The sequence below is a fragment of the Hibiscus syriacus genome, unplaced genomic scaffold, assembly GCF_006381635.1.
Source record: "Hibiscus syriacus cultivar Baekdansim isolate YM2019G1 unplaced genomic scaffold, ASM638163v2 tig00111881_pilon, whole genome shotgun sequence".
Classification (NCBI taxonomy): domain Eukaryota; kingdom Viridiplantae; phylum Streptophyta; class Magnoliopsida; order Malvales; family Malvaceae; genus Hibiscus; species Hibiscus syriacus.
In genome coordinates this window covers 706,678-767,625 of record NW_024063209.1, presented here as the reverse complement: position 1 = coordinate 767,625, position 60,948 = coordinate 706,678, and the positions used below count along the sequence as shown (strand labels likewise).

General features: G+C 35.3%; 2 protein-coding genes and 1 pseudogene across 2 annotated transcripts; 1 reads left to right on the top strand and 2 right to left on the bottom strand.

Moving 5' to 3' along the window:
- Positions 1–9,046: 9,046 nt before the first annotated feature.
- LOC120172841 lies at positions 9,047–16,154 on the top strand (annotated as a pseudogene).
- Positions 16,155–17,143: 989 nt separating this feature from the next.
- LOC120172871 (MDIS1-interacting receptor like kinase 2-like) lies at positions 17,144–18,338 on the bottom strand. The gene is made up of 2 exons (XM_039180222.1): positions 17,718–18,338; positions 17,144–17,626 (listed from the first exon to the last, which is right to left on the bottom strand). The coding sequence occupies exons 1-2, from the start codon at positions 18,274–18,276 to the stop codon at positions 17,256–17,258; spliced, it is 930 nt and encodes a 309-aa protein (XP_039036153.1). The 5' UTR covers positions 18,277–18,338; the 3' UTR covers positions 17,144–17,255.
- Positions 18,339–18,355: 17 nt separating this feature from the next.
- LOC120172840 (MDIS1-interacting receptor like kinase 2-like) lies at positions 18,356–20,067 on the bottom strand. Its single transcript, XM_039180197.1, has 2 exons — positions 18,427–20,067; positions 18,356–18,373 (listed from the first exon to the last, which is right to left on the bottom strand). Exons 1-2 carry the CDS (start codon positions 20,065–20,067, stop codon positions 18,356–18,358), a joined length of 1,659 nt encoding a protein of 552 aa, XP_039036128.1.
- Between the last annotated feature and the right edge of the window lie 40,881 nt (positions 20,068–60,948).

Genomic DNA, 60,948 nt, shown 5'->3' with positions numbered 1-60,948 from the left:
CTTGAAGATAGCTTTATATACGAAATGTGTGGAAGATGGCTATCAACTAAAAGTTAACAAATCAAGCAAAGATCGTTTCGAAACAAGGTGTATGATTGACAAAAACTGTACGTGGCGTATGATTGCAAAGAGAATAAAAGATTGCAAAATGTTTCAAGTTAGGACTTTTATTGATAAACATACATGTTCAAGAACCCAAGTTTTTCCTCACCATAGACAGGCAAACAAAAAGGTGTTGGGTGGTTTTCTGGCTGAGTTAATGTTTTTGAATGGCAGGGTATATCGGGGACATGAAATTATGACTGACATGAATGCTCGGTTCAAGATTAGTATATCATATTCTCAAGCTTGGAGAGCCAAATGTTATGCCTTGGAATTGTTGAGGGGGTCGCCAGAAGCATCGTTTGCCCAACTGCCGGCTTATTGTCACAATTTAAAGCTGAAAAATCCTGGGTCGGTAACTCATATCAAAACAGATAGAGATGGACGCTTTGAGTTGCTGTTTATCGCCATTGGTGCTACGGTTAGTAAATCAATATAATTTTGTTGACTCATTTTGTTAGTTACATGCATTTCACATTTAAATGATTATATTTCTTGTGTATATTATTTTGTAGATTCGTTCGTTTATTACTTGCATGCGCCCAGTTATTATAGTTGACGGAGCACATTTGAAAGGTCGATACCTTGGAGTAAACTTATTAGCAGTAGCCATGGATGCTAACAATGGGATATTGCCAATAGCTTACGGGGTTGGCAAATCTGAAACCTCTGATTCATGGACATGGTTTATGGGGCATCTTAGGGATTGCATAGGTCCTATTAGCAATCTGACAATCATATCCGATAGGGCAAACTCAATTGACAACGCTGTTAGAAGGTGTTTCCCAGATGCTTTTCATGGACTTTGTGGTGTTCATTTGTATAGAAATCTAAAATCAAGGTCTGCTGGTATAAAAAAGCACAAATGGACATACTGGAAGGCTGTAAAAGCTTATCGGGAAGTGGATTTCAATAAGCATATAAATTGTTTAAGACGTGTTTTGCCTCAGTGTGCTCAAACACTAGAAGATGTCGGGTTTGAAAGATGGTCAAGAGTACATCAACTTGGAGCAAGATATGGTTTCATGACGTCTAATAGTGCAGAATCAATCAACGCTCTAAGTCGTCATTCCCGGAAATTACCCATTACTATGTTAATGGAGTTTTTTCGAGCCTCTATTCAACAGTGGTACTACAAGAAAAGAAACCATGCAGGTATTATTTCTTTGAATTCGTAACTTATCATATTTATATATTTTACTAAGTATTGTTTATTTAAATTTACAGGAACATTGGAACATCGTGTTACACCATGGACTGAAAAAAAGATAACGAAACGTGTTGTGAAGTCAACGTCATGGAGAGTTGAACCATGTTCAAACACTTTGTTTCAAGTACTGGATAATAACTTAAATGGGCTAGTCGATCTAAATGCAAAGACGTGTAGTTGTATGAAATGGCAAACATCTGGTTATCCGTGTGGCCATGTTATAAAAGTTGCTCTTCATTTAAACCAAGATGATTCAAGCGCATACGCTATGGATTGCTACACTACAGAAGTTTATCGACAGACTTATGCCGAGATTGTCTACCCTATTCCACATCCTTCTGAGTGGGACATACCAGATGACTTACAAACAGTTTGCCACCAGCCATGGACAGAAGGCTACCTGGCCGACCAAAAAGTCACGATCGTATACCGTCTAAGGGTGAAGAGAAGAAGAGATCGACATGTAGTCGGTGCAAGGAAAGTGGTCATACAAGGTTGACATGTGGATCACCAGTGCCATCAAAATCATCTTTTCCTCTACCAAAATATGGATCCTCATCAAAATCCAAAGCTCATATGGTGTCAAGCAAAAGGCAATCATCTTTAAAATCCCAATCACGATTGGCTTCACCTTTGAGACTGTTAACTTAGGTGATTTTTAAATGCAAACGTTGTATTATGTGGATTTTATGTGTGAACTTTTAACATTTTCAGTTGAATTAATGACTCAGGCCAACCATTTTGACTTAACCAACTCTTGTTATTCAGTTGTTATCACTATTAGGCATGCATTTGACTATCGCAACACGGAAAATACAATCGCAACGCGAAATGAAAATCCCAACATGAAAATCGCAATGCGGAAATGAAAATCGCAACGAGAGAATCGCAATGCGAAATGAAAATCGCAATGCGAAATGAAAATCGCAACGACAGAATCGCAATGCGAAATTAAAATCGCAATGCGAAATGAAAATCGCAATGCGAAATGAAAATCGCAATGCGAAATGAAAATCGCAATGCGAAATGAAAATCGCAATGCGAAATGAAAATCGCAACGAAAGAATCGCAATGCGAAATGAAAATCGCAATGCGAAATGAAAATCGCAACGAGATAATCGCAATGCGAAATTATAAACGCATTGCGATTTTCATTTCCGCATTGCGATTTTCATTTCGCATTGCGATTCTCTCGTTGCGATTTTCATTTCGCATTGCGATTTTCATTTCGCATTGCGATAGTCATTTTTGCCTTCAACATAATGCAGATTGAAATCAACAAAATCAACCATTACATTTCAATCAATTAAACAAGCACAAATAAGAATTATGTTCGCATCAATTACACAAATCAACTTTTACAAATCATCTTTTACAAATCAATTAAACAATCAAAAAATAAGCAATAATTCTTATTTCCGATCATCTACTATTGAATCAACTTTTACAAATCAATTAAACAATCAAAAAACAATCAATTAAACTATTGAATCAACTTTTGCAGCTCGACATCATTTTCACGCAGTTCACTTCTGAGATTAACCTGCAGAAACCAAACATTTGTTCAAACAACACTTTCTACGCAAATTATTGAATTCTAGTTAATTAACCAAACATTTTCATTTATAAGTATATAAACTTACCAATTGTTTATGGACATTTTTATAACGCGGATGCAGGTAGGCAGCGTCTCGTATATATCGATTTAGCCATATAATGCCGAAACCACAAGCCTACTGCAGCTTTATCTCTATCGGTGGGAGGTAGATACTTGATGCTTCCCGTCGTCAAACGCTCCAACGCCAAGCATACGAGAGGACCACAATCTCCTCTGGCTCCGCTCGTTTGTTGTGGCGCGGTCTCGTCTCTAATAACTGTAATATTGAGCTTCTTTGGCTTCTTGTTTCCAGAACGAGTCCAATAATTGATCGCATCCAAGAATTTAGCCAAATGAGAGCTCCATCCCTTAATAACATCTCTTAAATCAGCCAATGATATGTAATTTATCATGCTGTCATACACTATTGTCTTAAGGGATGGGAGCTGAAGCTCGACGAGAATCCAATGTTTACGTTCCAAAACAGGGATAAACACCTGCAATCATAAGTAATAATTCATTCATTTGCGCACTTATTTCATAAAACCTTTAAACTCAATCTAAAATAAATACTAACCTTATCGACCCCCACCATGCAGGATAAAGTTTAGCTTGTCCATTGCCCAAATCAAATGATTCATCTCGTGCATTCTTCAAGTGAACGGCGTGAAAAGACGTCGGCATTATTGTATATCGTATATTTTTATTTTTCTTAAGTTTTCTTATTATTAGAAGACGTGTCACCCACGCATCGATATGCTGTTTTACAAAAAAAGACATATATTAGTGACTTACATAAATTTAAAAAAAAAAATTAATCAATTGAAATATAAGAAAAATATAAGACTTACCCCCCCATCGAATAGCCATTGTCTTCGACCCCTAATAATACGCCCCACCAAGGCCGTTCAAGCAACAAAAAGATATCATCGGTGAGCTTGCATATGTCAGTGAAACACCCCTTGCTCCGCTCATGTAGATAAAAATCAACTGCGGTCTTAGCCCAAAGGGTGTTATCCAAAATTGTGTCCGGTAGTTGTTCCCTCTCCTCTTCAGATACCGGTATGGTACTGGCCGGTAACTCATACGAGAGCCAACTTGAATCCATCATGTCCGGCACGACAGAGGGTTTCTCAAGAAGCCTACATATGACGCCATGTGAATCGGGCTCTTGAATGGTGGGAGGGACCTCTTCAATGATGACAGTGGCCTCTTGAACGGTGGGAGGGGACTCTCGAGGAATGATATGGGGGGCCTCTTCAACGATAGGAGTGGACTCTTGAGGGATGACAGGCGAGTCGGGCTTCTTCTTGCGGTGTCTTCGCACTATTGGGGTGTACGGAGACTTAATAGCACGTGCACGCTGTCTGATGCGTGAACTCCGTCGTGCAAGCATAACCCGACGTAAAGCATCCACTCTATCGGGCCGCTAAATAATTAAATACAAAAATCAGTAAATAAACAGACATGATATTTAAACAGTGAAAACAAAGACAAATATGTTTCAACTTGCATTGTATTCACCCAAGTCATTATTCTATCATAGTTCACAAAATGCATCAGATAACAAAGAAAAATATGTTTCAAACTAATACCCTGAAGTTAGTATTTGTCTTTGTTTTGTCTATTGGTTGAAGTAATGCAATCCATTCAAGTTTCAATTTGCAGAAGAAGAAATAGTTTACTTTCGCAACACGAAACTTAAAATCGCAACGCGAAACCAAATCGCAACGCGAAATGAAAATCGCAACGACAGAATCGCAATGCGAAATGAAAATCGCAACGAAAGAATCGCAACGCGAAATGAAAATCGCAATGCGATTTTGGTTTCGCGTTGCGATCTTGTCGTTGCGATTTTGGTTTCGCGTTGCGATTCTGTCGTTGCGATTTTCATTTCGCGTTGCGATTTTGGTTTCGCGTTGCGATTTTAAGTTTCGTGTTGCGAAAGTAAACTATTTCTTCTTCTGCAAATTGAAACTTGAATGGATAAATTTACTTTCAACCAAAGACAAAACAAAGACAAATACTATTTCACAGTGTTAAAGAATACACAGTTTAGCAGAATTGGCAGCAACCGAACAAATTTACTTTCAACCAAAAGACAAAACAAAGACAAATATATTCACAGTGTTAAAGAATACACAGTTTAGCAGAATTGGCAGCAACCGAACAAATTTACTTTCAACCAAAAGACAAAACAAAGACAAATACTATTTCACAGTGTTAAAGAATACACAGTTTAGCAGAATTGGCAGCAACCGAATAAATTTACTAAGCAATCTAAGTGAAATGGCTAATCTAAGTGAAATTACGAGTAAATTTATCATTAAGTTAAATATGGAAAATCTTAAACTTACCTCGTTGCGTAGAGTATGAACCTCATTCTGCAACGATACTATCATCTCACGTAGAGCGGCAACCTCACCACGTAAAGTTGACACCTCCACACGCCATGCACCATCGTTATCGCGTAGAGTACCGATCTCCTCACGCAAGGCATTGACCTCATCACGTAACTCCCTTGACTCATCCCGTTGAGGTGGAGGTGGAGAACAGGGAGATAGGAGTCGTGGCATCTTTGCCGGTCGCCTATCATGAGGTGATGGTGGAGAAGAGGCTCGATGATGTGACGGGATAGGTGATGGCTCTCGTTCTAGAGATGTATAGTCGGGTCGATCGGGTGATGGCTCTAGGTGAGGTGATGGCTCTCGAATTGGAGGAAGTGGATGCTGCTCATCATCCGTGCCATCAAAAAATTCTGACTAGCTTGCCACCATCAGTAGCAAGCTCTTCCTCCGTGGGTGTCAGTCTTTGTAATGGAATGTTGGCCTCCTAAAATATAAAAACTCAAACAAAGTTAAACGTCTACTATTAATAACTTGTTTATATATTATATGAAAGTATTTGTGTTAACTTACATTATTTATTGTGGCATATGGTATTAAGTCTTCCCAATCCAACAGAGTTTTCCTCTTCCAGGAAATAGCCCTGGGAATATCATTTGACGTTTTTATTGCATATGTACGCATGCTGGGGAAAGCCTCGAATATCCAAATCTACAAACAATATAATAACAAAATTAGTAATTGTTAAATAATTAATTATAATTTTAGAAACATTATATAGAAATTCTTACCTTAAAGGCCCAAACAAAGCCTGACAAAGTGTATTTGGACCCATCGCCCCGCAAACTTTTGCGGTCATCAAAGGCAGACGACAACTTAGTCCAGGTAGCTTTCCATATATACGAACCCCACGGAAACAGATTCCATGCATTCAGGTCCTCTACCAATATATTAGCTCCCGATGAATAGGTTGTCTGGCCTCTCTGCCTAAAAAGCCGGCATACACAAGTAGTAGAAGGCATACTCGGACAACATCGACGTCTTCCATCCGAGTGAAACCAGCTTTCTTATTAAATAATTTCTTCAGGTCGTCGACATGTAGGTTCGGCTTCTCCATTGACTCATCCGGAAAAACCCGGGATAACCATGATGGGCGGGCGATATGACGAGTGTACCGGCCTACATCATCGTGTCCGAATCGTAGACCAGTGATTAAGCAGAACTCCTTCCGCCCAAAGCAAGTATACGCTGGTGGAAAATGAAACCATATCTCTTCCTCACCACGTTGTATACTGTCGGGTAGATTTGATGTCATGGTCTGAAGCCACAAATGGGTCAAATTAGCATCTCCACCCGGATGCTGTACTCTCAGCCATGGCCCGAAGCAGGTTTCCTCAAACAATTGTCTTTGAGCAGGTGAAAGCTTCTTTGCAATTGTAGTGGCCAGGCTGACTTTATTTCTCAAGGTCAATTGAGCCGAAAAAAATTTCTACAAAACAATAAACATACCAAGTTAGATATACCAAAAACTACACTGTGAAGATATACCAAAAACAATAAACATAAAAAGTAGTAGTTTATTCTTGAAACTAAAATTTGCAACACTGTTTTGTCTTTTGGTTGAAATGAAAATCGCAACGAGAGAATCGCAACGCGAGATGACAATCGCAACGAGAGAATCGCAACGCGAAATGAAATCGCAACGAGAGAATCGCAACGCGAAATGAAAATCGCAATGCGATTTTGGTTTCGCGTTGCGATTCTCTCGTTGCGATTTTCATTTCGCGTTGCGATTCTCTCGTTGCGACAGTCATTCTCTCGTTGCGATTTTCATTTATCTCGTTGCGACTCTTCTGCAAATTGAAACTTGAATGGATTGCATTACTTCAACCAAAAGACAGAACAAAGACAAAGACAAATACTAACTTGAAAATCGCAACGAGAGAATAGCAACGCGAAATGAAAATCGCAACGACAGAATCGTAACGCGAAATGAAATCTAAGTGAAATGGTTAATCTATTATTGAAATGACCAGTAAACTTATCATCAGTTTCAATATGAAAAACCTACAATAATGCAAACATTTCAAAATAAAAATAATTAAAAAAAACTAACCCTCGGAGGTTGATTTTCCATTTCTGAATATTGTGAGGGATTTCTGACCGTGAATGGTTGTGAGGGATTTCGCCGGAGATGGGGACGGAAATCTTCGGAGATGGGGACGGATTTCTTCGCCGTAGAGAGTGAGAGATGGAGATGGGACTGAGTTGTGATTTTAGGTTTTAGGTTATGAGTTGCGATTACGGGATTTTGTCTTAATATTCTTTTTGTAATTTGAAAATAAAATACGCGTAGCGATTATAATGGCGCTTTAAATATCGCGTTGCGATTTACGGATACACGTTGCGATTTTATGTATTATCGTTGCGATTTACGGATACGCGTTGCGATATACGGATACGCATTGCGATTTACCCATACGCGTTGCGATTTACGGATACACGTTGCGATTTACGGATACGCGTTGCGATTTATGTGTTCGCGTTGCGATTTTCATATTCGCGTTGCGATTATGGAAAATCGCAATGCGAATTTGTACTATCGCATCGCGATTTTCAAGAATCGCGTTGCGATTTTGGAAACTGATTTGCGATTCTGGAAACTGATTTGCGATTCTGGGGATCGCGTTGCGATTTTTATTTCGCGTTGCGATTTTGTTGGTCATTTTGGCAAATCCAAAAAAAGTTGGTTAAAATCGTATATTATAACTTTTTTTTGGTCACTGAGGCGATTTTCTCATATTTTATTGATAATATATTTTTACTCCTATATTTTATAGATTTATCTTATTCTAAAATTCAAGAAATTTACGCTCCCTGTATATCAGTTATAGGATGAAAATGCATTAGACGTAAAGGCCAATAACTAAAAGAAGAAAAGAAAATTCAAAATTTACAAGGTCAAATACAGAATGTGAAACCCGTATAAATAGCTCACCATGCTAACCAATCTGCACCACAATTAACCATGGCTTCCTTCTAAATACCATTCAAACTCATCTTCTACCTCTTCTTTGTTTCTTCCCATGCTTTCTCTTCTTCATCCTCCACAAACTCTACTGAAGCTGAAGTTGAAGCTCTTCTAAAATGGAAAGCTACCCTCCACAACCACACCCAAACTCTTCTTTCTTCTTTGTGGCTCGGAACCAACCATTGCAACTGGGTCGGAATCACTTGCAAATTGCAATAAGGCGGGAGCCATCACCATTCTAAGCCTAGAAGATTATGGTCCCAGATTGAGAGGTACACTTCACAATCTAAACTTCATTTCCTTCACTAACTTGATTGAGCTTCACCTCCCAGAAAACTCGCTGTATGGGTCCATTCCTCCACAAACTGGGAACCTTTTTAAACTTGTTTACCTTAACCTCAGATTCAATATGTTGTCTGGTTCAATACCTCAAGAGCTATGGAAGCTTACATTTCTCACTGTACTTCGGTTGCGTGGGAATAGATTATCTGGTTCAATCCCTGCTTCCATTGGAAACTTGACCACCTTGTCTACTCTTTCAATTCCCAGAAATAACTTTTCTGGGTTGATTCCTAAATAGATTGGCATGCTTAAATATCTAACTGAACTTAAGCTGTCTAATAAAGTTCCCATGGTCTAATTCCTCCATCCTTCAACAATCTTACTCGTCTGCAACATTTTCAGATAAACATTAACTATATTTAACGGGTTCTTTTGCCGATAATGTATGTGCAGGGGGGTCACTCAGGTATTTTGGAGCAATGGATAATGAACTGAAAGGTCGGATCCCATCAAGTTTGAGAGATTGCAGAACCTTGTTTAGAGTTAGGCTTCAAAGAAACCAGTTGACTGGAAATATATCAGAAGCTTTTGGTATGCACCCAAATTTGAGTTTTGTTGCATTAGGCAGTAACAGATTTTATGGTGAACTTTCTCCCAACTGGGGGAAATGCCATAATCTATTCAGCTTACAAATCTCTAATAATAATATTACTTGAAAGATACCAACTGAGCTTGGACATGCAACTCGGTTGCAAGGACTCGATCTCTCTTGGAATCATCTAACAGGTGAGATCCCCAAGGAAGTTGGAGCATTAACAAATATATCCCGTCCTTTTCTTAGTGGCAACCAATTTTCCGGAGAAATTCCATCAGAGTTTGGACTTCTTTCAAATCTAGAACAACTTAACTTGGCATCAAACAGTTTAAGTGGATCTGTTCCTGATCTTGGAAACTGCCAGAGGTTATTCAACTTGAATTTGAGCAATAATAATCTCCAAGAGAGCATTCCATATTCAATGAGCATGATAAAACATCTTCGAAGTCTAGATTTGAGTCACAATTCATTCACTGGAGGTATCCCACAACAGCTTGGGAAATTGCAGTTCTTGGAAATATTGGACCTTTCTCACAATATGCTCAAAGGTTCCATCCCAAAAGCTTTTGGTGATTTGCAGAGCCTGATGAATGTGAGTATATCTTTCAATCATTTAGAAGGTCCTATTCCAGACCTTAAGGCCTTTCATATGGCTTCAGCTGATGCCTTAAGAGGCAATGAAGGCTAATGTGGTAACGCTAGTGGACTAAGTCCATGTTCTCTAGCCAACCATGGTCATAGAAAGAGCTCCGAAGTCTTCATTTTAGTTGTGCTTCCACTCTTTGGTGGTCTGCTTTTGCTGTTTGTAGTGGCTGGAAGTTGCCTTGTTTTCTGCAAAAGGATTCAAACCAGAAAACCCGAGCCAAGAGAGGAGCAACATGGAGATATGCTCACTGAGTTTGTATTTAATGGAAGGATACTCTATGACAACATCATTGAAGCCACTGAATATTTCAGCTACGACTATTGCATCGGTTCGGGAGGACATGGAACCGTTTTAAAGCTACATTACCAACTGGTCATGTGGTTGCTGTGAAGAAATTTAATCAATCCGAAGACAACATGAAAGCCTTTGAAAGCGAGATTGTTGCTTTATTAGAAATAAGGCATCATAACATTGTGCAGATAAATGGCTTCTGTTCGCATCCGACGCATTCTTTTGTTGTTTATGAGTTTGTAGAAAACGAGAGTTTGTAAATGGTGTTAAGCAACAATGAACAGGCAAAGGAGTTGGATTGGAAGAAGAAGCTAATGTTGCGGAAGACGACTATCGGATAGAGCAAAATTACAACTGATAATTTGAGAAAATAAAAAATGAAGATAAAAGAGACAAAATTTACGTGGAAAACCCGTAAATAATATAGGGTAAAAACCACGGTCAACGGTAGAAGAATTTCACTATGAGAAAATAGGAATTACAACTTCTCTTGATCTACCAAGGAGAAAACAATGATAATTCTCTCTTGATAAAAAGGAGAAAACAACTCTCAAGAAACTCTCTAAATTCTATAGTATTGGGAGAAAGCTAGAATGATTTGGGATGGTTTTGAAGCTAAATAAGCTAGGGTATTTATAGTTGAAGCTTAAGGACAAATTTGTAAATACCCTAAATTAAATTGACTAAAAATAATTTTAACATTTTCCAAATTTCCACAAAACCTACTGTGCACCTTTCGGTGCATTAATACATCACCGAAAGGTGCCTTGACTTTTAGCAATCTCTCACTTGAAGATTTGATTGGAACAATCATGTCTTCACACCATTATTTCTACCTTGTACCTTCATGTTGTTTATGTCTTTGACATACCACAAGAGGATCGACACCAAGTAAATTTATCAGCGTTGATCGCATTCGTCATGAAATCTGCTATGTTGTCTTTGGTATGGATCTTTTGCATATGTACCGTCCCTTCTTCCACCTTTTCACGAATGAAATGGTACTGAACTTGTATGTGCTTTGTCTTTGAATGAAATGTTGGATTCCTTGCTAGATGCAAGGCGCTTTGACTGTCACAAAACAGAGAGACATACTCTTGATTGTGCCCAAACTCTTCCAATAGCATCTTCAACCAAATTGCTTCTTTACTGACTTGTGTAGCTGCTACATATTCTGCTTCTATTGTTGACGTAGCCACAACTGACTGCAATTTTGAAACCCAGCTTATAGCTCCACCAGCAACTTTGAACACATATCCTGTAGTAGATTTGCTTTTATCCAAATCGTCTGCATAGTCAGAATCTACATACCCATTGATTAGTAAGTTTGATCATCCGTAACATAATGCAACATTTGAGGTCCCTTTGATGTATCTCAGGATCCTCTTTACTATATTTCAATGCTCTTTGCTTGGATTCGCCATGTACAGACTAACCACTCCCACTGCTTGTGCAATGTCTGGTCTTGTGCATATCATAGCGAACATTAAACTTCCCACTGCTGATGCATACGATACTCGAGACATCTTCATCCTCTCTTCTTCACTGCTAGGACTCATACTATAGGATAATTTGAAGTTAATAGGAAGAGGGGTAGAAATTGGCTTACAATCTTGCATGTTGAATCGTGACAAGATCTTCTTCAAGTAATTCTTTTGTTAAAGCCAAATCTTCCTATTACTTCTGTCTCGGTGAATTTGCATCCCTAGAATCTTGTTTTCTGATCCCAAGTCCTTTATTTCAAATTCCTTAGCCAATTGTGCCTTCAATTCTTCAATATGATCTTTGTTGGGTCCTGCAACCAACATGTCATCCACATACAACAACAATATAACAAAATCGTTATCACAATACCCCTTGAAATAAACACAAGGGTCTGCATTAAGTCTGTTGTATCCAAGGCACATAATGAAGGAATCAAATCTCTTATACCAACACCTCGGCGCCTGCTTTAGACCGTACAGAGATTTGTTCAACATGCAAACCAATTTCTTCTTTTCTTTTTCTTTAAAACCTTCAGGCTGGAGCATGTAAATTTCTTCTTCAAGATTTCCACGAAGAAAAGCTGTTTTAACATATAGCTGCTCTAGATGTAAATTCAATGTAACACACATTTCCAAGACTACTCGAACTGTTGTTAGTCGAACCACAGGAGAAAATATTTCATTGAAATTAATACCTTCTTTTTGAGCATATCCTTTAACCACCAGTCTTGCACGATACCTCTCTACTTGATCATCACCATTTCGCTTGATTTTGAAGACCCATTTGTTACCAATTGGCTTCCTTTCTTGTGGTAGTGGAAAAGGTCCCATGTATTATTTTTATGAAGGGCTTCAATTTCTTCTTGCATCGCCATCATCCACAGTGAAGCATTTGAGTTGTTTATTGCCTCCTGGTATGTTGATGGCTCACCGTCCTCTGTTAAAAGGCAATATGCAATATTACCTTCTATAACATAATCTTAGTACCAATTGGGACGTCTTCTCACACAATCTGATTGACGAGTTGTTGGTGCTTCAGAACTCTCTGGTTCTTGTTCATCATGTATTGGTTCTGCTTCAGAAGAATCTCCTTGTTCAACCTCCTTTTCCACATGTATATGTGTAGTCTCTGACTTTTCAGTTCTATCATCGTCTTCTTTTCTTTGTAGTTTATCTTCTACAAAGATAACATCCCTACTGATGATCACTTTGATGGTAGTGGGATCACACAAGCGATACCCCTTTACACCATCAGCATACCCCAAGAATTTGCATTTCCTGGATTTTGGATCCAACTTTGAAATTTCTTGGGAGTTTTACATCATGTACACAATACTTCCAAATACATGGAGGTTTGAATAATCAGCTGGTTTACCAGTCCACATCTCCATTGGTGTCGTCATCTCTATTGCGATTGATGGAGCTCGATTCACCAAATAACATGCGGTATTGACTGCTTCTGCCCATAATGATTTTTCTAGGCCTACATCCCTCAACATTGCTCTTGTTCTTTCTAACAAGGTTCTGTTCATCCACTCTGCCACTCCATTTTGTTGAGGAGTGTGTGCCACTGTGAACTGTCTTTTGATGCCTTCTTTCCTGCAAAAGTCATCAAAATTTTCACTTGTGTATTCTCCTCCATTATCTGTTCTGAAACACTTGATCTTATTTCCAGAATCAAGTTCCACATGCGCTTTGAAGTTTTTGAAAGTGGAAAACACATCTGACTTCTTCTTAATAGGGTACACCCAACATCTCCTGGAGTAGTCATCAATAAATGAGACAAAGTATTTTGCTCCGCCTAGGGATATAACTGGTGCTTGCCATATGTCAGAGTGAACCAATTCTAGAACACTTTTGCCTCTAGAATTTGATGTGTTGAATTTCAACCGGTGCTGCTTACTTGTTATGCAATGCTCATACAAAGGAAGTGATACTTTTGTTAAGCCTGGAAGTAGCTTTTGCTCCACAAGGACTTTCATTCCTTTTTCTGACATGTGTCCAAGTTTCTGATGCCATAGTATTGCAGAATCTGAACTACACGAGGCAACAGAGGCTTTTGCTTCTAGCAAAGTCTCTCCCTTCAGCATGTACAAGTTTGCAGCTATATTTTCGCCTTTCAACACCACAAGCGCTCCACGGAACACCTTCATGATTCCTTTTCGTGTTTCAATCTTGCTTGCATTATTATCCAACAATTCATAGGATAATAAAATTTTCTTCAGGCCTTTCACGTGCCGCACATCTCGAATAACTTTAATTGTTCCATCATACATCTTCAATTTGATGGTTCTCACACCAATGATCTCTAAGGCATGATCATTACAACTATACACAAATCCTCTTGAGACAGGTTCATAATGATGGAACCATTCTCTTCTTGAGGTCATGTGATATGTTGTTCCCGAATCAATGAGCCATATATGTGCAAATCGTTTTCTACCTTCCACGGTGGTTAACGCTTCATAACATAGAGCATCTCCATCATCTGAAGTGTTTGCGGTATTGCCTTATGGATTGGAGTTTTTATTTAGACTCCAACAATCCTTCTTCAAGTGACCCTTCTTTCCACAGTTGTAGCACTTTAAATTCTTTTTTGCTTCTTGACTTCGATCTACCATGTTTGTGACTGCTACTTTGGCCACGTTCTGTTAATCTCCCTCTCATCGTTGTCAACGCTTCTGCTTGTTGCAGATTTACTTGTCTGTCTTCCTTGTTCTTGCGCGATTTTCTTCTTATATAACAGCAGCTGCAACGTCATCGAAGACTAGACTGGTGACATTACTGCTTGTCAAGTTGATGATGAGTTGATCATACGAATCAGGTAGACTTTGAAGTAGAAGTTCAGCCCGTTCTTGTTCTCCTATTGTACATCTTAAGGATGTAAGCTGAGAAAATAACGTGTTCAGTGTGTTTAAGTGCTCCGTCACTGAAGTAGATTCTGGCATACGTAGAGTGTACAATTTCCTCTTAAGGAAAATTTTATTGTGCAACGATGTGGCCTCGTACAATTTGGTGAGATGATCCCATATCTCCTTAGTTGTCTTCTTCTCCTCGATGCTTGACAATACTTCATCTGCTAATGCTAGATGAATGTTTGCTATAGCATTCCCGTCCATTTCGATCCATTTGTTGTCATCTGTGAAATCCACCATCCTTTCGCTGATAGCTGCTAGACAACCATCTTTCCTCATGATGGCCTTCATCTTCAATTTCCACAATGAGAAATTTCTACCATTGAACTTTTCAATATCAAATTTCATTGCCATAGCTTCTAGATAGCTCCCACTATTTCATTATCGTGAATAGTTCTCTGGAACCTTCAAAGAATGGGTAATACCTTCTTACTTTCTTATGTTGAAGGATCTACCTTTTGGTGGCAACTACAAAGACAATAAGCAGATATTACACACTCAAATCTGGCTCGGATACCAATTGTTGCGGAAGACGGCTATCGGATAGAGCAAAATTACAACTGATAATTTGAGAAAATAAAAAATGAAGATAAAAGAGACACAAAATTTACGTGGAAAACCCGTAAATAATATAGGGTAAAAACCATGGTCAACGGTAGAAGAATTTCACTATGAGAAAATAGGAATTACAAATTATCTCGATCTACCAAGGAGAAAACAATGATAATTCTCTCTTGATAAAGAGGAGAAAACAACTCTAAAAAAACTCTCTAAATTCTCTAGTATTAGGAGAAAACTAGAATGATTTGGGATGGTTTTGAAGCTAAATGAGCTAGGGTATTTATAGTTGAAGCTTAAGGACTAATTTGTAAATACCCTAAATTATAATGACTAAAAATAATTTTAACATTTTCCAAATTTTCACAAAACCCACATTGCACCTTTCGGTGTATTAATGCATCACCGAAAGGTGCCTTGACTTTTTGCAGCTAAATGTAGTCAAGGTATTGGCTAATGCTTTGTCTTATATGCATCACGACCATTCACAACCCATAATTCATCGAGGCATTTCGAGAAACAATGTTCTCTTGGATTCAGGCTATGAAGCTCGTGTCTCAGATTTTGGCACGGCTAGGCTTTTGAAGCCTGACTTCTCCAACTGGACTTCACTCGCGGGCACATCTGGGTACATAGCTCCAGGTATTAATAGATTAGAAATATTTGTTTATAGACAGATATAGTTTAAGTAGCATATGCCTAACCAGTATTTCTTATTATGCAGAATTGGCTTATACATTAAAAGTAGATGAGAACTGTGATGTCTACAGTTTCGGGGTACTAACAATAGAAGTTTTGATGGGGATACATCCTGGTGATCTTCTTTCATATTTGTCATCATCGACATCGAGAACGAGATCTGTGTCGAATGACCAACAAGTTTTACTTAAAGATGTGATAGACCAACGTCTCTCACCGCCCGTAAGCCGAGTTGCAAGGGATGTAGTTTCTACTACAAAGCTTGCATTTGCTTGCTTGAATGGCAATCCCCAACTTCGACCAACCATGGGACATGTTGCTCATGCCCTTAGCCATCAATCCCTTCTATTGCCAAGCCTTTTCTCGACCATAATATTGGAAGAACAGTTGGGACTGTAGCAGGATTGCAAGTATTTGACTGGTATCACTTCTTACAATGGTCAATCATGTGGAATAGAAGTGATCAAAGTGAATGCTACTGCCAGGGGTTATTGCTTCGCTGCGAATGAACTGGACCTTTTTTGTTTGTATGTTTTGATGTTCGCTATTTTGTTTTTAAGATGGTGTGTGATGATAGCCCGTCTCTAGTGGTTTATATGTATTTTTTTTGTCTTTGTTTTAGGGAGTTTTTCGTACTTGTTGTAGTCTAGCTTCGTTGAAACGTCAATTGTGAACTTTTTGATACCAATCAAACATAATAAAATACTCCACAACTGCAACGGGTTCCTCTATTCCAACCAATGATACCAGTCAAATGCTTCCAATCCTTTTTTTCACAGCAAAAAAACATATTTTATTAATAAAGATGTTAGAAGATAACCACGTTCATAATCATCGTCCACCAAGATTTTACGTGAAAAATCTTTTCGGGCAGGGATGGACCGGGGCTGCTGTCCTCAAAATTTTTAAATTCTTTTATATTTTAAATTTTTATTTGTATTTATTATTACTCATCTGTTTTTGCCCTTAAAATTTTATAAGTTTGTCTCATAGTATAAAATTTTACCTCCATCTCTACTTTGAGAAAAACCATAGACAGAAAAAGAAAAAATTCACTAATGTCAAGAGACAAAAATTACCATCAATTACACCATTAAAGATAGCTTATCCAAAAAAAAAACTTAAGAGAATATAATAAAATAGCAGCCAACACAAGCATGTTGGGCTGAATCAAATTATAAAAACAAATTACATAGGATCCATCAGACGCACACGATACAGTCAACATGCCTTGAAACAATTCAGCTCACTGCAATAGGCTGATGCAAATAAAATCAGCCATGTCAAGACAACATTGAGCTCAATAAAACAAAACAGAGGCACCCCCAATTAGCCGAGCAAGACTCAAAAAAACGACGAAGAGACATCAAAACACTCACGGTCTCAAAAACATGTAAGATGCACAAAACAAGACAGCCTACGAATCAGGATTCACAATAAGACAACCAAAAATCACTAAGCAAAAACCACCTCCATAAGGTCATACTTGCAACCCTCCTACTATCCCAACAGTTCTTCCAATTTTATGGTCGAGAAAAGGCTTGGCAATGGAAGGGATTGACGACTAAGAGCCTGAGCAACATGTTTCATGGTTGGTCGAAGTTGGGGATTGCCATTCAAGCAAGCAAATGCAAGCTTTGTAATAGAAACTACATCCCTTGCAACTCGGCTTACGGGCGGTGAGAGGCGTTGGTCGATCACATCTTTAAGTAAAATCTGTTGGTCATTCGACACAGATATCGTTCTGGATGTCGATGACGACAAATACGAAAGAAGATCAGCAGGATGCCTCCCCATTACAACTTCTATTGTTAGTACCCCGAAACTGTACACGTCGCATTTCTCATCTACTCTTAATGTATAAGCCAACTCTACATAAAAAAAAATGTACTAGAAATTAACACTTTAAATCAAATATGTGGCATATTGAGAACAAATACAGGAAAATGAAACGGTTAATACCTGGAGCTATGTAACCGTAGGTGCCCGCAAGTGAAGTCCAGTAGGAGGAGTCAGGCTTCAAAAGCCTAGCTGTGCCAAAATCTGAGACATGAGCTTCATAGTCTGAATCCAAGAGAACATTGTTGCTCGAAATGTCTCGATGAATTATGGGTTGTGAACGGTCATGATGCATATAAGACAGAGCATTAGCCAATCCCTTGACTACATTTAGTCTCTTCTTCCAATCCAACTCCTTTGCCTGTTCATTGTTGCTCAACACCATTTTCAGACTCCCCTTTTCTATAAATTCATAAACAAGGAAAGAATGCCTTGGATGCAGACAAAAGCCGTACATCCGCACAATGTTACGATGCCTTATTTCTAATAAAGCAACAATCTCGCTTTCAAAGGCTTTCATGTTGTGGATGAGCATGTTGTCTTCAGAATTGTGAAATTTCTTCACAACAACCACTTGACCTGTAGGTAACGCAGCTTTATAAACGTTTCCATATCCTCCCGAACCAATGCAATAGCAGGAGCTGAAATCTTCAGTGGCTTCTACAATGTTGTCATGGAGCATTCTTCCATTAAATCCCAAGACACTGAATATATCTCCATGTTGCACCTCCCTTGGCTCAGAGTTTCTGGTTGAAGTCTTTTTACAAAAGGCAAGGCAACTGCCAGCCAATATTAACATTAAAAGTAGACCACCAAAGAGTGGAGAGACAACCAAAATGATGACTTTGGTTTTCTTTTTATGACCATGGTTGGCTCGAGAACATAGGCCTAGTTCTGTAGCGTTACCACATAGGCCTTTATTGTTACTTAAGGCATCAGCTGAAGCCATATGAAACGCCTTAAGGTCTGGAATAGGACCTTCTAAATGATTGAAAGATATGTTCACATTTGTCAGGCTTTGCAAATCACCAAAAGCTTTTGGGATGGAACCATTGAGCATATTGTGAGAAAGGTCCAATATTTCCAAGAACTGCAATTGGCCAAGTTGTTGGGGGATACCTCCAGTAAATGAATTGTGACTCAGATCTAGACTTTGAAGATGTTTTATCAAGCTCATTGAAGATGGAATGCTCTCCTGGAGATTATTATTGCTCAAATTCAAGTTGAATAACCTCTGACAGTTCCCAAGATCAGGAACAAATCCACTTAAACTGTTTGATGCCAAGTTAAGCTGTTCTAGATTTGAAAGAAGTCCAACCTCTGATGGGATTTTACCGGAAAATTGGTTACCAGTAAGAAAAAGGCGTGACATATTTGCGAATGCTCCAAGTTCCTTGGGAATCTCACCGGTCAGATGATTCCAAGAGAGATCGAGTTCTTGCAACTGAGCTGCATGTCCAAGCTCAGTTGGTATCTTTCCAGTAATGTTATTATTAGAGACTCGTAGGTTGAGTAGATTATGGCATTTCCCCCAGTTGGGAGAAAATTCACCATAAAATCTGTTACTGCTTAATGCAACAAAACTCAAATTTGGATATATACCAAAAGCTTCTGATATATTTCCAGTCAACTGGTTTCTTTCAAGCCTAACTCTAAACAAGGTTTTGCAATCTCTCAAAGTTGATGGGATCTGACCTGTCAGTTTATTATCCACTGCCCCTAAATGTGTGAGTGATCCACCGGCACATATGTTCTCCGGCAATGGACCGGTGAAATGGTTAAAACTCACTTGAAAATATTGCAAACTAGTAAGATTGTTCAAGGTTGGAGGAAATGGGCCGTGGAAACTATTATTATACAGACTAAATACAGTGAGATATTTAAGCATGCCTACCTCTTTAGGTATCGACCCGGAAAATTTATTCTTGTAAAGAACAAGAGTAGACAACCTGGTCAAGTTTCCAATGGAAGAACAGATTGAACCATAGAAATCATTATCATGCAAAACAAGGTGGGTTAGAGGTTTAAGCTTCCATAGCTCTTGAGGTATTGAACCAGACAACATGTTTTGACCGAGATCAAGAATGGCGAGTTGAGAAAGGTTCCCAATGTGCGGGGGAATGGAACCGTACAGTGAGTTGTTCCAAAGGTGAAGCTCATTCAAGTTTGGAAAGGAAAGGAAGTCGAGATTTTCAAGTGTACCTTTGAATCTGAAACCATAGCTTGCGAGGCTTAGACTGGCGACGCTTCCAGTTCCAGCCGTATGGCATGTGATTCCGACCCAGTTGCAATGGTTGGTTCCGACCCACAAAGAAGAGAGCAGAGTTTGGGTGGTGTTGTGGAGGCTAGCTTTCCAATTTAGAAGAGCATCAGCTTCTGTTGAGTTTATGAAGGATGAAGTAGAGAAAGCATCAAAAGATACAAAGAAGAGGAAGAAGAAGATGAGCTTGAATGGTATGAATAAAGAAGCCATGGTTTTGATAGCTTCAACCAATCCTTTTCTGTTAATTGTGGCGAAGAACATTGGTTGTCATCAAAAGCTATTTATAGTAAGTTTATTTTGTCAAACGATTTATTAATTAATTAGTTAAATGACATGTCATATCTCAAGATTTCTCGTAAAATTAGTTGAGATAATATGATCGGAAAAACTTTATTAGGTAAGGCGTGAAGAAACTTACTTTCTAATATACTGTGATTATAACAATACACGCAAGAAGAAGATGGTCGGATGAGACAGTTAAGGGTTGTAAATTAGCAGAGTTGAGTTTAAGAATTGTTTAGTTTTACTCTACTTAAAAATTCAAAAATAAAACTTGATTCGGTTTACAAATTTAAAATTTTAAAATTTTCAAGCTCGATTCAAACTTAAAATCATGAAATAAAAATCGTAAAAACTTAAAATAAAAAAAATCATAAACTTAACTCGATTAAAAATTAAACTCAAACTTAATCAATAATTTCTCGTTACCCTGGCTGCTATCTCGCAAACATTATTAATCTGTCAACTCTATGGTCAATCCATCAATTTTCTAACATCTTCAAAGACCAAATAATTCATAGCTCCCATCAATTTTATAATTATTTAACCAAGTGGCCAATGGCTCAAATGTTCTAGAGGTCAACTATTTGTATAGTTTTTTTTTATACGGATTTGATCTTTCATATTGAACCGACGTATTTTTTTCTTTAAAAAATTATAATTATTTTTTTTAAAAAAGTGAATTTACACAAAATGAAATATAAGTTTGTGAAAATAAATTACAAAAAAATATTTCACGTTATTTATATGATGTCGTATAAATTATTTTTCATTAGATAATAAATTTTTATAAAATTATTTATTATAAATGCTTGGTAGTTGATAGGCAATATTATACCAAAACTCAACCCAAGCAAGAAAATTCTTACTTGGTTTATTTCCAAGCATGATTCAATGCTTCGGTCTGTCCATATGTTTGGGATGGTACGATGAACTCATTACACAATTCAAACTCTTACAGCCTCACTATTTCGGTCCACATTTCACTCACAGTGATCCTATGAGAGATACTATGTATAAGGGTATTCTATAGAGCTTTATAACAAATTGTACTAAAACCTGGGTTATGTATTAGCTATCAAATTGTTGGGGCAGAGCAAATAAATGCCCATAGTTGGCAAGTCTTTCCACCATTCCGTTGGACTTGGACTGCCCAATAATAAAGTCTAATGTTGTATCCTCAAATAGTTGATAAGAAAGTTGTCGAATTCAATGTTTGCGAATGAGGTAAATTAAATTGAAATGGGGTAAATTAGATTGGGGTATCATCCCTATAATAGATATTTATATAATCTGATCTAAAATAGTATCAATAAATTGAATATGGAGGGTTAAACCAAAAAGATAAGTGGACAATGGCTATAGCAACCCAGCTGGTACTGAACTTTCACTCTTCATGCGCTGACAAATTTGACATTCGTTCACAAATTTGCACACATCTTGTTTCACTTTTTCTAATAAAAATTTGCTGAGAAGCATGCCTGTGTCCCTCAACCTTTGAACTGAGGAATTCTCTTAATATCAATGACCATAAAACCTTCTCATTGGGAACTAAGATGCACCCATTAACTAATACAAGTCCCTCGTGCTCACTGTGCCCTTGATATTTCATATTTGCTTGTCAAATTTGTTTATGAATCTTTCTTAATTATGGATCTTTTTCACCAGATTTATGGATCTTGTAAACAAGGTAGCTGCACCAGGAGATCGGAACTTGAGCACACCTTTAATTGCTCATAGTACTCTTGAGCTGCTCCACGCTCTGTCGAAACACAAAGAGCTTCATGAAGAAAACAAATACAACAAGATAAGAACTCATGAGAAGAAAAGAATTAAAACCAATCTCAGTTGAAATCTTGGAAAACAAGACTCGACAGCTTCAAGAACTCAACACTTGATCTGCAGCAAAAAAGCAATTATTGAGAGAACAAAGAATTTGGGTTGTCGTAACCGGTTTTCGTCCGGGCACGAATTTTTACTTGGCAGGAAAAGTGATGTGAATAAATTAATGATTTTGATTTAAAAAAAATATTTTGGGAGTCGCCATCGGCCTTTTGGGTCAGGTAGGTCAAATATCTAAAAAATCATCTTTTAAAAGAGTTTTTAAGAAAACATCATTTAAAAGATAAACTAGTCTGCGTTTTAACCAAAAATTCGTTCTTTTTAATAATAAAAAGGGATTCGTGGTCGATTATGTTTAGGAAAGGATTAGCACACCTACAACGCCCAAAATTGGTTTTTTTTTAATTATAAATTGTCTCTATTATTAGAAATTTAAAAATATATTTAATTTATAATCCTATTATTTCAAAATTATAATTATGAAAAATATATTAATTTATATATTTATAAATAAATATTATTTATTTAGAAATATCAGAAAAGGACTTCTAGGTGCCTTAAGACAGTTCTTTTCCTCGATATTAAAAAATAAATAATTAATTAAAACAATTAATTATATAATTTATAAAATAGGATATTTATTTATTTAAAAATATTAGAAAATGGACATCCAGTTGTTTTAAGACTATCATTTCTTAATATTGAAAAATAAATATTAAAACAGGATTAAAATAAGTTAAAAGTAATTAAATAAGATTTTAATAAATAAAATAAATATTATAAATATATATATTTATGGCTAAATAATAATAATAATAGTAATAATAATTAAAAGTAAACATATAAAATTATCATATAATGAACAAAATTAAAACTATATATTTAAAATAAATAAAACTTGTAAAAAATAAATAAAAATTGAAATTAGTGACTAAATTATAACCTAATAGAATTAAATACCTAATTCATAATTAATTATTTAAAATTTCAATGGTTAAATACGTTATTCTACCTTTTATTAATTTAGTGACTAGATTAAAATTATATCAAATTCGTATATCAAATTGAAAGAAATTAAAACATGTTATTCAGGGTTTAAAATATTAATTAATAAAGTTACGAGGACTAAATTGGTTATTTACTTAAAATATCTATTATTATGCAAAGGACTAAAATAAATAAAATTAAAGTTATTAAACCGGATTAAAAGGATTATAAATTGATTTAGTGACTAAAATGGAATGTTACAAAATTAAGATGGCTGCGGAAAGGGTTTATCCATACGTGTAAATTACGCATATACCCCTTCCCAAAACGACGTCGTTCGGGAAAGGATATATATTTCCCTTCATAGCTGGCCCGAAGGGCCAGCATCCTCATTATTCTCTTATTATTCTCTCTCAAAAATGAGAGAAGAATAAGCTCTCTCCCCTTCTCTCTTAATTTCCCTCACCGGAGGGAAATGATATCCGGTCGGCCACCGTCAAATCCGCCGCCGGCCACCACATCCGGTGGCCGGAAATTACAAAACCCACCCCAAATTAAAGCCTGGTTTCCCCTAAAGCTAAATCCGGAGGTTTTTTTAGCCTAAAATACTACTGAAATGCGTAGATCTAAAATTTTTTACCTTCGACCTTTGGCTTTCCGACGGCGCAAAGAGGCTCTGATGATCGCTGTTCCCTCGGTAAGTTTCTCTTCTCTCTTTTCCTTGGTGTTTTAGTGATTTATGGTTGCTGGATTGTTTTTTTTTTCTTTGTGGCTGTTCGATGTCCTCTATTTTTTCCTGTCTTTCTTTCTTCTCTCTTCTCTATTTTTTTCTCCCCTCTCTGTTTTTTTGTTTGCAGGGAACCAGTGGCTTTTATAGGCCTCGTCGGAGCTTGTCTCGGACCGGCCACAAGAGCGGATTTCGGTGAGTCACCGAACTATGTGGTGACTCACCCCTAGAGCAGCAACAGAGGTGGCCATCTGGGTCTTCTGGAGCCTTTGACGAGGGGCGGCTGGAATGCTCTTGGAAACGACGACGGCCGCGTGGCACAGGAGTGTCGGCAGCTGGACGTTGGACCACCTGGCAGAGGCAGCAGTTGGCCTTCTGGAATCATCAGAGGCGGCTGGAGTGCTAGGGTTTAGAAACCCTAGCTGAAACCCTAAATTGGTTTAGGGTTTCCTTTTGGGCATGGGCCGGTTCTGGTTGGGCCTGGGATTTGTATTTGGGCTCCCGGGATCTGGGCTTGTAATTATTTTTTAATAATAATAATATATATAATAATATATATAATAATAATTATTATTATTATAATTATAATAATAATATAAATAATATTCAAATGAAAAAAATGAGTATCTTCAGTTGCCCCTCTTTGTTTATTCTTGTGTTAACAAGAATAGAGCAAAGACGAAAAGATAATAAGTTTTTTTTTCATTTGACTTTACTTGATTATGATGGGAATGTTGAAATAATTCTTCTTTGGGATTAGCTCTTCTCATTATGAACTTTTCCACTGGGGATGATAACTCATCTCCTTTTGTGATGTAATCTAGCAAAGGTTGAATAATCTCTTCTCATTATGAACTTCTTCTTCCTTATTTAGATGAGTTCTTCTCATTATGAATCCATCAAGTGATGAATTTAAGCAAAATGTTGAACAAGTTCTTCTCATTATGAACTTCTTCTCCTTCTTCAGATGAGTTCTTTTCATTATGAACTCTAACTGGCACTGCTGATCCACCGAGTGATGAATTTAAGAAAAAAGTTGAACAAGTTCTTCTCATTATGAAGTTCTTCTTCTTCTTCAGATGAGTTCTTCTCATTATGAACTCTAACTGACACTACTGATCCACCGAGTGATGAATTTAAGCAAAAAGTTGAACAAGTTCTTCTCATTATGAACTTCTTCTTCTTCTTCAGATGAGTTCGTCTCATTATGAACTCTAACCGAAAATGTTGATCCACCGAGGGATGAATTTAAGCAAAAAGTTAAACAAGTTCTTCTCATTATGAACTTCTTCTTCTTCTTCAAATGAGTTCTTCTCATTATGAACTCTAACTGAAAATGTTGATCCATTAAATGATGGATTTAAATCTTTGCTAAAATCTTTGAAATTCATGTCAAAATTCAACATGGATAAAATGAATGAAAATGCACCTATTTTTGCAAATGCCTAAATATGATGCATGAATGTTAAGTTTATCTTTATTTGATTTCAAATTGGTGAACTTAGTATTTCTTCAGTTGTGTAGAAATTCAATAAATCTTTCTTCTTCAAATCGGAGAATCTATCATCTTTGAAAAATGTAGATGTAGATATAATGTCAAAACCCCTTGAGAACAAAACTCAATGGCATCGGCTCTTGAAAAGTTTGTACTCATGTAACATGTTGATTCTGATAACTACTCATCTAATTATGAAGTGATCTTTCAAGATGATTTCATAGATATTTATAGTTCTTCTGATACCGAGGAAATCCTGAATTCTGATTCTGATGAGGAGAGTAAACTGTTATACTTGACAAAAATGGGATACTCAAATGCTAAGTCTTCAATAGTCATATAGATGTGATCCTGATTCATCAATTGCAGAGTTGACAGATTTTATATGTGCTGCTCAAATGGCTAAGGTTGCTGACACACTTCTTCTGGTAAAAGATAAGAAGCCATTATGCAATGATCCCAATTACAAGAAAAGGCAAAACTTGGGCTATGATTTTCTTAAAAAAGAAGAAGCATAGGTAGCTTGGAAAGAAGCTTCTTGATGAAGACAATCATGAAGTTCATCTTCCTAATCCAATGATTGGTTTTGGAATTCTTACCGAACCAGATCAGATAACTCAAAGAACACTTCCAGAAGATGCTATTGAGTCTCCTTATTTATACTATGATAACGTGGTGGTTGCTTCAGTTGGTGTTTGGACCAAAACATCACAGTACTTATATGATGTAGAGCCAGAATTTGTAGATTTGAAGCATTTTTGTACTGCTGTATGAAAAAAAGGCTATATTCATAATCTGCCAATTGAGAACAAATTTCTTCTTGTTCCGCTTCCAAATAACTCTATGATGGTAATAATTTGTTTGTTTTTTTTAACAATGATTGCAAACGTTGATAGGACTTACTTTATATTTCATGCCCTTAAAAGTATTAACATAAAGTGATATTCAGAAATCTTTAACTTATTTCAAAATTATGTTAATCCATTTACAAAATAAAAGAATAAGTTGAATTTTCGAAAATAAATTGAATTTAGAGAAAATAAACTTAGAATTTATTAATAAATAGATAGAATTGTATTCAAAGTTATGGCAAGCATAGGAATGATAAAAATTCAAATGACTCAACAAGTTATTAGCATAAGTATTTGTAAATTAATCAAATTGATATAATTTAGAGTACTGATGTAAGCTTTTGTCTGAAAGATCTCAAACGTTGTCAGAATGCTTGTAGATGTGAAGTTTCTCCCAAACTATCAAAATCTTAAGAAGGTTCAATTGCCAGATGCCTAATATCAACATGCATTTGAGCCGCCCTTCAGGTTTTCAACTCAAATCCTTCCTTTGGTTACAAGATTCCCTTTGCGGGTTTTCATCTTGACCCCCTCTTTTTTCTTTCTTTTTTTTCTTTTTTCTTCTTCTTTTTTTTTTCATTTTTTCTTTTTCTTTTCTTCTTCTTCTTTTTTTTCATTTTTTCTTCAAGCATAATATTTCTTGACAGAATCTGAGTTTATTGGGTTTCTCAAAATTTTTCCATCCATTTATGCCAAGATCAACGCTCCTCCGGAAAAGGCTTTTTTTTACAACATATGGCCCTTCCCAATTAGGCATCCATTTCCCACGGAAATCTTTATGTATAGGCAAGATCTTTTTTAGTACTAGATCACCCTCTTGGAATTCTCTTGGATGTACTTTCTTGTCATGAGACTTCATCATCCGTTTCTGATACATCTGTCCATGGCAAATAGCTTTCAATCTTTTCTCCTCAATAAGGTTCAACCGATCAAATCTAGCTTGGATCCATTCAGATTCATCCAATTTTGTTTCTCACAAAATTCGAAGCGATGGAATCTCAACTTCAATTGGTAAGACTGCTTCCATCCCATAGACTAAAGAAAAAAGCGTTGCCCCAGTAGATGTTCGAACAATAGTTCGGTATGCATATAAAGCAACAGGTAACTTCTCGTGCCAATCTTTGTAAGTTTCAGTGGTCTTTGTAATGATTCTCTTGATGTTCTTATTTGCTGCTTCAACTGCCCCATTCATCTTTGGACGATATGCCACTGAGTTTGCATGTTTGATCTTAAACTGTGCACAAAGTTCGGTCATCATCTTGTTGTTCAGGTTCAGAGCATTATCTGTAATGATCCTTTCTGGTAGGCCATACCGGCAAATTATTTCTTTCTTTATGAATTTGCAGACTGTGGACCTCTTAATATTGACATATGAAGCAGCTTCAACCCACTTGGTAAAATAATCAATTGACACAAGGATGAAACAATGTCCATTCGATGCTTTTGGTGTGATTGCTCCAATGACGTCTATTCCCCACATAGAAAATGGCCAGGGTGCTGTCATTACATGTAAAGGAGATGGGGGTACATGAATCTTATCTGCATATATCTGGTATTTATGGCATTTCCTTGTATAATCAATGTAATCTGTGTGCATGGTAGCCCAATAATATCCATATCTCATTATTTTTCTAGCCATGGAAAGACCATTTGCATGTGTTCCACATATTCCACTGTGTACTTCCTCAATGATGCTTCTGGCCTCGCTGGTATTTAAACATCTCAATAGCATTTGATCATTGCTTCTTCTATACATAGTCTCGCCATCAAGAAAATATCCATCAGCCATTCTTCTCAAGGTTCTTTTATCAATTTCAGATGCATTTTGTGGATAACTTTGATTTTTGATATATTACAGGATATCATAATACCATGGTTTACCATCTACCTCTTCTTCCACACTATAACAATGTGCAGGAATTTCATATACTTGCATTTTGATTGGCATCATATCAACTTTCTTAGTTGCCTGAAACATAGCAGCTAATGTAGCCAAAGCATCTGTCATTTGATTTTCTTCTCGAGGGAGATAATTGAAGGTGACTCTCTCAAATTCTTTCACTAATTTGAGGGTAAAATTTTGGTATTCCAACAATTTGGGATCTTTAGTTTCCCATTCACCTTGTAATTGATACACCACTAACGATGAATCTCTATATATCTTGAGACATTTAATTTTTCTTTCTATGGCTGCTTTCAATCCCATGACACAAGCTTCATATTCCGCCATGTTATTGGTACAAAAGAACTCCAGTCTGCTTGTAAAGGGATAATAAATATTTTCTGGAGAAATTAACACTGCCCCGATTCCTCGTCCCAAGGCGTTGGATGCTCCATCAAAGTAAAGCTTCCAAGATGCATCATTTGTTCTGACTTCTTCATTCATGGATATGCACAACAAATCTTCATCTGGAAAATTAAAACTCAAAGGCTGATAATTATTCGATACACGACTGGCCAGAAAATCAACTATGACACTTCCTTTTATCGCTTTTTGGTTGACATATACAATATCAAACTCAGATAATAACATCTGCCATCTAGCCATTCTACCTGTCAAAGCTGGTGATTCCATTAAGAATTTCAAAGGATCAAGTTTGGATATCAAACAAGTAGTATGATATAACATGTATTGTCTGAGTCTTCGAGTAGCCCACACCAAGGCACAACATAATTTTTGTATTGGTGGATATCGAATTTCACAATCAGTAAATTTTTTGCTCAGATAATAAATGGTTTTTTCTTTTCTTCCAGATTCATCATGCTGTCCCAGTACACATCCCATCGAATTTTCAAAGACTGTCAAGTAGAGAATTAATGGTCTATCAGGCATTGATGATACTAAAATGGGGGCATTGGATAAATATTTCTTAATAATATCCAAAGTTTCTTGACATTCATCATTCCAGACTTCAGGATTGTTCTTTCGAAGTAATTTGAACACTGGATCACATTTGTCAGTTAATTGAGAAATGAACCGAGATATATAATTTAATCTTCCCAAAAAGCCTCAAACTTCTTTTTTGTATTGGGTGGTGGAAGATCTTGAATTGCTTTTACTTTATCTGGATCAATCTCGATTCCTTTTTTGCTGACCACAAATCCCAAAAGCTTCCCAGAAGTTACCCCAAAAGTGCATTTAGCGGGGTTGAGCTTTAATTGATACTTCCTCAATCTCTGGAAAAGCTTTCTCAAATTTTGAATATGTTCTTCTTCAGTTCGGGATTTGGCAATCATGTCATCTACATATACTTCAATCTCTTTGTGCATCATGTCATGAACACAAAGTTACCATGGCTCTTTGATACGTTGCCCCTGCATTTTTCAATCCAAATGGTATTACTTTATAGCAAAATGTACCCCACATGGTTATAAATGTTGTTTTTTCCATGTCTTCAAGATTCATTTTTATCCGATTATATCCTGAAAAGCCATCCATAAATGAAAACCATGCATGTCCTGCAGTATTGTCCACCAAGGTATCTATGTGGGGTAATGGAAAGTTATCTTTCGGACTAGCTTTGTTGAGATCTCTGTAATCCACCACACACATTCGAACTTTCCCATTTTTCTTTGGTACTGGAACAATGTTGGCTACCCATTCTGGGTATTTGGCTGCCTGTAGGAAACCTGCATTAATCTGCTTCATCACTTCCTCTTTGATCTGCAACATCATTTCTGGCCTCATTCGCCTGAGCTTTTGTTGGACCGGTTTATATTCTGGATTGATTGGAAGTTTGTGCATCACTATATCTGTACTCAAACCAGGCATATCTTGATAAGACCAGGCGAAGATATCTTTGAACTCTTGAAGGAGATTTATCAATTCTTGTTTTATCTGGATTGTCAGAGTAGTACCAATTTTTACCTCCTTCATTTCTTCATCTGTTCCCAGATTTACAGTCTCAATCTCTTCTTTGTGAGGTAAAATTTGCTTATCTTCTTTTTCTATCAGTCTTAATAATTCAGTAGGAACATCACATTCCAGTTCATCCTCACACTCATTGATTTCCTCCAAACATATGGGCTGCTCTAAATTTATCTCTCGATTAAATTTAGGAATAAACATGCTATTAACATTGTGACACCTGCAAATTTAAATCGGACATATTTCCTAAAGAATATAGTAAATTTATGAAATAAATGAATGTAAAAATGTAAAAAATGTAAAGAATGATTGCCATTTGAAAATTTTAAAGAAAATTTCTTATATTTAATATTAGGTGAACTTAACATAATTTCCTTTACAAGATAACAAAAAGTTTTCATACTCTTGGGCTAAACATAAAGACTAGTTCTGAATATTACTCTGTGTTAATATTAAAAACTACAGGAAGGTCTTCAGCGGTCCAATTGTTGAGTGTTTCTCCAGGAAAACAAGGGCGAATCCTAGCCAAGTATTTGCAAGACTTGTTGTCATTCATGATCATGTTGATAAATAATCCTTTCATAGCTTTTTCAACTATGCTTTGATCTTTCATCAACTTTTCTTCTTTAAAGGCCTCAACAAGCTATTGTTCTACATTAATTGTTCCCCCTGATCTGAATGTGGTCTTCAACTGTGGGAAAAACATGTGTTCCCAAAGGATTTCTTCTCCTTTAAACCTTGCCTTTCTATCTTTACATCTTCTTTTCATCTCTTTGTTCTTTTGCTGAAAATTGGGCTTAAATCCAAGCCCAAAACGATCTTTCTTCATCTTCATACTTACAGGAACTGAACTCCCTTGAAGATTCTTTCCTAAACCTTTCCCAGTTTTAGCTCCGATGCCTAAAGTTTGTCGTACAGTCATCTTGGTGCAATCAGACAATCTGGGATATGGAATTTTGCTTCCCTCTGCAATAAAGGTTGCATTGAAAAATTCAAGAGCTCGGAAAGAGCATTCGAGAGCATCATCATTGGTTTCAATATACAGAACATCACTTGTTATAGATGCAATGATTTCTTCTTCAGCTCCTACGCATATTAGTTGTCCATCAACAACGAATTTCAATTTCTGATGTAATGAAGAAGGAACAACTCCTGCAGAATGAATCCATGGCCTCCCTAATAAACAATTATATGTAGGGTGGATGTCCATCACCACAAATTCAATATTGTACACGACTGGTCCGATTAACAACAGTATTTTCATTTTCCCAAGCACCTCTTTTTGAGTGCCATCAAAAGCTCGCACTACATTCTGATAACTTTTCATGTGTGATTTATCCACAGGCATTCTTTGAAGTGTGACTAGAGGCATCAAGTTAAGAGCGAATCCATTTTCAATCAATACTCCTGGCAAAACATGACCATGACAATGTGTGGTAATATTCAAAGCTTTTACTGACCCCATTCCGCCTTCAGGTATTTCATCATCCGTGAACGTTATGTAATTGTCAGCGGCTATATGTCCCACAATTCTGTCAAGTTTATTAAGGGATATATATTTAGGGATAAAGGTTTGATTAAGCATTCTCATCAAAGCATTTCTGTGTGCTTCTGAATTCATCAATAGATCAAGAATAGAAATTCGCGCTTGTTGTTTATATAGTTGTTCAACCACACTATATTCACTATGTTTCAGGAATTTCAAAAATTCTTGCGCTTGTTTTTCTGTTACAGGCTCATTGAATGTTGGAGGGGATTCATCATCAAATACCTTTTGGGGTATTACCATGGCTTTTCCTTTTGCTTTCACCTGTTCTGATGCATTGGATGTTTCGGGAGAGTAACATCTCTCACTTCTTGTAAAGAATCTGACTTCACTCACTACTTCAGACTTCGAATCCAGACTCTGTATTTTCTCTTCTGTTTTTTCCAGAGAAACAGATCCTCCTACCATTGAAACATTGGTAGTATAATTCCAAGGTACCCTGCGGGTATCCTTGTATGGAAATGGTAAAGGAGTTATGATAACTACTTTCGGCTTTGTTGGTGCAGGAATCACTGTAGATGATTTCACATTAATAATCACATGATCACTTGTTCTCTGATTAGGTTTAGAATCTTCTGATGAGCAAACATCATCTTCTCTTTTCCCTGGTTCTTCTTCAAAGAATTCTATCTCTTTGTTATTTATCAATTTTTGCACCAAATCCCTAAATTCAGGACATAGTTAAATTTCATGCCCCTTCTCTTGATGATATTCACAATAATTCTTGCCTTCATTATGCTTTGGCCTGAATTCTTGTGGAATTATACCGGATAAGGAGAGTTGTTGAAATATCCAAACAAATGGAGATTTAATTTTAGAAACGTCAGTTTTTGCTTTCTTTCTATTCTCTTCCTGAATTGCATTCACGTTTTTATCTCCATGATTTGGAAGTGGATGATTTGATGTAGATGGTGAATTGAATTCCAACTTTCCAGTGTTGATCAAATTTTGAACCACCCTTTTGAATGCCAAACAATTTTCAATAGAATGACCCATAATTCCTTCATGGTAAACACAATGTGCCTTTACATCATACCATGGAGGGAATGGTGGTTGTATGGGAACCAAAGGATAGGGCCGTATGACATATGCTTTTAACAGCAAATCATAGATCTCAGCATAGGGTACTGGTAAAGGTGTAAAAGACAACCTTTCATTTTCCTTTCGAGATCCTCTAGACTCTACTCGATTAGTGTTTGTTTCTTCTTTTTTAACCCTTGTCTAGGTTATTGTAACACTTTTCGATGAATCCTTGTTGTAAGAGTTTGCATTGTTGACTTCATTCTCCTTTTTTCGGTACATAGGTCTTTTGGAACTAGACCCCTCATTTGATTCAATTTTGCCACTTTTCAAGACATTTTCAATGAGTTCTCCAGAAATGACCAAATCTGCAAAATTTCTGGTTGTATTCCCCATTAGATGATTTAAATAAGGAGCTTTTAATGTATGGACAAATATTACTGTGGCCTCTTTTTCTGATAGAGGTGGTTGAACTTGGGCTGCTGTGTCACGCCATCTCTGAGCATACTGTCTGAATGTTTCGTTATTCTTTTTCTCCAAATTTTGGAGAGTCCATCTATCAGGGACCATGTCTGTTACGTGGCGGTACTGCTCTAGGAATGCCTTAGCCAGATCTTTCCAGGATCTAATGTTGGCTTTGGTCAATTGAGTATACCATTTTAAGGTTGGTCCTGTCAAACTATCTTGAAAGCAGTGAATTAACAATTTCTCATCTTTCACATATCCTGCCATTCTACGACAAAACATAGTAATGTGGGATGAAGGGCATGTGGTACCGTCATATCTATCAAATTCGAGAACTTTGAACTTGATGGGGAGGATTAGGTCTGGAACCAAACTCAACTCACTAGCTTCAAACCCATAGAATGATTCAGTTATTTCGACGGATTTCATTCGTTCTTCTAAGCTCCTGATCTGTCTGGTCAATTCTTCATTTACTTTTTTCTTTCTCATTCAGCTCATTCAAATCTGGGATTAGATGCTCAGCATTAAAATCCCCTATTTTCACATCTGATATAAGTGGATTTTTGCTTGAGGATGCAGGATCCACTTGTCGATTTTCATGTGGTTTGGCTTCTTGAAATGCTGATGTGCGGGCATTGATTTGTATAGGTGTAGTACCAGAGTGATAAATTGGTTCTGGTGGGAAACCTAGAGGATACATAGGTTCTTGGTCGAAAGATACAGGATTTTCATGCATTTTTTCCAATGATAGCCTGCTTTTTAAACATGTCTTCTATTTTCTGCATTATGCTGTCTTGTGAGTTTGCAATACTGGCTTCAATTTTCTCTAGCTTCATTCTTATCTCTGCTTGTTCTTTATTATGCTGTTCCTCAATACGTTGTATTTTATCCTCCGTAATTTTCTTAGTAGCTTGTCTAGTACCATAATGATGTTGTATTTCTCTTTTGGCCAGAATAACTGCGATTGAAATTTTTTTTGATATTATTTTCAAATTTTAATTAATGAATGTTATCTTAATAATAAAAATTATACATAAAGAAAATAATGCAATGAATAATGAATGTATGCAAAATGCATGTATGCAAAAGGTATTGATCCCAAAAAGTTAACTGTCATAGAATAACTTTCATCGTCATACAAAAGTTTCTTTATAATAGTTCATAGCTACAGATAAGGCATAGCTTTCCTATTAAGCTCTATAATTTCTTTCATTAGCCATGATACCTTCTTTCCGAACTTAGAAACTGGATCAACGTGATGCTCAATTATTTTTGCTTCAACAGCTAGTTCCCCAACATATCTAGCAACTTCGCTCATTTGTACCATGGCCTCGAATACCATATTACTTCTTTCTTCACTTCTTTCTACATAGAAATCAGTTGATTTTTGCCATTGTTCATTAGTTCCTGTGAGAGTTTGCTCTAACTCAGTGATTCTGACTTGACAATTGTGCAGAGTTTTTTCAAGATCTCTAATGCGTCTTCGCAGTGAAGCACTTTCCTCATTACTTTCTTTAAGATCACTAGGTCCTAGACGAACATTTTTTTGAAATAATGACTCTTCAAGTTGCAAAATATTAGCATTAAACTCTGAGTTTTTGTTTCTAGATTGTTCCAGATCTTCTTCAAGTTTTGTTCGTGCTTCTTGCATCCTTTGATTAAGCTTCTGGATTTGAACATTCTTGTTTCTGCATCTTTGCATCCAATTGCTAGCCACTTCTTGCTCTACCTCAAGTTTGGTGTTGAAATTCTTTCTTTCTAGCTCCCATTTTTCTTTTTCAACATTGAACTCTTTAATCCTTTGGCCCCTGACTTCAAGTTCGGCAATCAGATGGTTCATTTCAGATTCAAATCCCTTGAACATGATATTTTTCTCACCTTCAAATTTATCAAGGATGTCATTCTTCATCTCTTCTAAATCTTTGGCTCGATCCCTTTCTCTTTGCATTTCATTCATGATCTCGCGGTGTTCAGCTTTGTTTTTTATAATTCGCTCTCTTCTATCAACCTCAAAATATTCCATTTTCTGCTTTCCTTTCTCAAGGCTTTTGAGTAGACGGTTATTCTTTCCTTTCAGATCTTCAACTTGACTTTTCTCGATGTTCAATTCTCTGGTCATCTGTACTGTTGATCGGCTCGGTCTTGATGCTTTCCGGGATTTATATAACTCCTGGTAATTTTTCTTTAATGTTCTGAATTCACCATCAACTTTTTCTTTGTTTTCTCTCAACATTGCACATTGTGATGAATGAAAGTCAATGTCAACACCCAACATAGCTTTATCTCGTCTCATTTGCTCTAATTCTCTTGACCAACCTTCTCTTTCTGCTTCAAACTCAGCTCTCAGGATTTCAATCTCTGATGGAACCACCTTAATGCGATCTTCCATAGGGATATCCTCATTTTGGTCTGGTAAAGGGATATTTTCATTTTTCCTGACAGATCTCCATTTCTCATAATCAGGAGTTAACATTTCTTTTACTGCTTTAGCTCGGATACAAAAAGTTATTTTCCAAGCTGTAAAGGTCTCCATGATATTTATTTTATAATTTTTACTGTGGAATGCGAACTCAGACGAATGTAATCCAACAGTGACAGGTACAAATTGACGACCTTCATACTGTCTTATGACCAGAAGTGGTGCATATACAATTCCTCCCCACAATCCGAGCAGCATTACCCAGTTGTAATCACAACATTTGTAAAAGAATTCCCTTTGGATTTGCCACGGGGCTCGCCAAACAATGTCATTGCTTTGCAGATTTCGAAATGCATTAATCCACATATCTTTCGTAATTTCTTTCTGCCATTCTTGCTCCAGAAATTATTTTAATGGTGAGTAGTCCGTATTAAAGCGCCGGTATGAAACCTTTTCTGTCCTCCAGAAATGGCTACGGATCCAGACATATAACAATTGGGTACACCCTGAGAATCGTCCACCTCCTAGCTTTCTACAAAGCTTTCTACAAACGATCTGAAAGTCTCTGCTAGAATTGCAGATGCAGGATTAATCTTTTTTGGTAGCTGCTCAAACAAATCTATTACTGCAGCTTCAATATATCCCAATACTTTTGGGAAGATGACCATACCATACATACCCAGAGCAAAGAGATCGAATCGTACTTTAGTGTCTGGATGACTCTGAATAAGTTCTTTAATGTTGGTCCAAGCAATGCCTTCGCTTTCGCCCTTGGGATGCCACCCATTCCTCTCGTACTCCAGTAATCTTTGCTAATTTAACTCGAAAAGGTTGAGTTTTAATTGACCTTGAATAAATTCGATTCTCCAAAGCCCTTTCTATATGTAGCAAAGTTGTGTACTCTTCAATAGTATGAACCAAGTCCTCCTTATCGAGAGTGAAGCAATTGTACCCTGGATTCCAGAATTGAATTAGGGCTCGAAGTAAGTCATCATCAACTTCGACATAGAGCAAATATGGGATGTCTCCTTAAGTCTGATAAAACTGCAACTTTTTGTTTGAGTCCCAACTCTCCCAAATGCCTCGCAAATCTTGCATATCATTTCTTTTTAGCGAAACTGGAGCATAACTGGCCAAGTCAGATACATAGTCATCCTGCAGACTGTCTCTTCCTTGTCTTTGTAAGTCCTCAGCCCACTGTCTTACTTCTGAGTTTAGAACTATTTGATTTGAACACTTTTTATCCATGGATGAAGGTTATCCAATGAGACAATTAACACGAGGATCAATGTCTTTTATCCTGTATGATGCTATGCAAACAGAAGAAATAAAGAACACAAAAAAAAGAAATGAATTAGTTTACATAATAAAGGAAAAATAATTTGTTAATAATGTCTACCTAAATATTTCTATTTAAACATGCTTTCTTCATACTTTAAATAATTTAAATTCACATGCAATTTATTCAATAAGAAAATAAATAAATTAAAGGAAAAGTTAGAATTCATTTCTTCTGTGTGTACACCTATTTTGGACAAAATTTCAGCATGGCTTCAGATCGGAAGAGTTTCTAGGGTTTATTATATGCAGGGTTTCAGATCTAAGAATAAAGGTACCCGAATTATCCTTGTTAGTGCCCCCTTGGGCTGTTAACCCTCAATCCTAGTCCATCACAGACTAAAGTGGATCGAGTTCAATTCGAGGAGATACACTTCTCTATGCCTGACACGGAGAATAAATTCTCACGAAGACATAGAGCATATGAACCCCGAAAGTTACTTGCTAGGTCTCACACGGAGAATAAATTCTCACGAAGACGTCGCTTTCACTCCCACTTAAAAGGGACAAACTCAATTATAGAGCTTTATGTTATGCAATGCAAGTGTTGTGTGTGAGGAGAAATGTTCAAACCTCTGACAGAAAAATAAATAATGAAATAAAATACTTGCAAGTAAAATGAAATATTAATACAAATACTATAATAATAAGTAAAAAATTTAAAAAGAAAGAATTATAAATTAAACATATGAATTTTTAATTTATAATTAATAGAGAATTTATAATTGATTTTAAAAGTTTGACCGGTCCCCAGCGGAGTCGCCAAGCTGTCGTAACCGGTTTTCGTCCGGGCACGAATTTTTACTTGGCGGGAAAAGTGATGTGAATAAATTAATGATTTTGATTTTAAAAAAAATATTTTGGGAGTCGCCATCGGCCTTTTGGGTCAGGTAGGTCGAATACCTAAAAAATCATCTTTTAAAAGAGTTTTTAAGAAAACATCATTTAAAAGATAAACTAGTATGCGTTTTAACCAAAAATTCGTTCTTTTTAATAATAAAAAGGGATTTGTGGTCGGTTACGTTTAGGGAAGGATTAGCACCCCTACAACGCCCAAAATTGGTATTTTTTAATTATAAATTGTCTCTATTATTAGAAATTTAAAAATATATTTAATTTATAATCCTATTATTTATTATAATTATAATTATATATTTATATAATATAAATATTTATTTATTTAGAAATATCAGAAAAAGACTTCTAGGTGCCTTAAGACAACTCTTTTTCTCGATATTAAAAAATAAGTAAATAATTAAAACAATTAATATATAATTTATAAAATAGGATATTTATTTATTTAAAAATATTAGAAAATGGACATCCAGTTGTTTTAAGACTGTCCTTTCTTAATATTGAAAAATAAATATTAAATCAGGATTAAAATAAGTTAAAAGTAATTAAATAAGATTTTAATAAATAAAATAAATATTATAAATATATATATTTATGGCTAAATAATAATAATAATAGTAATAATAATTAAAAGTAAACATATAAAATTAACATAGAATGAACAAAATTAAAACTATATATTTAAAATAAATAAAACTTGTAAAAAATAAATAAAAATTGAAATTAGTGACTAAATTATAACCTAATAGAATTAAATACCTAATTCATAATTAATTATTTAAAATTTCAATGGTTAAATACGTTATTCTACCTTTTATTAATTTAGTGACTAGATTAAAATTATATCAAATTCGTATATCAAATTAAAAGAAATTAAACATGTTATTCAGGGTTTAAAATATTAATTAATAAAGTTACGAGGACTAAATTGGTTATTTACTTAAAATATCTATTATTATGCAAAGGACTAAAATAAATAAAATTAAAGTTATTAAACCAGATTAAAAGGATTATAAATTGATTTAGTGACTAAAATGGAATGTTATAAAATTAAGATGGCTGTGGAAAGGGTTTATCCATATGTGTAAATTACGCATATACCACTTCCCAAAACGACGTCGTTTGGGAAGGGATATATATTTCCCTTCATAGCTGGCCCGAAGGGCCAGCATCCTCATTCTTCTCTTCTTCTTCTCTCTCAAAAATGAGAGAAGAAGAAGCTCTCTCCCCTTCTCTCTCAAAAATGAGAGAAGAAGAAGCTCTCTCCCCTTCTCTCTTAATTTCCCTCACCGGAGGGAAATAATCTCCGGTCGGCCACCGTCAAATCTGCCGTCGGCCACCACATCCGGTGGCCGGAAATTACAAAACTCACCCCAAATTAAAGCCTGGTTTCCCCTAAAGCTAAATCCGGAGGTTTTTTAACCTAAAATACTACTGAAATGCGTAGATCTAAAATTTTTTACCTTCGACCTTTGGCTTTCCGACGGCGCAAAGAGGCTCTGATGACCGATGTTCCCTCGGTAAGTTTCTCTTCTCTCTTTTCCTTGGTGTTTTAGTGATTTGTGGTTGCTGGATTGTTTTTTTTCCTCTTTGTGGCTGTTAGATGTCCTATCTTTTTTCCTCTCTTTCTTTCTTCTCTCTTCTCTATTTTTTTCTCCCCTCTCTGTTGTTTTTGTTTACAGGGAACCAGTGGCTTTTATAGGCCTCGTCGGAGCTTGTCTCGGACCAGTCACAAGAGCGGATTTTGGTGAGTCACCAAACTATGTGGTGACTCACCCGTAGAGCAGCAACAGAGGTGGCCATCTGGGTATTCTGGAGCCTTTGACGAGGGGCGGCTGTAATGCTCTTGGAAACGGCAACGGCCGCGTGGCACAGGAGTGTCGGCAGCTAGACGTTGGACCACCTGGCAGAGGCGGCGGCTGGCCTTCTAGAATCATCAGAGGCGGCTGGAGTGCTAGGGTTTAGAAACCCTAAATTAGTTTAGGGTTTCCTTTTGTGGGTCGGTTCTGGTTGGGCCTGGGATTTGTATTTGGGCTCCTGGGATTTGGGCTTGAAATTATTTTTAATAATAATAATAATAATATATATAATAATAATAATAATTATTATTATTATAATTATAATAATAATATAAATAATATTCAAATGAAAAAAATGAGTATCTTCATGGGTGAGATGAAGAAAGAAGAAGGTGCAGAAGTAAAGAAAGTATTAGATTAACCGGTGAAAAAATGTAGTCTAAATGACCAATCTAGCCTTTTTACTCATTAGAGCAAATTTTATATAGCCCTATATATCTTGCTAGATCAACATTTTAGTCTGATATGAACTGGATTATTGGGCGTAACCACCTAACAGATTAACCAAATTTGTTTCACCAAACAACAAAATGGACCAGTTGACAGAAGACTCTCAAATGACCTTCCACAACCTTCAACACTCTCCACTAAAAGACTTCACTTTTCTTCAGAAGACCAGTTAAAGGTGCCTCTAAGGTTGTAAAGAACATTCTAAATATATCTAAAATATATAGTAATTTAAAACTTTTAGGAGGTCGGTCCATCCTTGTATGTAAAGCTTGATACAGTAATTATGTTGGCATAAGCTATGCATTTGGTTAATGCTTAGATAAGATTCTTGTTGTATGTGCATATGTGATGAATGATTTTTGTTGCTATTATTGTAACATATTAAGGAAATAATTATTTTGTGTAGCTTGATAGTGTTGGACCATACATGTATTAATCTTTCTTTTTTTTGAAGGAAAAAAATGTATTAATCTTTCTATTTGAATTATGTTGGTCTCTTACCATGTTAGTGTTATTTTTTTTTTTGAAAATTACCATGTTAGTGTTAGAAAAGTCAAAAAGAGGGCCTAAGGGGAAGTCAATAAGAGGGGTTAAGGGGATACCGAATTCGGTGCATTTATATTTTTGTTGAAGATAGTATTGGAATAATTATATTTTAGTCCCTACACACTTTAGGGTATTTACAAGATTAGTCCTTAAGCTTCAACTATAAATACCCTAACCCATTTAACTTCAAAATCATCCCAAATCATTTCTTTCTCCCAATACTAGAAAGATTTCTTGTGAGTTGTGAGTGTTTTGTAAATACCTGTAAATTTTCTCTCTTTAGTAAAAGATCTGCAGCAGTCCGGAGACGTATGCATAATTGGCTGAACTCCGTTATCAATTTCGCGTATTATTTTTTCGCTTTTATTTCACATTCTCACTAATCTGGTTATAGGGAAATTACTCGTTTACGTTTATTTCCCAACAACTGGTATCAAGAGCTTTTGGTTGTAAATTTTGTTAGTTTTTCTGCGATGTTACTATTCACGTGAATAGTAAAATTTGGTCGACAATTTGAGTTTGTCGACGGATGTGTTCTACTACACGGTGGTTCGCAAGAATTGTCAGAAACGATCCAAAAGAAGCCAGATTTGAGTGGGAGCGATGGCTTTGAGAAACAAAATGGATGAGCTCAAGAGGGAACTGCTTATATGCAAGGGAGCAATGAGTGAATGGGATGCGCTCAAGACCTTCTTGGAAGGACTTAGACCAGGGGCAATGCTTAGGGGAGAGCAAGGAGATCCCTAGAGACTTTCGAAGGCCATAGTTGTAGCCGGAAAGCTGACTGAGCTTGCGGGAGTCAATCCAAGTAGCAATGTGTCGTCCAGGCCCATACCCAGAGATAGCGGCAACGATGGGGGAGACCGGGAAAAGGTGTAGCAGGGAAATAATAGAGAAAGCTCTTCGAATGGCCATAGTGAGCCAACGACTGTTCGTAACCAAGGAAAGCCATCGGGAAAGAATGACAAGGCTAAGTCCGGTGTAAAGAAGAAGGGGAGCAAGGAAAAATTGAAGTGCTACTTCTACGATGGTCCTCATTTGATTAAAAGATGTCCCGAGAAGTGTCGCTGTAACACCCTCAACCCGTCTCCGACCCGGATCCGAGTCCTAGGTGTCACATTGACTTCTCAAAGCATTTTCCTTTATAAACTAATTAAAATTCTAAATTCACATTTCAAGAAAATGAATATTTTACATTTATCAAATCAATTGGTTTTCAAAACATATCAGAGCGTATTCAACTCAATCAATTAGTACATGCCAACTAAATTCAAAATAAACAAATACAATTAAATTATCTCTTTGATTTTCTGATCTGAACTTTGTAAGGAAGATGCTAACCTGTCTTGATCCTCTTAACTTCTCTTCTAGCTTTCCGGAACCTACGTGTGAAACATTCACACGCTAAGTCTATGACTTAGTGAGGCGAATAAACATATAATGTAACCTCTAACTTATAATCATGCATAAACTATTACTACTATCATATCATACACAAACATATATCCTTTCATACATCAAATCCACACATACATATAATTATCTTCATTCATATTATTATCATTAATTTATTTTTATCGTATATTCCTATACTTATCATTCATACACATCATATAATATCATATCACCAAACAAACACACAACACCACATAGAATTTACTCATGTAATATATTTTAGATAGTCCATGTACACTTGTGAGAACTAAATATATGTGAGTACATTAAGGTTGTGCACATATGCTGTCACCACAGCTCGTATAATTCCCACTGAGTGGCATATGAAATTTGTCCCAAAGGACCTATGAGTATGTCCCGAAGTACCTATGTATATTGTATATGTCCCGAAGGACCGCGTAGACCCTCGACTCTTGGCATGCCAACTATACCTATAGCTCTCGTATCATATAACATGGGCATTTTTCTTATACTTCATCTATTCATGTACTCATATAATTTCTTCTATCACATATCATATGTGCATATGACCATCTATTTCATATCATATAACATATGTCATTTGAATACGTTCACATATCATTTATCATATAACTTATATCATTTCTCTTATGTTCATATGACATGTAAATCATTGTCATCTCTTGTTTTCAAATATTTCCCATACATTACATATATCATATATACTATATTTACATACTTTAATATCATGAAACTTATTTCTCTTTATTACATAAGCACTTATGCACATAATCTCATAATTCTTTCACATAGCTCATTATCACATTTCATAAGATCACACTTAGTCACGTAGTTTATTTCCATATAATTCAAATGTACATATACTCATATAACTATTATCATTTCTCCGGTAATCACATAGATCACATCCTATAACATACACCAGGTACATATAATAACTTATCTCATATCATTTATATACCTGATTTCATATATTTACTTAGTTTAGTTTCACATAACTTATCACCTATGCAAGTCTTCTAATAAATTATCATCAAAAGCTCCTATAACATCTTCGTATGGCTTTATAGATTTTTACCATATACCTTATTTATTTTAAGTTCATTTAAGCCTATAAATGTTTCCCACCTAATTTATCTTACATGTTCATATAGTCACTTTTATCAATGTCTCATAATTTGTATATTATTCTCATATTGTCCTATAGGTCTTTGCTATTTAACTTATCTTATTTGTTCATGTCATCACTTTATATTCAAGTTTCTTAATTGATATACTATTCTCATTTCATTCTATAACTCAATCTTATTTAGTTTCCTTCAATTCACATTAAATCATGTAACTCTATTATAATAATTCTCATAATTAATTATACCACTATGTACTTGTCCAACTCATATTTCTATTATTCATATAACTTTTCCATATAATTACCTAGTTTCTATCGTTTCTCATAGATTCACTTTCATCATATTCTCTTATTTTTACGTATTTTATCTCATAATCATATATTCTCATTATCATATGATTTATGTTTGTTCTCTTATGACTCTTCATAGACATATCTTTTCATTTCCTATATCACATAGATCTTATCATATAACTTATCCTTTATACTCACATAAATTATATAGCATATAAAAGAACATATCAACTCATATAATCACCATACAAACATTTCATGTCATTCACATGCTTATGATCAATACTTCATGCATAATAAAATAACTATCGAAAATAGACTTATTACAAGTCCAATTTCCTTATAGTCTGTTGAAAACATTTTTGATATTTCGATGTAACAAATTAAGTTAAATGAATTTTAAGATTTTCCAAATGATTTTCTAAGTATATTCGATAGAATTATTCGAATATCAAAACATTACTCCAAATCTTTCAAAGATCATTTTTAATCCTTACTCAAAGTGTAAAATTAAGTTTTAATCTTAAAACAATTTTAAAATAATTTTACAAAGTATTTCGAACCATTTCAAAGCCAAAAATTCCAGATTGCTCAGAGGGAACCGATTCCCCCCTGAATGGTTTGGCTCCGAGAAATCCAGAATGCTCGGAGGGAACCGATTCCCCTCCAGGGGTACCGATTCCCCCCTTGTATAACGGTCGAAATATTTGAATTTTACACTTAGGGAACCGACTCCCCATAGGGGGTACCGATTCTCCCACGCTCCAAACTATTTTATTAATCGTTTTCAGACTAAAACGACTATATTATTTTCTCTAATCATCCCCAATGATCAGAAGTGATTCAAGGTGTATTTAAGAAAGCTTAGAAGCCAATGATCAATAACAAGAAACATCAAGCAATTAGAATCAAGAGAGAATCAAAGAGAAAGCATCAAACCTCAAGTTTGAGCATTTCAAGCCTATTTTTCATTCAATATTCATTTTGCTTTCAAGAACACTTATTGCGCTTAATTGTATTTATTCTTGAGTGTTCTTTCTTTGTTCTAGAATTGTGCAAACATATTTTCCTTGTGAGGTTTTTCTTGTAAGTTTGCAAATTTGTATTTCTCTTTGAGAAAAGAGTGTTCTCAAGAATTGGGGTATATTCTTGAGGGAGTTGTAAGGTTATCTCTTTGGCCTCAAAAGAAAGAACAAATTAGTGAATTTTTTGGAAAATCCTTAGTGTGGATAGCTAAGGTAGTGGACGTAGACTTTGGTTTATAAAGTCGAACCATTCTAAATCGCTGTGCAATTTCTTTCAATTTTCTGCAAAAACTTCCACAAAAATTTTTATTGCCAATTCACTCCCCTCTTGGCCGATTCAGTCAATCGATTAACTCAATAATTGGCATCAGAGTCTAACTCATTTGAAGGTTTAATCGCCTCTTGAGTCGATTCGGGAAGAGTTATATCTATAATCAAAGTCATCAATGGCCTCCGCATCAAACTTCGACTCCGGTATCGATTCGATGCCCGTCAACAAGCCTCATTTCTTCAATGGAGCTAACTATACCTATTGGAAGAATAGAATGATGTACTTCATTCAAGCAAGTGTCATGGGAGCATGGAATTCTGTAGAAGAAGGATACATCAAACCTCTCACTCATCCAAGGTTGTGGAGTGAAGGAGAAACAAGAATGTTCCAGCTCAACTCCAAAGCCATCCATATCATTTTTTGTGCTCTTGGACCAGATGAATACGGAAGAGTTTCATCGTATACAACCGCCAAAGAAATATGGGACAAACTTCAAGTCACTCATGAAGGTACTAATGAGGTAAAGAAATCTAAAATTAGTATTCTAACGCATAGCTATGAAAATTTCAGGATGAAACCAAATGAAGATATCAAAGCTATGACGGATAGATTTTCAATGATTGTCAATGGTCTCAAATCATATTGAGAGATCATTTCAAATGAAAAGCTTGTGAGGAAGTTAGTCTACTCCCTCCCAAAATCGTGGCAAACAAAGAAGACGTCAATCATCGAGTCTAAGGACTTAACATCCTTAACTCTTGAAGAGCTAATTGGGTCACTCATCACTCATGAAATGATGCTCGAAGATAAGGTGGACCTCGATAAGATTGACGAGACACCAAAGGAGAAGGAGAAGAAGAAAAACATTGGAGTTGCTCTCAAATCCACAAAAGATGAGAGTGATTCGAATGACGATGACGATGACGAGAAAATGGCATTGTTTGCCAAACGGTTCAGAAAAATGATGAGACCTTATCAAGGAAGAAAATTCAAACGAAATGAAGGCCTAAAAAATGAACCGAAAGAGAATGACCCAATCATTTGCTACGAATGCAAAAAGACAGGGCATGTCAAATATGATTGCCCACAATTGAAGAAAAAGGGTCAATCAAAGAATAAACACAGGGCTCATGTGGCTACATGGAGCGATGAAGAAAGTTCAGATGAAGAGGAACAAGAAGTAGCTAACTTGTGCTTGATTGCATTTGGGGAAGATTCTAAGGTAACCTCTAACTCATCCGATTTTGATGATTTATCCTATGATGAGTTATTAGAGGAATATAATGGGTTGGATTCGGATTATGAGAAATTATTTTTAAAATATAAAAATGATGTTTCAAAATTGAAAAATGAAAACAAACTCATATCCAAAACCAACAACGATCTTGAAAGTAAAATCAAAGATTTGCAAATCAAACTAGAAGAGTTTGAAAAGAAAAATTTAGATTTGCAAAATTTACTTTCAAAGATCAATGATGATCATCAAAAGAAGATTGATGATCTTAAAACTTCTTTTGATAAAGTTGGAACAAAACATTTTGAAAAAGGTGGAAATTCAAAATCCAACTTTGTTAGAAAAAGTTTTAGAAACTACAATCATAGAGGTCCCCAAAGAACCTCTAATGGAAAATCGTTAGAAGTATGTGGGTTCCTAAAGAACTCATTACTACTAAAGATAAAAATATCCTACACAAATGGATACCTAAGGGGACTAGGATTTTGGAAACTAATGAATATGGACCCAAAAGAATTTGGGTACCAAAAATCAAAAATTAATCTATGTTTGTAGGGAAAGGAGCATTACTACAAGGCACGGGAAACAAATTTAAATTCATGGTACCTTGATAGTGGATGCTCAAGACACATGACCGGAGACAAAAGCCGGTTCATTGAGCTTAACGCCAAAAATAGAGGAGAAGTGACTTTTGGAGACAATTCAAAAGGTCACATTGAAGGTATTGGTACAATAGGTAATACCTCTTCCATACAAATTAAAAATGTTTTATATATGAATGGATTAAAGCATAATCTATTGAGTATTAGTCAATTATGCGATAAAGGATTCAATGTCTTATTTGAAATTAATGGTTATAAAGTCATTGACATTGCATCTAATCGGATTATGCTTGTTGGTCATAGAATAGGAAACATATACATGGTGCATTTAGATTCTTTTGATATGACTAATTTATGCCTAGTTGCTAAGGATGAGCATGATAGTTGGTTATGGCATAGGAGACTAGGACATGTTAGTATGAGTGTTTTGCAATGATTAATTCAAGGAGACCTAGTAAGAGGGTTGCCTAAGCTTAAATTTGATAATGATAAAATCTGTGATGCTTGTGCTAAAGGAAAAAAAAAAGCGAGTTTGTTATAAATACATTAATGATGTATCAACTAGTAGAGTTTTACAATTGATCCATTTAGATCTTTTTGGGCCAACTAGAACTACTAGCTTGGGTGGAAAACAATATGCATTTGTCTTGGTAGATGACTATTCTAGATATACTGGGTTCTATTTTAAGTACTAAAGATGAAGCATTAGAACAATTCATCACGTTTTCAAAAGTAATCCAAAATGAAAAAGGTTACTCTATAACTAGTGTGAGGAGTGATCATGGAACTGAATTTGAAAATCTTGGATTTACTGAATTTTGTAACTCTAACGGTATTAGCCATAATTTTTCAGCACCTAGAACCCCTCAACAAAATGGAGTTGTTGAGAGGAAAAATCGAACTTTAGAAGAAATGGCTAGAACCATGCTTTGTGAAAATAATTTGCCAAAATATTTTTGGACGGAATCCACAAATACCGCTTGTTATGTTGTAAATCGAGTAATGATTAGGCCAATTTTAAAGAAAACTCCATATGAAATTTTCAAAAATAAAAAGCCTAACATTAGTTATTTTCATCCTTTTGGATGTAAATGTTTTTGTTTTAAACAACGGTAAAGAAAACCTTGGCAAATTTAATGCTAAAAGTGATGAAGGAATTTTTCTGGGTTATTCCTTAAATTCTAAAGCCTATCGTGTATTTTAATAAAAGAACTTTAGTTGTAGAAGAGTCTATACATGTTGTATTCGATGATAATCCCCTTCCGAGGAAGGATTCTTGTGTGAATGATGATGTAGGTGTTATAAATACAAATGACGTTAGACATGACGTTGGAGAACCATCATCAAAGGAAGAAACGAAAAATGAGGAAACTCATGATCCTCTTGAGAATCCAACCATTGAAGAAAGGGAAGTATCTTATCCAAGAGAGTACGACTATGTCAAGGATGGTGAAATTATAGGTGATCCATCCAAAGGGGTAACAACTCGATCTTCTCTTAAAAATATTTGTAATTATGTTGCATTTATCTCATACATAGAGCCTAAGAATATTAAAAAAGCATTAAATAATGAACATTGGATTATGGCTATGCAAGAAGAGTTAAATCAATTTAAGAGAAGTAAAGTATGGACATTAGTTGAAAGGCCTAGTAATAAATCTACTGTAGGTACTAGATGGGTATTTAGGAATAAGCTTGATGAGAGTGGTAATATAGTGAGAAACAAGGCTAGACTTGTTGCTCAAGGGTATACTCAAGAAGAGGGCATAGACTATGATGAAACATACGCTCTCGTAGCTAGGATGGAAGCAATTAGAATGTTATTAGCATTTGCATGTTTCAATGAATTTAAATTATATCAAATGATGTTAAAAGTGCATTTTTAAATGGTTTTATAAAAGAAGAAGTGTATGTGGAACAACCTCCAGGTTTTGAAGATTCAAATTTTCTGGATCATGTTTTAAAATTGACAAAAGCTCTTTATGGTTTAAAGCAAGCTCCTAGAGCTTGGTATGAAAGATTGTCAAATTTTTTAATTGAAAAAGGTTTTTCAAAAGGGAAGGTTGACACTACATTGTTTTTGAAGCATAAAGGTAAAGATTTATTAGTAGTTCAAATTTATGTTGATGATATAATATTTGGTTCTACTAATGATGTTCTTTGCCAAGAATTTTCTAAGCTAATGCAAAGTGAGTTTGAGATGAGCATGAAGGGGGAGCTCTCATTTTTCTTGGGACTCCAAATCAAGCAAAGAAAAGATGGCATCTTCATCAATCAAGCTAAGTACGTCAAAGATATGCTCAAGAAGTTTGGACTGAAAAATGGGAAACCTCATGACACTCCAATGAGCTCTTCAACAAAGCTTGACTTAGATGAAGAAGGTAAATGTGTAGATGTTAAATTATATAGGTCAATGATTGAATCTCTACTTTATCTAACTGCAAGTAGACCGGATATTATGTTTAGTGTTTGCTTATGTGCTAGATTTCAATCATGTCCTAAGGAATCACATTTACTAGCTGTTAAGAGAATCTTTAGATACCTTAAGGACACTCCTAGTTTAGGACTTTGGTATCCTAGAGACTTTAGCTTTAGCTTGCATGCTTTTTGTGATGCGGATTATGGAAGTAGACCGGACATTATGTTTAGTGTTTGCTTATGTGTTAGATTTCAATCATGTCATAAGGAATCACATTTACTAGCTGTTAAGAGAATCTTTAGATACCTTAAGGACACTCCTAGTTTAGGACTTTGGTATCCTAGAGACTCTAGCTTTAGCTTGCATGCTTTTTCTGATGCGGATTATGGAGGATGCAAATTAGATAGGAAAAGCACCTCCGGTACTTGCCAATTCCTTGGAAATATGCTAATTTCTTGGTTTCAAAGAAACAAAATTGTGTTGCATTATCTACCACTAAAGCCGAATACATTTCAGCTGGTAGTTGCTGTGCACAAGTTTTATGGATGAAACAACAACTTTTTGATTATGGAATTGAAGTAGGTACCATTCCTATCAAGTGTGACAATACTAGTGCTATTTGTCTCACTAAAAATCCCATCCAACACTCTAGAACTAAGCACATTGAAATAAGACATCACTTCACTAGAGACCATGTCACTAAGGAAGATGTAGTTCTAGAATTTGTTGATACTTTGCACCAATTAGCAGATATCTTTACAAAACCTTTAGACAAGGAACGATTTTGGACACTTAGGAGAGAATTAGGTTTGACCAACCTATCTTCACTGAGTCTTTAAAATAATTTTAGCACTTTTAATAATAAATGAAAAATGCTTATAATATTAATTTTTGATTGCATTCATTGCTATTAGTTAGGGGGAGTTTATGATTCTTGATGAAAAATTAATTTTATGTTCAAATATCGTTTAAAGATTAATTGAATTGTTTGAACATGATTAATTTTCAATATATGAGTTGCCAATACCACTAGAGGAAATTAATTTAGCATTTTGGGTGTTTAAAATCGGATTTTAGTATTTTGGTGCAGAGGGAATCGATCCCCCCTTGAGGGAACCGATTCCCCCTTTGAAGGGGAACCGATTCCCCCCACAGGGGAATCGATACCCCCTGGGGTTCTGGTTAAACACGGGCAGAACCCTTATTTTTGTTCAAAACCCTTTTCTCTCTTCCGCCGTTCCCTCTCAACTCTCTCCCTATCTTCATTCTTGCCTTAAATCATCGATTTTAATCAGAATTCACTTCAAATATCATCTCCTAAACTTGCAATCATCATTAAAATCGTGCAAACAACATCAAAATCCACTCAATCTCATCCTTCAAGGTAAAATTTTCTAAACTCTCTATTTTATTGATTTTGAACATAGGACTTATTTTAATTTGTTCTAGGATGAACTTTAGATCGGGATTGATTGTTTAGTGATTAGAAACTAGATATTACAACCAATTTCATCAAAAACACAAGAATTTTCCATTTTTTTAAATTTTCGAAATTAAAAAAAATGTTAATTTTCAAATTATTGTGTTTTGATTAAATTATGTTGGTGTTATGAAAACTATACATATATTGTTTCTCAAAACCATATTTTTCAAAAGTTTTTCAAAAACTTTGCCCATTAGGATTGATTTAGAGAATCTTGAAATATTGAGGACTCAATTGAGTTTTGGATTGATTGAATTGCATACATGTGTTTTCTAAATTACAGGTTATCAATTCTATTCCGATTTCCTAAACCATGTCCAATCCTAAACGTGCTAGGTCATCATCTAGTCGCTCACACCATCAACCAAATCCACCTCCAAATCCTCCTCATATTCCAATTTCTAATCCTAATCCCATTGATCCTAACTTGACTATCCAAAATTCATGTTTCAATCATCCTGGTCCTAGAAATCATCATTTTTGGTATTATCAATATTTCGACTCTTACAAAATCCGGGAAGAACGTATTCCTTCTCGTCAAGCTATGTTAGCTATCAATTTTAAATATCTTCCTCTTTTACAAGAGTGGAAATTTGATAAACTCTTTGACCTTGAACCCATCGTTTACCATCAACTTGTTCGTATTTTCTATTCTAATGCGGTTTGTGTTAAAAACCAAACTGAAACCGAAACCATAGGAATTCGTTCCTACCTCCTAGGACAATTCTTATATATTGACTCGTCTTACATAGCCAATACATTCGGACTAGATAATGATGGTATTTTAAATGAAAAACAGGTTTTAGGATCTCGTTATAAAAGAAGGGATAGTGCAAGTGTCTTAGACCTTCATGAACGTTTTCTTCATCTAATGATTTCTTAGTGGTTTCGACCATCCGGAGGTCGTTATTATACTCTTAGAGCCTTATATCTTTGGTGGTTACATTGTTTCGAAAACAATATTAAAATTAACCTACCTCAGATTATTTTTGCTGAAATTGTTGAAACTGTAAATCTTGTTCCTAACAAGAAACTCTGTTCATCTCTTGTTTACGGTTGCATTTTGAGTAATATGTTTTCCAAAGATGGGCTTAGAGTCGGTCTAGATGCTGTTTTCCCCCTTTAAGAAACAAATTAACCTTCTTTCCTTAATGAGAGCGGGATTGATTAAGGATAAGGAAACCGGTGAATGAGTTCGATCTTCTGCAAATACTCCGGGAGCTAGTTCTTCACAAGCTCCACCCGAAGCTGACGAAGATCTCGAGCTTGAGCAATTAATGTGAGACATCGATGAAGCCGAAGATGAGCCTGAGCAGCCCGAAGAGCAAGCACAAAAAACGCATCAAATGCCTCCATATTTCCAATCCTTTATGGAGACATTCGATTTCCGATACGCTACCATGGATTCACGCTTTTCTTCTATAGAGTCCCACTTATCCACAATGGGAGCTCAACAATTAGAAATTCTTCGGGAGATGCGTGCAAACAATGAAGCAACCAACGCGCGTATTAATGACCTCACTCACGAAATGGCCACTATGCGAGCTCGTTTTCCTCCTCCTGATCCTGATATGTGATTCTATGTTTTGCTTTGAACTCCGAACTTATTGTTTTAACATTTTGAATATTTTGGAATGTTTGAATTTGTGGATTGATTGACTTTGAATTTGTTTGGATTTATGAATGGTTAGAAATTATCTATTTGGTGTGATTAAATTTATTCATTATTGCATCATTTACTTCATGATTAGATATATGACCAATTTTGCCATTTCACATTAATTATGAATATTGATTATGAAACTAATGGCTAACGTTTCTCTTGCTTGTGATCTTAGCAGCTTATATTATATATAATCAATTGGCTAAATGATTTCAAAACCTTGTTTAAATTCTTTAAAATGTCTTTTTGATTTAACAAAAAGGGGGAGAAGTTAAATGTGTTTTAAATGATAAATGGGAGAAGTGTTAGTGTTAAAGTAAGGGGGAGTAATTTCAAAACTTGATTTCAAAATCTTAAAATTACTAAAATATTTTGTTATATCAAAAAGGGGGAGATTATTGAAAATATTTTGATATTTCGATATAAAAAATTAAGTTAAATGAATTTTAAGATTTTCCAAATGATTTTCTAAGTATATTCGATAGAATTATTCGAATATCAAAACATTGCTCCAAATCTTTCAAAGATCATTTTTAATCCTTACTCAAAGTGTAAAATTAAGTTTTTAATCTTAAAAAAATTTCAAAATAATTTTACAAAGTATTTCGAACCATTTCAAAGCCAAAAATTCCAGATTGCTCAGAGGGAACCGATTCCCCCCCAAGGGGGTACCGATTCCCCCTGAATGGTTTGGCTCCGAGAAATCCAGAATGCTCAGAGGGAACCGATTCCCCCCCCAGGGGGTACCGATTCCTCCCTTGTATAACGGTCGAAATATTTGAATTTTACACTTAGGGAACCGATTCCCCATAGGGGGTACCGATTCTCCCCACGCTCCAAACTGTTTTATTAATTGTTTTCACACTAAAACGGCTATATTATTTTCTCTAATCATCCCCAATGTTCAGAAGTGATTCAAGGTGTATTTAAGCAAGCTTAGAAGCCATTGATCAATAACAAGAAACATCAAGCAATTAGAATCAAGAGAGAATCAAAGAGAAAGCATCAAACCTCAAGTTTGAGCATTTCAAGCCTATTTTTCATTCAATATTAATTTTGCTTTCAATAATACTTATTGTGCTTAATTGTATTTATTCTTGAGTGTTCTTTCTTTGTTCTAGAATTGTGCAAACATATTTTCCTTGTGAGGTTTTCTTGTAAGTTTGCAAATTTGTATTTCTCTTTGAGAAAATAGTGCTCTCAAGAATTGGGGTATATTCTTGAGGGAGTTGTAAGGTTATCTCTTTGGCCTCAAAAGAAAGAACAAATTAGTGAATTTATTGGAAAATCCTTAGTGTGGATAGCTAAGGTAGTGGACGTAGACTTTGGTTGATAAAGTCGAACCACTCTAAATCACTGTGCAATTTCTTTCAATTTTCTGCAAAAGCTTCCACAAAAAATTTTATTGCCAATTCACCCCCCTCTTGGCCGATTCAGTCAATCGATTAACTCAACATAGTCCTATAAAATAAGATACACTCACCTTGGCCTCACTAAGTTAATACCAATCTCTCATCTTTCCCTTAATCGATCTTACTTGTCAAATGTTTCGGAACTTGTTTAGGCTTAATATCTATATAAATATAATTTCCAAGACTATTATTAGAAGCCTAAACCTTATAATTCGATGCTAATGACTTAAACTAATTTATTAAACTATAATTCACTTTTTCCTTTAGCGGGTATCGATACCCTTCTTAGGGTATCGGTACCCTCATTGCATTATGTGATTTTTCGTTTGAGAGGGTATCGGTACATGTTGAATGGGTACCGATACCCCTAGCCCAGAAATCACATTTTTATGCACGAAAATTACATAATTTCATCTCAAACACTTCATATTTCAACCTTTTTTGTATCATTAACTTACATACACTTACTTAGACCAATTTATGTTCATTCAATATCTCTTTAACTTAAAAATCCACTCCTCCACATACCATTCAAGAATCATACCAAATTTTCTATATGTTCTAAATCCAATTCTATTACTCCAAATCTCTTAATTCAACTATTGACAAGTCAAATTTAACTTCAAATTCTACTTATCCAATCTTTTCCAAAATTTCATTCAAAAACTCCAAATCTTTAATCTCTCATAATTCTTTCATTCTTTGCTTAAAAACTAACTTAAGCCTTCCTTAAGCTTTTCTATCATCTAATGATCATAACTCAATCTTAATCAACCAACAAGAAATCTTACCTTTGCTCTTGGCTTCTACACGTGAAGAAGAAAGGAGAATAAGAGAACTCTGGAAACTGGAACATTGTCTCTTTTCATTTCCACGTGTTACACCCTATATAAAGGAGGAAATAAAATCTTTCTTGTGAAATTACTAATATACCCTTAAAATTTTCCATAATTATCATCTAATCCAATAAGGAATTATTCCTATTTAAGTCATTGAACTTTTAACTTGTTTTGAAATTAAGCACATAGTTTTCAAAATTTGCAATTTAGTCATTGACCCTGATTTAGGATGTTACAAATCTCCCCTCCTTTAAAGAAAATCCGTCCTCGAATTTTCACTGCACACAAAATAAGAACATATCTTCTAATGTTCTTATGTTGTTTCCTTTACTTAATATTTCCTTCCTTTAGTTCTTCAACTACATTTTCCTTTATACATCCTTATAATGTCACTTATCATATAACCAGTAGCATCATTTCTTATCACTCAAAATCATAAATCAATCAAAATCCTTATCAATCTTTAATTGCCTTGCAATAATAACCAACTTTTATTCCATCATCACTTAATTACTTCTTAAACTTCCTTAATACATATAAATTATTCTTTATTTCTCCGACTAAATCTATTTGACCAAGAAACATAATATTTATCACATCTGATTCTTTAAACTTTATCCTTTAATTTCCTTATTCCATTATTCCTTTATTTATTCAAAATCAAATCTTCTTATACACAAATCATATTTTTTCTTTCATGCTCACCTACTCTTTTCTTATCATTAATGCTCATCTCTGATTACTGATCTTTATCACCTCTTCATAACTTTGATAATCAACACTCCTTGCACAAATCTTATTCTTTGTAAAGTCCTTGTTCAAATCACAATACACATATCCTTAACTTCCTTCAACATATTAATCCTTACCTCTTTCACTACATCACATTTACATAGTCAAATACATAACCATTTACAAATTTACACCACACTCTATTAGTTTAACTTGACATCATCTTTAATCTTTTAACTACATCCTTCATCACTTAACCTTGTCAATCAGTAACAGTTCCTCTAATCATATACACTCTTTCTGGTCGAAACTAACTAAGTATTAATTTATTTGACTCATTCAACTCACATTCTTACTCATTCAAAATGCAATTTTCCTGTGTTCAAACTCAAGCATTACAACTTCCTTTATCTTATAAACCAATCATCAATATACCCATTCTTAAAACCTTGCAAAATAGTACCTATATCACTTGATTTTTCTTTTAAATAATTTACTTTACATAATTCTAGCATAACTTTTAATCCAATCCATTACTTTCCTTTTTAAACTTAATTTCATATTCATTCTTAACTCCTTATTCAATCTTCCAGCATCAGACTCTACTATTTAAGCATATTTGTCTTTCATCAGATTTGATAATTTGATATGGAATACAACTAATTCCAACCAAGGTTGTATTTGAAACCCCAAAATACCAGTTCTCTTAATCCTTTTGAACTCTCTCTTTAGAACTTTAGCACTATAACACTCATTCCATTTGGGCACAAACCATTCACAAACCACTTACATACCTCATTTTCATTTAATTTAGCCTAACATTCATTCCTTCATCTTATCAGATTGCACTCTTATCCATACACGTTACAATTCCCTTGTTTTAAATTCATAAACTCTATCTCCATATATCTTATACACTTATCACTGATGTACTTATTCTTGAGCTTTTCTACAAATACTCACCACATCATTTGATCTTTTTAACGTTTTTATGGTGACACTTGTTCACCATATTCTATCTTATCCACGTACTAACAAAACTAATCCATATCGCTTTTCTGATTCAAAAAAATAAAGATCTTATATCACTATTCTAATATGATTTCAACTTTCTGAAATCAACCTTTGATCTTACGAGGCACTTCCTGAGGTGACCGCTCTTCATCCTGTCTGGCCAGGGCAGGTGAATAGCTATCACAGTCAGGAATATCGCCTTTCACTTTACTTCAAAATTATCATAATCATACTTCTATTATAACTTAGCAATCTAATACTATTAGCAAGACAAAACAATCCTTACACTATCATATCAGAAATTTTCACTCTATGTTGGCATGTACACATTTTAAAACTCTTTTACCTTCGGTTTAAGCCTATAATCGGCTAAACCTTAGCTCTGATACCATTAAATATAACACCCCCAACCCATCTCCGACCCGGATCCGGGTCTGAGGTGTCACATTGACTTTTCAAAGCATTTTCCTTTACAAACTGATTAAAATTCTAAATTCACATTTCAAGAAAATGAATATTTTACATTTATCAAATCAATTGGTTTACAAAACATATCAGAGCGTATTCAACTCAATCAATTAGTACATGCCAACTAAATTCAAAATAAACAAATACAATTAAATCATCTCTTTGATTTTCTGATCTGAACATTGTAAGGAATATGCTAACATGTCTTGCTCCTCTTAACTTCTCTTCTCGCTTTCCGGAACCTACATGTGAAACATTCACACGCTAAGTCTATGACTTAGTGAGGCGAATAAACATATAATGTAAACTCTAACTTATAATCATGCATAAACTATTACTACTATCATATCATACACAAATATATATCATTTCATACATCAAATCCACACATGCATATAATTATCTTCATTCATATTATTATCATTAATTTCTTTTTATCGTATAATCCTATACTTATCATTCAAACACATCATATCATATCATATCACCAAACAAGCACAAAACACCACATAGAATTTACTCATGTAATATCTTTTAGATATCCCATGTACACTTATGAGAACTAAAAATATGCTAGTACATTGAGATTGTGAACATATGATGTCACCACAGCTCGTATAATTCCCACTAAGTGGCATATGAAATTTGTCTTGAAGGACCTGTGAGTATGTCCCGAAGGACCTATGTATACTGTATATGTCCCGAAGGGCCGCGTAGACCCTCGACTCTTGGCATGCCAACTATACCTATAGCTCTCGTATCATATAACATGGACATTTTTCTTATACTTCATCTATTCATGTACTCATATCATTTATTCTATCACATATCACATGTGCATATGATTATCCATTTCATATTATATAACATATGTCAATTGAATACGTTCACATATCATCTATCATATAACTTATATCATTTCTCTTATGTTCATATGACATGTAAATCATTGTCATCTCTTGTTTTCAAATATTTCCCATACATTACATATATCACATATACTATATTTACATACTTCAATATCATGAAACTTATTTCTCTTTATTACATAAGCACTTATGCACATAATCTCATAATTCTTTCACATAGCTCATTATCACATTTCATAAGATCACACTTAGTCACGTAGTTTATTTCCATATAATTCAAATGTACATATACTCGTATAACTATTATCTTTTCTCCGGTAATCACATAGATCTTTTCCTATAACATATACCAGGTACATATAATAACTTATCTCATATCATTTATATATTGATTTCATATATTTACTTAGTTCAGTTTCACATAACTTATCACCTATGCAAGTCTTCTAATAAATTATCATCAAAAGCTCCTATAACATCTTCATATGGCTTTATAGATTTTTACCATATACCTTATTTATTTTAAGTTCATTTAAGCCTATATATCTTTTCCACCTAATTTATCTTACATGTTCATATAGTCACTTCTATCAATGTCTCCTAATTTGTATACTATTCTCATATTTTCCTATAGGTCTTTGCTATTTAACTTATCTTATTTGTTCATGTCATCCCTTTATATTCAAGTTTCCTGATTGATACATTATTCTCATTTTATTCTATAACTCAATCTTATTTAGTTTCCTTCAATTCACATTAAATCATGTAACTCTATTATACTAATTCTCATAATTAATTATACCACTATGTACTTGTCCAACTCATATTTCTATTATTCATAAAACTTTTCCACATAATTATCTAGTTTATATCATTTCTCATAGATTCACTTTCATCATATTCTCTTATTTGTACGTATTTTATCTCATAATCATATATTCCCATTATCATATGATTTATGTTTGTTCTCTTATGACTCTTCATAGACATATCTTTTCATTTCCCTATATCACGTAGATCTTATCATATAACTTATCCTTTATACTCACATAAATTATATAGCATATAAAAGAACATATCAGCTCATATAATCAACCATACATACATTTCATGTCATTCACATGCTTATGATCAATACTTCATGCATAATAAAATAACTATCGGAAATAGACTTATCATAAGTCCAATTTTCTTATAGTCCTATAAAATAAGATGCACTCACCTTGGCCTCACTAAGTTAATACCGATCTCTCATCTTTCCCTTGATCGATCTTACTTGTCAAATGTTCTGGAACTTGTTTAGGCTCAATATCTACATAAATATAATTTCCAATACGATTATTAGAAGCCTAAACCTTATAATTCGATGCTAATAACTTAAACTAATTTATTGAACTATAATTCAATTTTTTCTTTAGGGGGTATCGATACCCTTCTTAGGGTATCGGTACCCTCATTGCATTATGTGATTTTTCGTTTGAGAGGATATCGATACCTGTTGAATGGGTATCGATACCCCTAGCCCAGAAATCAAATATTTATGCACGAAAATTACATAATTTCATCTCAAACACTTCATATTTCAACCCTTTTTGTATCCTTAACTTACATACACTTACTTAGACCAATTTATTTTCATTCAATATCTCTTTAACTTAAAAATCCACTCCTCCACATAGCATTCAAGAATCATACCAAATTTTCTATATGTTCTAAATCCAATTCTATTACTCAAAATCTCTTAATTCAACTATTGACAAGTCAAATTTAACTTCAAATTCTACTTATCAACTCTTTTTCAAAATTTCATTCAAAAACTCCAAATCTTTAATCTCTAATAATTCTTTCATTCTTTGCTTTAAAGCTAACTTAAGTCTTCCTTAAGCTTTTCTATCATCTAATGATCATAACTCAATCTTAAATTCAGCTACATATCAACCAACAAGAAATCTTACATTTGCTCTTGGCTTCTACACGTGAAGAAGAAAGGAGAAGAAGAGAACTCGGGAAAGTAGAACCTCGTGTCTCTTCATTTCCACGTGTTACATCCTATATAAAGGAGGATATAAAATTTTTCTTGTGAAATTACTAATATACCCTTCAAATTTTCCATAATTATCATCTAATCCAATAAGGAATTATTCCTTATTTAAGTCATTGAACTTTTAACTTGTTTCAAAATCAAGCACATAGTTTTCAAAATTTGTAATTTAGTCACTGACCCTGATTTAGGATGTTACTGTCACCTTACAGCCATCATGAAGAGGATGGAAGAAGGAGAAATACGGGAATTGGCGCGGTCGCAAGTGTTAAATCTACCAAGCCAGGAAAAAGACTTGGCCCGATTGATGGGATCAATGCGGCCAAGTAAGGATCAAGGCGAGGCAAGGTTGTTGATGTTGAAGCAGCTAAACCCGGAAGAAAGCCCGAGATTGTAAGTATCCAAGCAATCAAGACAGGGGAAAGACTTGGTGTGGCTACATGTTTCAAAGTAGCCGAATCAATGAGAAATAGTTGTACGACTACAAGTTCTCAAGTAGTCAACCCAGGATTGAAACATGACGAGACTGCGGGTGTCAAAGCAGTCAAGTACAAAAAGGGACTCGGTATGATAGCAAGAGATAAATCCATCAAGCGAGGTGCAAAGTGAGCAAGTCTACTCACAATATTCCAGGATGGAGGCGTGGTCCAAGTTGAGGCGTCTCAGGCATAAATTGACACTTAAGGAGTATGTGAGTCGATTCAGAAAACTCATGCTCAATGTCCCAAGCTTGACTAAAGAAGATGGATTCTTCACCTTCATGTTCGGATTGAAGCCATGGGCGAAGAGAGTGTTGGAGCGAAGAAAAGTCAAGGAATTGTCTAAATCCTTGACAACCGCTGAGTCCATCAAAGAATTTGGAGTCAAGAAGAATAAGACTTCCAAAGTAAAGCCGAAAGCCGAGGGTAGCGGGAAGAGATTCCGTGATGAAGGCAAGTCAGAGGATGAGGAATGTTTTTCCTCGAGTGGTAGAGAAAATCCACTCAATGATGAACCAGATGGTGAGTCTGGGGAAGATGTGTGCAGTTTTGGCACAATTTCAAGTCTCAAAGATACTAAGCTGAGGGTAAGAGTCGAGCAAATGAGGGGACGCAAACTTAAGATGCCAGAAGTGTTGCAAAATTACCCGAGGGGAGTCGATTCATCCAAGGTGATGGATGAGCCCAAGATCAAGTTGTCCAGAGAAGAGGATGAACCCAGGATCGAAGAGGCGTTGAGAGTTGGCTCAATAAGGTTCATTTCTGCCAAGGCGAGTAGAAGTCAAGTGCAAGAAGAGTTGTCCGTGTCCAAGGAGTTTGTCGAGCATGTTCGTGTAGAGAACATGGCTTCAGAGACCATCTTAAGAGAATGGTTGAAGCAGGGGCTTGCAGAGGATGTTCAAGTGAGGAACAATCCTTCAAAGACTAGTGGACAAGAGTCGAAGGGAGCTAAGACGTTAAGGGACAAGGCAACCACGGAGAAACTGCCCAATAACAAATGGGTTTACATGACGGTGACTACGGACAAACTGAAGTTGTGTTCAGCTTCAGTTGGTATGCTAGAGTAACGAGACCAGAAATGCTGATTCATCGATCAAGGTGTGAAGACAGATTAAAATCAGTCTTCAAGTGGG

Bases quoted from the DNA above. Each gene is read 5' to 3' on its own strand.
- LOC120172871 (XM_039180222.1), bottom strand. From the start codon at position 18,276: ATGCTCCATGACAACATTGTAGAAGCCACTGAAGATTTCAGCTCCTGC. The intron at 17,627-17,717 runs GTATTAACCGTT...TTTTTTATGTAG, and splicing joins CTACGGTTACATAGCTCCAG to AGTTGGCTTATACATTAAGA.
- LOC120172840 (XM_039180197.1), bottom strand. From the start codon at position 20,067: ATGGCTTCTTTATTCATACCATTCAAGCTCATCTTCTTCTTCCTCTTC.